The sequence below is a fragment of the Rutidosis leptorrhynchoides genome, chromosome 1 (genome assembly GCF_046630445.1).
Source record: "Rutidosis leptorrhynchoides isolate AG116_Rl617_1_P2 chromosome 1, CSIRO_AGI_Rlap_v1, whole genome shotgun sequence".
NCBI classification, from domain to species: domain Eukaryota; kingdom Viridiplantae; phylum Streptophyta; class Magnoliopsida; order Asterales; family Asteraceae; genus Rutidosis; species Rutidosis leptorrhynchoides.
Window position 1 is genome coordinate 257023175 of NC_092333.1, and position 72089 is coordinate 257095263.

Consider the following 72089-nt stretch of genomic DNA (forward strand, 5'->3'; position numbering starts at 1 on the left):
TGTCTTACCGTAATATAACCACGTTGATCGAGTGTCGTTATATTACGCTAACTCATACCTCCATTCCCACATCACTCTATAGATTCAAGTTCGTGTAATTGTGAAGTTTAAAATAAACAAAGTGTAATAACGTCTCTAACGTGACTCGTATTGAATCGAAAGAATTAGTGCAACTATAAAGAAGCGTTCCCCGAGGGAAGTGTATAAATGATTGTTCACGTCAATGCGGTTCGAGTCAGACAAAAATGTATTCAGGTATGAAAAGAGTAACGAGTCATGATAACGAGTAGCACGCAACCGTAGTGATAAATGTTGATGACGATACTCACCTAGAGTAGTGATGGTAGTAACACCAAAAAGTAGATAGTAAGAAACACCAGTGGGAAACCGATAGTAAGTTGAAACGGTGGCAAATAACAATCCGGGAGACAGAGTTTCCGAACAAGTGTGACTAATGAAGTCGTCGTCATCCATACGTGTATGAATCATGAATTTACGTGTGTTACCAAAAATGGTGGAATACGAGTTCGTATGATGAAGGTTGGGTACCATTAAAAAGTTTGCCTAAGAATGATTCAAGTATAATGCACAAGTAGTCAAGTAAGTGCTATCTATAGCAAATGTATGTCAGAATGCAAATGCTAACTATCCGGTTGTAGTCTAGACTCACTAATGCGTCCTAACGACTCTGTTAGACACACTAATGCACGTCCTAGTTCCCTACAACCAACGCTCTGATACCACTTGTAACGACCCGACCAAAACCGTTATTGACGGCGCCGTTAACTTAGGTCCCGTTGCGTGGTCGTAGTCCCTATATGAGACTCGTTTGACCAAAATTATGTCGCATTCATTTGAAAGGTACAAGACTTGCAAGTTTAGTTTACAAAACCGTTCGACAACAAGTCTAAGTTTACAAAAGTCATAAGGTATAAATGAAATAACTTGCGACATAATTAGTTTAAAAACACAGTTGCTATAAATAGCGTAAGTATGTAAACAAAAGTTTGAATCCAAAAGTGCTATCCCTAGCGTATGCATGCATGGTTGACTCCAATCAAGTAATCAAAGAGTGCGGAAGCATGTATCAAGTAGCCAAGTATGAACCTGAGAAAACATGTAGAAAACTGTCAACGAAAAACGTTGGTGAGATCATAAATGTATTTGTAAAAGTATGTTTTTGAATCACAAGGTTTAGTATCAAGGCGTATAGATCTCTAAAGATGTGTTTGTAAACCATAAGATTTAGTATAAAGTGAATATCAAGCGTATACATCCCAAAAGATGTTGTCTGTATCACGAGCACCCAATTATCAAAACTTAACTGAATCTTACCTCTGCATAATAGTGTTAGAACCTACACTATATACCAAAAATACGTTTCATCCGTCAGATGAGGGTTCGTCAAACCCGCATGGCCACACAACATAATTTCTCGCTCACACCCTACAAGTGTAACTAATGGTAATTGAACTTGAGGATTTTCGTTCTAACTCGTATGTATCTTTGCTCTTGTATTCGCATTTGTGTTCAAAGTATGAAAGTATAAACCGTATAAATGTATATAAAGTATATGTTTCTCAGCCCACGATTTAAAAGAATAAAAGTTGTTGAAAAGGTGGGACTATGATCTCACCTCGAGTGCACGAGTATAAAAGTACTTCACAAAGTAACGTATGCATGAAAGTTGCTTAGCCTTGACCTAAATGTAGAAACCCGAACTAATCCTCCCGGACGTAGTCATCAACAGTTGGTTCCATTGTGATGATCGACTCCAAGTAATGTCCTTAACATGAGCAAATGCACAGCGGAAGACTTAATTCGTACCTGAGAATAACATGTTTTAAAAAAAAGTCAACATAAAGTTGGTGAGATATATAGGTTTGATGCTAGCAGAGTTATAACTATGGACCACAAGATTTCATATATAAAAATATAATACACTCGCAAGTGTATGAAAAGCATTCCAAGCAGTGGGCACCCGGTAACTAGCCTTAACAAGTGTGTGTACCCCTGAGTTATAATAATATGTGCACCGAATCAAGTGCGTTCCATTAACCTCGAAGTACTAAACACCCGTTCTTCTAGTTTAGTAGTGACTAGAACAACATCTGGGTGGGGGTGTAAAACCCGATAGATCTATCTTTAGGATTCGCGCCTACCAGTTCATAAACCAATAGTTAAAGTTACCAAGCTAGGGGATTTTTGATTCAAACCCATGTAGAACGTAATTTTAGTCACTTGTGTCCATAACGTAAATCATTTATAAAAATAGCGCATGTATTCTCAGCCCAAAAATATTTAAAGTTTAAAAGGGGACTATATACTCACCTAATGTATTTTGTAGTAAAAATACATATAACATCATTGAACACGTGTAAGGTTGACCTCGGATTCACGAACCTATATTATTAATATATATTAACACATATACCAACAAGTAAACAAGTATATATTTTAATATTATTTACTGTATTTGTTATAATAATAATTTATATGTTATTTTAATTAATTGCAACTTTTACATATATTTTAAATAGATAACTAATATTTATTATAAAAATATAGTTTTGTTAGAAAAATTCTTATATAACTAATTTTCATAATAATAATAATACTATAAGTATTATAATAATAAGAATAATATTAGAAATAAAATGATGGTAATAATAATTTTGTAAAAATAATATTGTTGTTAAAATTAATAATAATAATAATAATGAAATAATAATAATAAAAGTATTAGTAATAACTACCTCAAAAGAATAGACCTTAAAAATGCCCAAGTCCGTATTTGAACCCGCAACGTCCCGCTAATCCGATAACGCCCTTAACCGTTCCTTTGTTGCTTACTTTTATAAATAAATGCTCATTTTAATTTTATTTAACCTCTATTTTCTTGTTTCCCTTAATTCCTCTTCTTCTTTAATTTTCCTAATCATTATCTCTATATCCTAATTATCATCACTGTCAACGTCATCATTTTCATTATTTCTATTAGTCAATAACATCATCATTCTTGTTATCTAACGATCATAACCAGCTATTTCATCATACGTTTACAAGCAAAACCGAGTAGTCTAATTTATCTATGTTCACAGCCCACTGGAAACATGTATATTTTTCGGCCCCAATAACAATTCACGGCCCAAAATACTAATTCAAGGATCGTGGCCCAACCAAATAAACTAGCCCAGTCCGATTTGTTTCTTTGTTCCTGGCAATATTTCGATGCAGACTACTTCCATTGGAATTCCACGTCTACCATGATAAAAGGAAAAGAAAAAAAAAATGATACGCCTACTTTTGGAATAACCCTAACTTTTGTCGGCCATGAATTCACACCTTGACCCACTTGCTTATTTGAGTGCTATATAATTTAATACACCATATCTAGATTGATAATTTAATAATACTGTAAACACATATCATCATCCATTCGATATTTTGTTCAATTAGAAGAAAACGAACCAACAGGTGCTGCAAGCAGAAATTGAAAACAGAAGGGAAACAAGCAGCAAGAAAGAATATAGTGGTGGCGTGAGGATTGTGGTTAGGGTGGTTTTACAAAGATAAAAAGAAAAGAGGAAGAGAGCAGGTGTTGGATGGCTTAAGGTGGTTATGTCCGTGGTTCACTCGGATAGAAACGGAAATCAGAAAACGGTATACGTATAGCGTGAAAACAGGAAGTACAAGTGGCGTGTTGAGGTTTGTCGAAGGTGAAGTGGTGATTGTGAGTTTGATCGTATGAAAATAGGAAACAGTAGCAGAAAGGTAACAGGTGATTACGGTGGTGGTTGTGACTCTGGTTCGATCTGAAACAGAAGAGGAAACAGTATAGTAGCAGTAGCATGAACGATCATGGTGTCGGTTTGGGTCTTGATTGATATATCGATATATAATGATCACAGTTAGTCGAGGTTTGATGGTGACGAGTGGTGGTGATTAAGGGAGCAAGTATATAATCAAGTGAGCACGTTGGTGATTATGTTGAAGTATACAATTGTTTGTGGGTCACTCGATTTGCAATAGAAGGAATGGTGTTCGAATACCTATGAGGTTCGAATAGGGTATAGAGAAAGAAGTAAGAAAACGCATCATTAGGTAGGTTAATGGTGAAGCTACGGTGTAGGTTACCGGTGGTGGAAGTGATAGTTGAAGGTGATGGTTCTTCGATAGGTCAATGGGTTGATGTTTATAATAGATAAAAGGTAGTGATGATTGTGTAGGATGGTGGGTTTTCCCTTCAACGAAACAGAAAACAAAAACGGCCAATTGAAAATCATTGGTGATCTCTGTGATGACGTACTACGGCCATTATGGTTGAAGATAGTGGTTGTGAAACGGTAGAAAGGAAACAGAAACTGTGAGATAATTATGATGGTTAGTTGTGGTAGTAGTGCTTCAACAAACAGGAAACCGGAAGAAAACATAGAGATGTTTTATTGCAGGGTGACGGTTGTGGGTGATAGTACTTGGTGGTTGTTCCGGTGATTTAGTGGTGAAAGCTTACGGTGGTTGTGCATGGGTGTCTTGGTTCTTGCTTGGTTTGAACACAAATAATAACGAGCTTAAGAAACTCGGTTTGCAAATATGATGATGTTGGTTTTGATGATTAGTGAGAAGAATGAAGATTGTTAGATGGAATTGGGAAATGAAGGAGACGATTTAATCTGTAAATATTGAATGTGTTTTAGTCAAGAATAAGAAAGAATGTTATATCTCTCCCTATATATGCTGTGTATATGTATATTCATATAGATATTAGGTAGATAGTGGGTAGGTGAAAAGAGAACACAAAATCACACACAAGAAGAAATAAATAAAAAAAATTAAATCTTGAATCAAGTCGTACTGGATTTGTCTTGTACAGAAAATATTGATACAGATTTGTAACTAATTGAATTGTTTTGATTCACAAATTCAACAATTAGAAACAGTGGATGTCAATCTAAAACGGTTTGATAATGAAACAGACTTTGGATTTTTATAAATATCAAAACGTATCTATCCATATAAATAAATGTATTTCATATATATACATATTTATAACTATATAACTAAATTTATATATCGTATTAATAACTATAATATATATAATTACACATATATTTACGCAATTGTTCGTGAATCGTCAGGCTTGGTCAAAGGGTAACTGATTATCCAAATAGAGATTTCAAACTTTCTAGACTCAACATTACAGATTTTGCTTATCGTGTCGGAAACATATAAAGTTTAAGGTTTAAATTTGGTCGGAAATTTCCGGGTCGTTACAGTACCCACCAGTTAAAGAAATTTCGTCCCCGAAATTTGATCGAGATCGTCATGACTAACAATAAAATGTTTTTATGACGAATATGAACTGATAACTAGAGTTTTATCACCATTTAGTAATAGTGGTAAAACAATTCGATTATGTGAAGCGTACGAATGAAGTTGTCACAAGAGATTGAGATAGAGATTTAACTTTTGACGTAGTCACAATGAATTTTCGGAATTTAAGGAATTTAAAAGAAAATCTTGAAAATCTAAAAGATCTGATTCTTCGGCGAATAAGGAAATTATGATCTTCTTTGATTTAATGCGCTAATCTGTTTCGATTTCTCTGTTGGATATTTCACTATATATCCACTCCTTCGTTTCATCTTCCCGTCCACAAGTCAAGCGAGCAATGATCCGGAATTCGTAGGTATGAAAATCGAAATGAACATAGCTAATGCTTTAAGAAAGGAATGGTAATGGAACGATTTTGATTTGTCAAATTACCAGAATATCCTGGAAAAGACCGAATCATCAAGAAAATATTTTCTTGATAAGTTTAGAGATTAGATAGAATATAGGAGTCGTGTAACATGGCACATGATGATGGTACTGTGAATCATCACATTCCATTAGAAATTCAACATGACTTACTGTAATATAATGAAGTTGATCAAGTTTCATTATATTATACTAATTCATGTATCAGTTCCCAACACTACTTCAAAATATTCATATTGAGATTTCAGAATTTAGAAACTAACACAGTTTCTTTTATGTTGTAACGCAGATGTTACGAAGTGATAAATCATTTCAGATGGGAATAATATCTCCAGAAATTTGAAGAATATGCATAACGGAAGATATGAAAATATCTTATAATCTCTAAGATAAAATGTTGATGAAAAATATCATCCGAAAAGGTTTAGAATAAAGAGTAGGGTTCTTACTAACGATTTCAGCAGGCACTGAATCATTTGAATCCTTTGAAATCGAGTTTAATTTTCATGATTTGTTCACGGTTTCCTTCATACTTTGCTCAATCCGTTTTCCAATTTCAACCCTTCTCTTTTTCTGAGCTTTTCCAACATACTTTACTTTATCGTAAAGTTTTGACTGTTATGGTCGTTTACGGTTTTTGCTGCTTCATCAGCATTTCAAGAACTACTTCATAATCCAGAGTGTTTTTCAGAAACTTCACATTCGAAATATGTAATTCTTTAGAGATAAACATTTTCGGTATAACTGGGAAAATTTCTACGAGATTTTTAAAATACTGATTGCGGATTTCGCCAAGAGATAACGAGTTGCTGGTACATCTGCTGATGGTGTTTGTGAAATATAAAAGGTTATCCGGTAACGACGGCGAAAAGAAAAAGTATAAATATCGAGGTTATAGTAGGAGTAGTCTTACTGAGAAGTCGAAATGGAGCTGTGACAAAATTAGCTTCTTGAAAAGGAATTGTAGGGTTGTTTTTGCTAATGAATGATAAGGAATTCGACGCGGATAGGTTTTAACTATCACTTTGGTTTCGAAAGTTTTTCAGGCGCATAACTGTATGCATAAATCTTTCTTCCATAGATGAGGTGCAGCTGGTTCAACTTCTCGATCGAGGTGTGTTCAAGAATCATGATAGGTTTGAACGCGGATTGTAATAATCAAGATACGAATGAGGTTTAAGATGGATTCAAGTGGCAAACTTGAAGAATTGTTTAGTTTCATATGTTATAATCAACATTTTTAATTCATTTTAATCGTCCAAAGTTAGCAGTATTGTCCAATGGTTCAATAGATTCATATATAAATTAGATATATATAATATTCGAATTACTTAATACGTATCGTGACCCGTGTACCGGTCTCGGTGTCGATCACAACTCAAAGTATATATATATTTTGGAATCAACTCCGACCCTGTATAGCCAACTCCCACCTTCACATATAGAGTGTCTACGGTTGTTCCGAAATATATATATAGATGGGTCGATATGATAAGTCGAAACCTTGTATACATGTCCCGTTATTTAAAGTGCGTACAAGTAAATAACAGAAATTAAATGACGATAAATAAAATTGCGAGAATGTAAATTGCGATAATATAAATTGCGATAAATTAAATGTTAATCAGTTAGCTGGGAACAGTTAGCGTGGAATCTTAACAATATTTCAATTTAGTTAATTCGTCTGTTTCTAACAAATTTTATTTTGTCCAATGTTTTCTTCTTTATGCCACTTGTTGGATTCTGATAGGTCAAAATCCAAATATGAAATTTGAATAAAAATGGTTATTCTGTGGTGAACGGATACGTATATCGGTAGTTGTAAGTAGGATAGTAAATGATCGTTGAATCAGATTCGAAGAATGTACAGTGTAACTTATTAGTGTGAATTCTAAATATTCCTCGGGTACTACCCACCCGTTAAAATATTTTTATCATTAACAGTTTGTACAAAAGAATTTTTAATTACAATCTTTATGTAAATATACTTGCATATATATTTTCATCGGATGTAATTATGGATTTAATGAGTCAAAAGCTCATTTGATTTATCGTTAATACTAGATTACATAATCTCTAAAACTTTAGAAATTACATAGTTGTCATGTCAAACGAAGATAAATGAGATATAACGATACGTAAAGCGAAGATAATCGATGTAGAACGATATGTAGAACGAAAATTATACTCGAAGTACAGATGGTGATATTGAGGCGTGTAATGTTGATATTAGAGGTACAGGTTACGATGTTGAGGTTTACAACGCGGTTGTGGTATAGGGGTGATAAAGGTACTGTCGGCGTTGATGATGGTAGTATGGATTATGCTGCTGGTACTGCTGCTGGTGCTTGTAATCTCCGCACCAGATTCTCCAAAGCCATTACTCGAGCATGTAGTTCGTTAACTTCTTATATTATGTCGGGATGATTGACGATTGAAACGAGCGGGTGAGTAAGATTCGAAATATAGGATATTATATAATCGTGACGGGATATTCTAGAAATGAGAGGGTAAATGGTTTCTCGAACAGGTTCGCCGGTAAGTGCTTTCAAGTTCATCATCAAAAGGACAATTTGGTGAATGAGAAGGATCTTCGATGTGAAATGATTTTTCTTATGTCGGATGATATTCTAGCTATATAGAGTATCTATGTATAATACCAAAGATTTCGTAAACTACAGAGAAATTTACGGCATATGTCAGGTAAGTCTACAGATGCGCTAGGATATGAATTTTGTCTATACACTATCGATGCACTAAAATGCAGTAAGACGTGTCTAGACTAAAGAATGATAAGCAGATGGTTTCCGACAAGATATGATAAGCAAAACTTTTGACATGCAAACACGGTCAAAGTCCAGACTCACTAATGCATCTAAACGACTAACAGTTAGACACACTAATGCAAGACCTGATTCGCTAAGACCAACGCTCTGATACCAACTGTAGAAACCCGAACTAATCCTCCTGGACGAAGTCATCAACAGTTGGTTCCATTGCGATGATCGACTCCAAGTAATGTCCTTAACATGAGCAAATGCACAGCGGAAGACTTAATTCGTACCTGAGAATAACATGTTTTAAAAAAAAGTCAACATAAAGTTGGTGAGATATATAGGTTTGATGCTAGCAGAGTTATAACTATGGACCACAAGATTTCATATATAAAAATATAATACACTCGCAAGTGTATGAAAAGCATTCCAAGCAGTGGGCACCCGGTAACTAGCCTTAACAAGAGTGTGTACCCCTGAGTTATAATAATATGTGCACCGAATCAAGTGCGTTCCATTAACCTCGAAGTATTAAACACCCGTTCTTCTAGTTTAGTAGTGACTAGAACAACATCTGGGTGGGGGTGTAAAACCCGATAGATCTATCTTTAGGATTCGCGCCTACCAGTTCATAAACCAATAGTTAAAGTTACCAAGCTAGGGGATTTTTGATTCAAACCCATGTAGAACGTAATTTTAGTCACTTGTGTCCATAACGTAAATCATTTATAAAAATAGCGCATGTATTCTCAGCCCAAAAATATTTAAAGTTTAAAAGGGGACTATATACTCACCTAATGTATTTTGTAGTAAAAATACATATAACATCATTGAACACGTGTAAGGTTGACCTCGGATTCACGAACCTATATTATTAATATATATTAACACATATACCAACAAGTAAACAAGTATATATTTTAATATTATTTACTGTATTTGTTATAATAATAATTTATATGTTATTTTAATTAATTGCAACTTTTACATATATTTTAAATAGATAACTAATATTTATTATAAAAATATAGTTTTGTTAGAAAAATTCTTATATAACTAATTTTCATAATAATAATAATACTATAAGTATTATAATAATAAGAATAATATTAGAAATAAAATGATGGTAATAATAATTTTGTAAAAATAATATTGTTGTTAAAATTAATAATAATAATAATAATGAAATAATAATAATAAAAGTATTAGTAATAACTACCTCAAAAGAATAGACCTTAAAAATGCCCAAGTCCGTATTTGAACCCGCAACGTCCCGCTAATCCGATAACGCCCTTAACCGTTCCTTTGTTGCTTACTTTTATAAATAAATGCTCATTTTAATTTTATTTAACCTCTATTTTCTTGTTTCTCTTAATTCCTCTTCTTCTTTAATTTTCCTAATCATTATCTCTATCTCCTAATTATCATCACTGTCAACGTCATCATTTTCATTATTTCTATTAGTCAATAACATCATCATTCTTGTTATCTAACGATCATAACCAGCTATTTCATCATACGTTTACAAGCAAAACCGAGTAGTCTAATTTATCTATGTTCACAGCCCACTGGAAACATGTATATTTTTCGGCCCCAATAACAATTCACGGCCCAAAATACTAATTCAAGGATCGTGGCCCAACCAAATAAACTAGCCCAGTCCGATTTGTTTCTTTGTTCCTGGCAATATTTCGATGCAGACTACTTCCATTGGAATTCCACGTCTACCATGATAAAAGGAAAAGAAAAAAAAAATGATACGCCTACTTTTGGAATAACCCTAACTTTTGTTGGCCATGAATTCACACCTTGACCCACTTGCTTATTTGAGTGCTATATAATTTAATACACCATATCTAGATTGATAATTTAATAATACTGTAAACACATATCATCATCCATTCGATATTTTGTTCAATTAGAAGAAAACGAACCAACAGGTGCTGCAAACAGAAATTGAAAACAGAAGGGAAACAAGCAGCAAGAAAGAATATAGTGGTGGCGTGAGGATTGTGGTTAGGGTGGTTTTACAAAGATAAAAAGAAAAGAGGAAGAGAGCAGGTGTTGGATGGCTTAAGGTGGTTATGTCCGTGGTTCACTCGGATAGAAACGGAAATCAGAAAACAGTATACGTATAGCGTGAAAACAGGAAGTACAAGTGGCGTGTTGAGGTTTGTCGAAGGTGAAGTGGTGATTGTGAGTTTGATCGTATGAAAACAGGAAACAGTAGCAGAAAGGTAACAGGTGATTACGGTGGTGGTTGTGACTCTGGTTCGATCTGAAACAGAAGAGGAAACAGTATAGTAGCAGTAGCATGAACGATCATGGTGTCGGTTTGGGTCTTGATTGATATATCGATATATAATGATCACAGTTAGTCGAGGTTTGATGGTGACGAGTGGTGGTGATTAAGGGAGCAAGTATATAATCAAGTGAGCACGTTGGTGATTATGTTGAAGTATACAATTGTTTGTGGGTCACTCGATTTGCAATAGAAGGAATGGTGTTCGAATACCTATGAGGTTCGAATAGGGTATAGAGAAAGAAGTAAGAAAACGCATCATTAGGTAGGTTAATGGTGAAGCTACGGTGTAGGTTACCGGTGGTGGAAGTGATAGTTGAAGGTGATGGTTCTTCGATAGGTCAATGGGTTGATGTTTATAATAGATAAAAGGTAGTGATGATTGTGTAGGATGGTGGGTTTTCCCTTCAACGAAACAGAAAACAAAAATGGCCAATTGAAAATCATTGGTGATCTCTGTGATGACGTACTACGGCCATTATGGTTGAAGATAGTGGTTGAGAAACGGTAGAAAGGAAACAGAAACTGTGAGATAATTATGATGGTTAGTTGTGGTAGTAGTGCTTCAACAAACAGGAAACCGGAAGAAAACATAGAGATGTTTTGTTGCAGGGTGACGGTTGTGGGTGATAGTACTTGGTGGTTGTTCCGGTGATTTAGTGGTGAAAGCTTACGGTGGTTGTGCATGGGTGTCTTGGTTCTTGCTTGGTTTGAACACAAATAATAACGAGCTTAAGAAACTCGGTTTGCAAATATGATGATGTTGGTTTTGATGATTAGTGAGAAGAATGAAGATTGTTAGATGGAATTGGGAAATGAAGGAGACGATTTAATCTGTAAATATTGAATGTGTTTTAGTCAAGAATAAGAAAGAATGTTATATCTCTCCCTATATATGCTGTGTATATGTATATTCATATAGATATTAGGTAGATAGTGGGTAGGTGAAAAGAGAACACAAAATCACACACAAGAAGAAATAAATAAAAAAAATTAAATCTTGAATCAAGTCGTACTGGATTTGTCTTGTACAGAAAATATTGATACAGATTTGTAACTAATTGAATTGTTTTGATTCACAAATTCAACAATTAGAAACAGTGGATGTCAATCTAAAACGGTTTGATAATGAAACAGACTTTGGATTTTTATAAATATCAAAACGTATCTATCCATATAAATAAATGTATTTCATATATATACATATTTATAACTATATAACTAAATTTATATATCGTATTAATAACTATAATATATATAATTACACATATATTTACGCAATTGTTCGTGAATCGTCAGGTTTGGTCAAAGGGTAACTGATTATCCAAATAGAGATTTCAAACTTTCTAGACTCAACATTACAGATTTTGCTTATCGTGTCGGAAACATATAAAGTTTAAGGTTTAAATTTGGTCGGAAATTTCCGGGTCGTTACACTAAACAAGTAAGTTGTGTCAATTAACCGGTTACGATACAAGGTCGGGTGAAATGTGTTCAATTAGTCCTATGGCTCGTTACGACTCGATTAAATATAGCATGTGAATCAATTTGTCAAGTTTCATACAAGAATCACGTATAAAAGCATGTTAGAACGATTGCATAAAAGTTTGGTTAAGTTTGACTAAAAGTCAAACTTGGTCAAAGTCAACGAAAAAGTCAACACGTTCGGGTCGGGTCCCGGACTATTTTTCTATGCTAGTTATTCATATACAAGTATATTAGAACAAGTTTCATGTGAATCGGAGATCGATAGCTAGTCAAACATTTCACGTGAAAAGGGACATAATGAGCAGAATCTGGCCAGGCCAGTTCGCGCGCCGCGCGAGGATGGGGCGCGCCGCGCCACCATCTGGGCAGACCCTTTTCTGTTTTTCAAAGTATGCGCGAACCAAAACTCTTTCCAACCCAATTCTTGACCCGCAAACACCCAAAACATGTGTCTTATATCATCGGAAAGGTATTTTTACAAGGAATACAACTAAACACAATTCATCAATCACAAACATCATTTACAATAGCCGAAATCTCATTAAGTGATCAATAAAAGTCCATTTTCAAAGTTTCAAGTTCATCAATCGCATTTTAAGTTTCGGGAATCCAATTCACACATATGATATGCCGTTTTGAAAGTAATGAAGCATACATTACTACTAAACACTAACAATTAACATTTCATGGCATTCAAGCATCAAAAGTTCATGTCAAGAACTATCAAACCGTAGTCAAACATCACAAAATCCTTAATCGGGTTTTTGAAGTTTTCTTAATCAACCTACACATCAAAATGTAGCTAATGATACTAGTAACACAATTAAAACATGAACTTTTAACAATTAAACAACTTTTAATCATCCAAAATCAAGATTAAGCTAACCCACTTCAAAAGTTCAAACTAGTTACTCAAATCAACAAATCGAGCACACAAAACATATATTCATGCTAGACACGAGCCATAGACACTAACTAACACAATTTCAAGTCAAAAACACGAATTTATAGAAATCTAGAGTTTTTAGAAAGTTTACCCAAACTTGATGAAATTTGTATCAAAATGTAGAGGATGAAGAGGGGATCACGAAAATGTAATTTGTTTTGATGTTTGCTTGCTAAATCGGAATTAGATGATGAATCTTTTGTTTGAAGGTTGAGAGAAAAGATGGAAGTAATGAAGATGGTGGAGATGAAAATGAATGGAGGAGGATGGAGTTGACTAGTTGACCTAGTCAACTAGTTTGGCTCTTTGGCGAGTTTAGTCCCTCAAGTTTGTAGTCGGGTGCGGGAATTAACCGATCGAATATTTTTAAAACGCAAGTTAACGAGAGATGTTGTAATCGAGTAACGGGATTATCAAGAACATTAGTTAACGAAGTGTACGAATATAGGTGACGAAAGATGTTATAAAAAAAGACGGTATTTAAATAAATTTAACGGAAAAACGCGGGATGTTACAAACATAACAACAAGTTCTTAATGTCAACATTATCACAAAATCAATTGTTATAGAGCTAAAGCAAGCGAAAGCAAAATTATTAATAAAACAAGTTTATATGCTTAACCATTTAAATTGAATCCCATGTAGATATCAAGTCATGAACATATGCTTACAAATAAGAACAAGGAAGTAGGATGTATACCTCCTCAATTGTGTTTGACGGCTGTTTTCAAAAGGACAAGATGATGATGATGATGATGATGATGATGAATGAAAGCCTCTAACTTGAAGCCTCGAGTGTGAAAATACCCCAAGCTTTTGATGCACCAACACCACCTTTGATAAGTTAGGATTTTAGACACTTATTCAACCAACTAAACAAGCTTGAAACCCCTTCTTTTCTCTTCTAAACTCACGGCCAGCAGCAAGGGGAGAAGCAGAATTTTTCTTACTTTGTTTATGTGTGTATTATCACTCTTTTGAGTCAAAGCCTTGGTTCTCTAGTTAAGCATGTACCTTGGCACTTGTGTGGTATTAAAAGTAACAAATTTAGGCATGGGATGGTCTCCTTGGGGCTGCAAAAAACGTCCACCACCATCCCATATTATAATCACATTAGTTTTTTTAAACTTGTAAAAAAAAAGCCATGTAATTGTTAATGTTACTTGCATATTTTATAAACCTTTTATAAAATATTACACATTATAATTATTTAAACCTATAAATAATTAAATATAAATTATCCAAATAATTTATTTCAAGTGATAATATTTTAGAAAACCGATTTTCTAAAGTTCAAGTGTCGCGTATTTATTTAACGATCCAATCGTTAAGGTTAAATACATATAAAGTGTTGGTAAGCTTGTTATTGGGTATGACCCGACTTGGATCATAACATATTAGCCACATTAATTTAATATGTCTCTTGGGCATACGAAATACCTTCATTTTCATCCTAAGTCTAAATACACATACGTATACTTATGAATTTGTATTGTTATTATGACGTAATGATGTTAAAACAATCGTTTGTGTAGATATGATTCTTTGTTATAATGTAATTAAGTTGGTTTACATAAAGTATCACTGCTAAAATATTAAAAACCATGAACTGCCATATCCCGATCCATCTGCATCCCTGATAAAATCCAAGCCTATTGATATACAACCCCCGAGCCCGGCCAGGCTTGGGAAAGACCACCCAATCCACTACCGCACCAATTGAACGTAAAGAGCAAAATCCGATAAACAACAAACTTGCTAGTCCGTCCACCAGGAAACCCAAGAACACCTCCCCTGAGACCAGCAAATCGAAGCAGCTCCCTAATAAAGACCAAACTACCGTACGGGCGGTTGAAGAGCCCTCAAGAGACAGGAACGGAAAACTTCATATGTCGATATCGACACAGTCGACTACGGCGACAACGATGTCGATCCAACCCGAACAAGAAACGACGACAGGAAAAATGGAGTGAAACGGAATCAACAAGCAAGCCTAGGACCAAACCGACCTTAAAACAAACAAGAGGCGATGACAGTCGAAATTCCAGCTGGAATCCGGCCACCACCACCACCAGGCGCCGGTGGACAAAAACAACAGCAAACCAAGTAGCAAATTAATGCCATTTTTAGTGGAACACCTAACACAACTAAAAACCTAAACAACTAGTGAAGAAGCCGGCAAAAAACACGCCGGAGCAAGTGCTACGACGGTCCAGATCTGGCGTCCGAGAGGGATAAGACGGTAAACCACGAAACAAAATCTACTCCACACATCTCCAACTACACCAATCTCAAGAAGAGATTGTCGAATGTGGTTTTAGGAGGAGAGAGTCGTAAGGGTATTTATTTAACGATCCAATCGTTAAGGTTAAATACATATAAAGTGTTGGTAAGCTTGTTATTGGGTATGACCCGACTTGGATCATAACATATTAGCCACATTAATTTAATATGTCTCTTGGGCATACGAAATACCTTCATTTTCATCCTAAGTCTAAATACACATACGTATACTTATGAATTTGTATTGTTATTATGACGTAATGATGTTAAAACAATCGTTTGTGTAGATATGATTCTTTGTTATAATGTAATTAAGTTGGTTTACATAAAGTATCACTGCTAAAATATTAAAAACCATGAACTGCCATATCCCGATCCATCTGCATCCCTGCTAAAATCCAAGCCTATTGATATACAACCCCCGAGCCCGGCCAGGCTTGGGAAAGACCACCCAATCCACTACCGCACCAATTGAACGTAAAGAGCAAAATCCGATAAACAACAAACTTGCTAGTCCGTCCACCAGGAAACCCAAGAACACCTCCCCTGAGACCAGCAAATCGAAGCAGCTCCCTAATAAAGACCAAACTACCGTACGGGCGGTTGAAGAGCCCTCAAGAGACAGGAACGGAAAACTTCATATGTCGATATCGACACAGTCGACTACGGCGACAACGATGTCGATCCAACCCGAACAAGAAACGACGACAGGAAAAATGGAGTGAAACGGAATCAACAAGCAAGCCTAGGACCAAACCGACCTTAAAACAAACAAGAGGCGATGACAGTCGAAATTCCAGCTGGAATCCGGCCACCACCACCACCAGGCGCCGGTGGACAAAAACAACAGCAAACCAAGTAGCAAATTAATGCCATTTTTAGTGGAACACCCAACACAACTAAAAACCTAAACAACTAGTGAAGAAGCCGGCAAAAAACACGCCGGAGCAAGTGCTACGACGGTCCAGATCTGGCGTCCGAGAGGGATAAGACGGTAAACCACGAAACAAAATCTACTCCACACATCTCCAACTACACCAATCTCAAGAAGAGATTGTCGAATGTGGTTTTCGGAGGAGAGAGTCGTAAGGGTGGCCATAAAAGATACAAAAGACAACCCACCCAAACGGATACAACACAGATGGCGCAAGGCATTCGTCGCCTGCATGCCGCCGGAAATAATAAAAGGAAGACAGCCGACTTCCCTAATCGCCGGAGAAAGCAAAACCCGGAGAAAGCGAAAACAAGGTTCATTGAACCTCCGGTGAGGTGCCGGAGGCCGGGACGGCACCGGAAGTAGCTAGGGTTACGGTGAAAAAAAGAGAGAAGGCAGAGAGTTCTGTATATAGAGAGAGAGTAGATGGCCACACCATATGTGTTTAATTATCTGACTTCTACATAGTTATGTGACTTATTGTGATGATGATTGATCACAAGTGATATTAGAGCATGGACGTTCTAAGTATAACATATATAACTGAAGAACCTTCACTAAATGAGAAACTAAAAACCATATAGTTCATAGTAATGTATAATGAAAACACTACTCAATGTTAGGTAGGTTGAATACCTTTAAAGACAAAGTTACAAACCAACACATGATAAAATAAGTAATGATAAATTTTGGTTCAACACATCATATATACAATTAGGGTTAATATAAAAGAGAGTTGAAAGTAACTATTAACGCTTTGATGTCACAAGAGAACTAATCACAAACTCGCAAACTTACAATTGAATAAAAGCAGATAATCATGAAAAAACGCAATCGTAATTTATTGGAAGTTTCGAAAAAGGATATGTATTATCTTCTATTAGGGGTATTAAAAAGAAAAAAATATAGAATACTTCGATACAGAAGATAAGGAATTGAAGCAGCTATGTTATGTACTGATGAATTTGCTAATAAGAGAGTGACAGCAAAAGTCAGGAGAACAAACGATCTCCCATAATGCAAATAACAACATACAACAAATTCCAAGTGTAAATAAATCTATAAAACATAAACACCGACTCGAATATTCTAAATACTAACAGTATCAGTCCACATCATTCGAAAATGCATTGATGTACGTTAAATGTCTCGTTTGATAGTAACTCAACCATAGGTTGCTCCAGCCTTTTAGCACCTGAACCAGGTTTTAAAACATCAGCATCACCCCAAAGGGAACAAGCGTCTTCATTAGAGTCACCTAAACACCAGCCACCTGGAACCGGTTTACCCTGACCACGGTTCAGTAGTTCTTGGTCAATGCGGTCAAGAACTGGATCATCAACAAGAAACAGAGAAGCAAAAGCTGCACCGCTGTTGACTATATCATTAAAGTCGTCTGAGTTCAATGGCGATTCTAAGGCATAAGGGGTGAGGTCCTATGACCCCACTAGTGTATAAAATTTTTATTGAATGTGTATTTTAAATTGTATAGGACACCACTAAATTTAACTACGGAACCCCATATATTCGTAGTATTTATGATTTTTAAAGGTAAATGACCATTAAATTACACTTCAAATATAATTAGCTTCGAAATTTTTTTTTTGGGACCCCATAAGGTTTTCATCCTGGAATCGCCACTGTCTGAGTTGAGTGTCTGTGGTTCGTGTTTGGTCACGTATGTAGAATATTGCAAATTGTGGTTTACAACGGTTCTGTTTTGTAGGATCGTGTAAACAAGATTAAACGATCTTAGATTCAATAACGAGTGCGGAAAATCTCGTTATTGGGTTTTATGCTCAAAACTCAATGAAAACCTTTGATCTTAATGATAAAATCGACTTAGATATGTTAAAGATCGACTATATTGAATACTAGAACACCAGAGAATCGGATTGTACGTGTAGTATAGGCTAGGATACGTAACCCCAACAATGAACCAGAAACCCCTTTTAAATATATACAGCACGTTGCAAACGTGCGGTTACATGTCTAACCGTACGGTTGCATCCTGCAACCGTGCGGGTGCATACCAGCACAGAAAATTAAACGATTAAGCTTATTAACATGATCATAATGAAATCGGGGACTAATTATGCACCAACAAACTCCCCCTAGGACCCAGTTCATTATCTAAAATCACATTATACATTTTCCCTGCAAAACAACTAAACACACAGTCAACACATTCAATTATATGAAAATTAAGACGTTAAAATAAAGTTATTACAACTAAATCGAACTAAATCCAAAAGAAAATGTTCAAGTTCACAGTTCATGAAATTTAAAACCATCAGACAAACATTAAGCATGGATATCAAAAGCATAACAAGTACGAACAGCACGGTTAAACTGAATTGCCTGCTCGTTATTAGCCAACTCATGAAAGATTGGATGTTTCCTCAACACCTTGATATCAGTCTTACTCAAATTCCTAATCCACCTCGGATCAATAATCCTGATCTGGTCCAAACTATCATTAGGATTATCCAACACAATCACCGCTTCTTCTGTTCTTCCATCATAATACCGCCAACGAAACCGATCACCGAAATTCTGTGGCATCTTACGAACCGGTGCAAACTTCATAGTCTTTGCTCGTTTATACCTAACCACTCGAACTATATTCCCAGTTGATTGATCCGTACGATAAGAAAACTTTTGGGAACTGCGGCTCTAACACAGACCAGCCATACTTGAACTCTTTTCGGATCTTAAACTGCATCCACTGCCCCCAACCGTCAGTTTCATGATAGAGCAGTGTTAATCTTGCCAATTCCATCATCTCAAAATATGGTAGTGTTTTAATACCAACAGAATGTTTAAAATAATCTACCCCATTCTCCCTACGCACAGCAAAGAAATTCAAATCTTTCAAATACGCCCAACTGAGAATCTTTCCTCCTGTAACCTTTCCCGTTCGATCGTAATATAACTTGTATTTTGGTTCTAACGGTACTTTCTTAAACCACGCTTTGGTGCAGGATCTTTGATACTCCCTCCATTCTTTGTTTTTCTGTTTATTTATGGTATCAAGATTCTCACCCTCTTTGTTCACACCAGACGACTCACCTTCCTCAACCGTCCGCTTCTCATCCACTTTCCTATTCAGAACATCATCACTTTGTTGATTAAAAAGATCAGCAAACTCAGGCAAGTCATCTTCCTCAGCACTTTTATCAACGTTCTCATCATCCGAAGCATCCTCAACTATAACTTCTTCAGCACTATCATCGCTTGAATGCCTCTTCTCACGTGTACCAGCAGTATTTGGAGCCTTTTCAGCAGCAATCAACTTATCTACCTCAATACCAAACATTCTAGCTACCTATTCATCTGGCATAGTATGTATAATTTCCCCCTCCTCCACATCATAGTCTAGCAAGCTAATCACTGTACCTTGATGGTCCAAAAAATATGTTAACTTATGAATATCAATAGACGGAGGTTTAGGAAAATGTACCTCCTGTATCTGACTTACGTTCTCAGTCCCCTCAGATGAAGAGTCTGAAGAAAATTCGCTTTCTGTAGAAAAGAGATCATCATTAATATGCTCCATCTTTAACCGAATTGACCCATCTTGAGGATCAGCTTCTATCTTTCTTTTAAACTTTCGATCACGACGATCCAACTGCCTGATCCTCTTAGCCTGTTTTTATGTTAACTGTTTTAGATCAGCAGCTACCTTTTGAGATTTCTCAAGTTCAGAAGTCAATGAGTCCACTTTAGCTTGTAACTCATTCACCCTTTTCTTTTTCTCTTTAACCTTCTTTGTCATCTCATCAACCTTATTAACCAAGTTCAGCACAGTAGCCTGAAGAGTAACAAATGCCGGATTAGCATTTGCAAGAGCCAGCGAGCTACCCTCCTGCGTAGAAGCAACTTGAGATGTTGGAACTTATTTAGTAGGTTGAGCAGGTGGTACCGGGGGCGCCTGAACTCGTTGAGTAGATGGTGCCTCATATCTTTGAGTAGTCGAACCCCCACCTGAAGGATCGACAACCCTTCTTGAAATGTCCTGTTCATATCGATTATAAACGTTTCATATTAATTGATCTCTTTGCGAGGTTTTGACCTCTATATGAGACGTTTTTCAAAGACTGCATTCGTTTTTAAAACAAACCATAACTTTTATTTTATCGACAAGGTTAAAAAGACACCACCTAGATTATCAAGAAATGATAATCTAAAAATATCACACTTACACACTATCAATACATATTGGTTTACAATATTAATATGTTACAACAAAGTAAATCTCGAATGCAGTTTTAAACAATATTATACAATCATGCTGACACCGAATCTTGTCCATATTTTAGCATGCAACAGCGAAAGCTCTTAATAATCACCTGAGAATAAACATGCTTTAAACGTCAATGAAAAATGTTGGTGAGTTATAGGTTTAACCTATATATTTATTAAATCGTAATAATAGACCACAAGATTTCATATTTCAATATACATCCCATACATAGAGATAAAAATCATTCATATGGTGAACACCTGGTAACCGACATTAACAAGATGCATATAAGAATATCCCCTATCATTCCAGGAAATCCATCGGACATGATAAAAACGAATTCAAAGTACTAAAGCATCCGGTACTTTGGATGGGGCTCGTTTATACCTAACCACTCGAACTATATTCCTAGTTGATTGATCAGTACGATAAGAAAACTTTTGGGAACTGCGGCTCTAACACAGACCAGCCGTACTTGAACTCTTTTCGGATCTTAAACTGCATCCACTGCCCCCAACCGTCAGTTTCATGATAGAGCAGTGTTAATCTTGCCAATTCCATCATCTCAAAATATGGTAGTGTTTTAATACCAACAGCATGTTTAAAATAATCTACCTCATTCTCTCTACGCACAGCAAAGAAATTCAAATCTTTCAAATATGCCCAACTGAGAATCTTTCCTCCTGTAACCTTTCCCGTTTGATCGTAATATAACTTGTATTTTGGTTCCAACGGTACTTTCTTAAACCACGCTTTGGTGCAAGATCTTTGATACTCCCTCCATTCTTTGTTTTTCTGTTTATTTATGGTATCAAGATTCTCACCCTCTTTGTTCACACTAGACGACTCACCTTCCTCAACCGTCCGCTTCTCATCCATTTTCCTATTCAGAACATCATCACTTTGTTGATTAAAAAGATCAGCAAACTCAGGCAAGTCATCTTCCTCAGCACTTTTATCAACGTTCTCATCATCCGAAGCATCCTCAACTATAACTTCTTCAGCACTATCATCGCTTAAATGCCTCTTCTCACATGTACCAGCAGTATTTGGAGCCTTTTCAGCAGCAATCAATTTATCTACCTCAATACCAAACATTCTAGCTACCTCTTCATTTGGCATAATATGTACAATTTCCCCCTCCTCCACATCATAGTCTAGCAAGCTAATCACTTTACCTTGATGGTCCAAAAAATATGTTAACTTATGAATATCAATAGACAGAGGTTTAGGAAAATGTACCTCCTGTATCTGACTTACGTTCTCAGTCCCCTCAGATGAAGAGTCTGAAGAAAATTCGCTTTCTGTAGAAAAGAGATCATCATCAATATGCTCCATCTTTAACCGAATTGACCCATCTTGAGGATCAGCTTCTATCTTTCTTTTAAACTTTTGATCATGACGATCCAACCGCCTGATCCTCTTAGCCTGTTTTTCTGTTAACTGTTTTAGATCAACAGCTACCTTTTGAGATTTCTCAAGTTCAGAAGTCAATGAGTCCACTTTAGCTTGTAACTCATTCACCCTTTTCTTTTTCTCTTTATCCTTCTTTGTCATCTCATCAACCTTATTAACCAAGTTCAGCACAGTAGCCTGAAGAGTAACAAATGCCGGATTAGCATTTGCAAGAGCCAGCGAGCTACCCTCCTGCGTAGAAGCAACTTGAGATGTTGGAACTAGTTTAGTAGGTTGAGCAGGTGGTACCGGGGGCGCCTGAACTCGTTGAGTAGATGGTGCCTCATATCTTTGAGTAGTTGAACCCCCACCTGAAGGATCGACAACCCTTCTTGAAATGTCCCGTTCATATCGATCATAAACGTTTCATATTAATTGATCTCTTTGCGAGGTTTTGACCTCTATATGAGACATTTTTCAAAGACTGCATTCGTTTTTAAAACAAACCATAACTTTTATTTTATCGACAAGGTTAAAAAGACACCACCTAGATTATCAAGAAATGATAATCTAAAAATATCACACTTACACACTACCAATACATATTGGTTTACAATATTAATATGTTACAACAAAGTAAATCTCGAATGCAGTTTTAAACAATATTATACAATCATGCTGACACCGAATCTTGTCCATATTTTAGCATGCAACAGCGGAAGCTCTTAATAATCAACTGAGAATAAACATCCTTTAAACGTCAACGAAAAATGTTGGTGAGTTATAGGTTTAACCTATATATTTATTAAATCGTAATAATAGACCACGAGATTTCATATTTCAATATACATCCAATACATAGAGATAAAAATCATTCATATGGTGAACACCTGGTAACCAACATTAACAAGATGCATATAAGAATATCCCGTATCATTCCAGAAAATCCATCGGACATGATAAAAATGAATTCAAAGTACTAAAGCATCCGGTACTTTGGATGGGGTTCGTTAGGCCAAATAGATCTATCTTTAGGATTCGCGTCAATTAGTAGATCGGTTTACTAATTCTTTGGCTACCAAGCAAAAGGGGCATATTCGGCTTTGATCATTCACCCATATAATGTAGTTTCAATTACTTGTGTCTATTTCGTAAAACATTTATAAAACTGCATGTATTCTCATCCCAAAAATATTAGATTTTAAAAGTGGGACTATAACTTACTTTCACATATTTTTACTTCGTCGGGAAGTAAGACTTAGCCACTGGTCGATTCACGAACCTATAACAAATATGTACATATATATTAAAGTATGTTCAAAATATATTTACAACATTTTTATTACGTTTTAATGATTTGAGTTTATTAAGCCAGCTGTCCTCGTTAGTAACCTACAACTAGTTGTCCACAGTTAGATGTACAGAAATAAATCAATATATATTATCTTGAATCAATACACGATCCAGTGTATACACGTCTAAGGCTAGATCAAAACTCAAAGTATATATATTTTTGGAATCAACCTCAACCATGTATAGCTAACTCAAACATTACTGCATATAGAGTGTCTATGGTTGTTCCAAATAATATATATACATGGGTCGATAAGATATGTCAAAACATTTGTATACGTGTCTATGGTATCCCAAGATTACATAATATATTAGAATATATGTATTATACAATATAAGTTAGCTAGGATATGATTAATATAGATTTATTACCAATTTTCACGTAGCTACAACAAGCAAAATTATCCAATCTTGTTTTACCCATAACTTCTTCGTTTTAAATCCGTTTTGAGTGATTCAAGTTGCTATGGTTTCATATTGAACTTAAGTTTATGAATCTAAACAAAAAAAGTATAAGTTTATAGTCAGAAATACAGGTTACAATTCAATATTATAAGAGGTAGTCATTTCAGTCGAAAGAACGACGTCTTGATGACCATTTTGAAAAACATACTTCCACTTTGAGTTTAACCATGATTTTTGGATATAGTTTCATGTTCATAAGAAAAATTATTTTCCCAGAAGAACAACTTTTAAATCAAATTTTATCATAGTTTTTAATTAACTAACCCAAAACAGCCCGCGGTGTTACTACGACGGCGTATATCCGGTTTTACGGTGTTTTTCGTGTTTTCAGGTTTTAAATCATTAAGTTAGCATATCATATAGATATAGAACATGTGTATAGTTGATTTTAAAAGTCAAGTTAGAAGGATTAACTTTTGTTTGCGAATAAGTTTAGAATTAACTAAACTATGCTCTAGTGATTACAAGTTTAAACCTTCGAATAAGATAGTTTTATATATATGATTTGAATGATGTTTTGAACATCATTACTACCTCAATTTTTGTGGATAAACCTACTGGAAATGAGAAAAATAGATCTAGCTTCAAAGGATCCTTGGATGGCTTGAAAGTTCTTGAAACAAAATCATGACACGAAAACAAGTTCAAGTAAGATTTCCACTCGAAATAAGATTTTTATAGTTATAGAAATTGAATCAAAGTTTGAGTATGAGTATTACCTTGAATTAGAAATATATCTTACTGTAAATAAGAAAGATTTCTTGAGATTGGATGATCACTTGAAATGGATTTGCAAGATTGAAAGTAAGCTAGCAAACTTGAAAGTGTTGTTGGTGTGTTCTTGAGTAGTTGTTTTGTAACTTGGTTTATGTATGGATTTATGAACTAGATTGAGCTAGATTTTGATGAAGATGATGAAGAACACTTAGAACAATGGAAGAACACTTGAGAGAGTTTAGTTTAATGCATAAAAATTGAAAAATGAAAGTGTTTATGGTGATGATTGAAAACGTGATGTAGGTACTCCATATAAGGTCACATTAGTTTGTAATTTTGTGTAATCATTCATGCTAGTTGCCAAATGATGGTTCCCACATAGTTAGGTGACTCACATGGGCTGCTAAGAGCTGATCATTGGAGTGTATATACCAATAGTACATACATTTAGAAGCTGGGTATTGTACGAGTACGAATACGGGATCATACGAGTAGAATTGTTGATGAAAATGAACGAGGATGTAATTGTAATCATTTTTGCTAAGTAGAAGTACTTTCATAAGTGTCTTGAAGTCTTTCAAAAGTGTATGAATACATATTAAAACACTACATGTATATACATTTTAACTGAGTTGTTAAGTCATCGTTAGTCGTTACATGTAAGTGTTGTTTTAAAACCTTTAAGTTAACGATCTTGTTAAATGTTGTTAACCCATTGTTTATTATATCTAATGAGATGTTAAATTATTACATTATCATGATATTATGATGTATTAATATATCTTAATGTGATATATATACATTTAAATGTCGTTACAACGATAATCGTTACATATATGTATCGTTTCGAAATCCTTAAGTTAGTAGTCTTGTTTTTACGTATGTAGTTCATTGTTAATACACTTAATGATATGTTTACTTATCATTTATCATGTTTAAATATAGTGTATCAATATCTTAATATGATTCATATGTATTTAATAAGACGTTGTTATAACGATAATCGTTATATATCGTTTTCGAGTTTCTTAATTCAATAGTCTCATTTTTATGTATATAACTCATTGTTAAAATACCTAATGAAATACTTACTTATCATAATATCATGTTAACTATATATATATATATATATATATATATATATATATATATATATATATATATATATATATATATATATATTCATATATATGTCATCATATAGTTTTTATAAGTTTTAACGTTCGTGAATCGTGGTCAACTTGGGTGGTCAATTGTCTATATGAAACCTATTTCAATTAATCAAGTCTTAACAAGTTTGATTGCTTAACATGTTGGAAACACTTAATCATGTAAATATCAATTTCATTTAATATATATAAACATGGAAAAGTTCGGGTCACTACACTTCTCACATGACCTCTCTTTATTTTTGGTCTTCTCAGAGGTTCATCCACCTGAACTTCCTTCCTTTTTAACGACATCAACAACTCACCAACTTCGGTAACCTCATCTTCCAAGCTGTAATTCTCGAGATCATCAGCTGTTCGTCCTGAGTGAGAACCAATCTCAACCACCTCATCTTCATCCTCTATTTCTGCAAAATCAGGAATAATATCCTCCTTATCAGAATCACTATCCTCATTTCTCCACATTCTAGGGTTCCTTGCAACATAATCAGCCTTTTTCGGATGGCCAAACAAAGGATGGTTTGGTGGTGCTACTTTACCCTTGTAGTAAATCATACACCTCACCAACTCATTGGTCATAACATTTAGATTAATGAGATCCTTATCCTCCCTGATAAGCTCGGTATGCGGAGAATTAATAACTAGCTGAAGAAATCGAGGATAAAGCAGATAGGGATCAGACTTAAACTTGCTGTTCTCGATCAAGTAATCAAAAATAACTCTAGAGAAGTTATATGGAAGATTGAGAATTAAAGCCACCGTCATTGATTGCATCACAAAGTTTAAGTCATCATGACCTTCCCTTCTTGAACTCAAACAGTGAACAATAACATGAGCCAAATACTTGAAAGTAGGACAAAAACCTGACTTCACCACTTTTGACTTAGTCAAATCCACATAATACTTACATCTTTGAAAACAACCTTTGACAAGTCCCAAATTTAACCTTGTTTTCGTATCTGCCTTATCAGGGAAGTTTAACATCCTCCTGATATGTCCCTCAGTAAAAACGATCGGCTTACCCTGAACCATACTGTTCAGCACATCAATCCTTCGTTCACAATCCATAGCTTTGGACAAAGTAACATTCTTCCAAAATTCACGTTGATGAGACACATAAGCTGACACATCAAAAGTGATAGCTGTGTAATTCCGAGAACGCTCAAGAAACTCCATAATCCCATGATAATCAGCTAAAGTATCATTCTTATTCAAGTTTGCAATCATGTTGTTGTTAGGTCCAACCTGCAACTCATTGTTATGCTCAGCAGCCTTCTTAGATCGAGACTTTGTCACCCTTCTCGGTTTAGTCTTCTTTTCAGCACGTGTCTGACCAGAACCTGAACCGGTAGCACTGACAGTAGGAACACTTTAAACGGGAGTCCCAGACATATCTGAAATACACAGTCATAATATCGCAAACACAAAAATTATCAGCTAAAAATCAAAATTAGGGTTTCTGACATGTATCCGTACGTTGCAATGAAAACAGATACGGTTGCAAGTGTAACCATACGGGTATGTCCTAATTTATACGGATGCACCAATGCCTGTTTAGATTTTAAATCTGCTGTGCAACCATGCGGATGCACAGAATAGTACTCGGTTGCACGCATAACCGTGCGGTTGCAGGGTGCAACCGTGCTGTTGCATTCATCCGAACTATTAGGGTTTTCAAAACCTAATTCCACCAAAACGAGTATTGATCATCAATTAAATCATTGTAATAGCATCTAATACCTCCGATTAGCATGTTGAAAACAACAATTTCAGTTAAAACACATCAACACTCTCAATATTGATCTTAACCTAAAAAAATAAAAACTAATTAAAATAAGAGATTTAATGGATGAAATAGAACCTGTAGTAGATGAAATTGATGAGAAACACAAGTAGATTCAGAAAAACGAGATCAAAAGCTCCCCTTAACACTTCACAATTTTAGATGAATTTAACACTTAACCAAATGAGAGCACAAGCAACCCACGGTTATGAGTCTGGGTATTTATACCCGTCCTACAATCGTGCGGTTGCAGGGTTGTATCCGGCCCAAAAATATGTAACCGTGCGGTTGCAATATGTAACCGTGCGGTTAGAATTTAAGTCCAAAAACCCTTAAATTTCACTTATCCGGGCGGTTACATGGTGTAACCGTGCGGTTACATTGTGTAACCGTCCGGTTGCTATTAAAACATTAAAACTAAATTTTCATTCTTGTTTTTTCTAACGCTAATTCTCAACCAATTCAACTCACTTATGTAAACTAGTCCATAAAATCTCAACTTTACACATCTTTTCCAGATCCAAAAGCATTTTAACCTAAGTCAAATAAGTGAATACCCGACTTAATAAACTTTTCATTTTACGGATCTCTTCTACTAACACTTACACACTTGCTTACTCCCCCTGGTCCACACATACAGAGTTTATGAAGTAACCACAAAATGATATGCAACAATATACAGTATGAAACATGCAAAAATATTAAAATCACACTAAATCTTTTTGTCTTTTTCATTTTATAATGTAAACAATGGAAAACAAATGCAGGCATACACATATGATGAATTAAATCAATAAACTAGCATGGTGTAAATCACAAGTATGAAAACAGATTAAACTCTCAAGAACAAACTATACAGCTAACATAGTAGACTACCATATTTTTGTGAGAAGATGAATTAATCAACATTTTTCTTGGGATCAGAACTGAACTATGATTTGCAATTAATAACCTTGTTCAATTTATTCATTCAGAACTTTTTGTTCCAAATTAGATTTTCAAGTACTTACACTTTTAGTCTTTGAAAATCAATAAACTTATCAGACTTTCCTCCCAGACTTTTTGAAAATCACTTACACACATGGGGGTAAATAATCTTAAGCTTAGTCCTCACTTTAGATCGCACAAATTTTTTAGGTAGTCAATTGAGCACAATATATTGAAGCTTTCCGCTATCACCTCGATGTACTTTCGATTTAATTGAACAGGAACATCTCATGATATTTCTAGCAACCCTGTCAGCCATGAGCTTCTACCTTAAACTTATACCTTTTGATTCAGAAAGCTTTATTTATCTCAATTTTATTGCATACTCCGTAAGAACACAATTACCAGTCGCTATAAACCCCATGCTTGAGTGGAAAGCTAATAATGATGGAATGAAATGATGATTTTAGGAGTGATGGAATTCTAAATCAGAATACCCTCCAGAAGATATCCCCAGCTATCTAGATCAATCGGCTCAACCCATATCACAGACAATAAATGTACAGAATGATTTGAGTTTTCTAGATCTGAAACTCTGGCACTTCTCCCCCTCGGATATAGATAACTTAAATTGTTCTGATCAGCATAGCGTTTGATCATCTTTCACAAGAAGAATTAAATTTCTGATAGACACATAGTCTGTACTATTTAATAGCATGAACTCTTCGTAGTAGCTGTGGTGCATCATCGATAATTCTTCGAAACTATATATACATGAATAAATAACCAATAACTGAATCCACTCATTTTTTTTTTTTTTTTTTTTTTGGATTTTCTGATGTTGCTCTTTTGCCTTTGCAAACTGAAACATAAATGAAAACAACTTGAAATAAAAGAATAAATACAACTTGGATGATGTGCACCACACTTAGAGATGAACCACACTGCAACATTAATCTTTGGCGTTGAAGCAGTCTCCTTCAATAATTTTCTCAAACTGATGAAATGTCTGTGATACAGAATTGCACCTTTCGACCCGTTCATAGTGAGAACAACCCCCCTTTAGATACCTGACTAACCTAAGGCGTTTCGGCCCAAGCAATAAAGGTGAATAGAAACTAGTATAGGTTCGAACAAAGTAAACTCACTTTGTGGATTTACTTGGCAATCCTTCACTAGAGTATAAATCGTAGTAGGGAGACCTCAACCGTCTGTTGAGTTCCTAAACAATCCTTTCTCAATACATTCTCAGTGATAGGTAGGTGACTACCGTCAACCGCTGTAAATCTTTCCACGATTTTCTTGCCAAGATTATTTACCTTATGCACAAGTGATCCTCTCATTCCAAAATTCAATCCTCAAAATTTATCAACATTCATTAACGAATCATGTACTACTATTTTTTACGCAGAACGCTTAACATGCAAGTTCAGTAATACAATCATTTCCCATTTTCACATAACAACTTCTCATTTTCTAATTTTTCTGATTTTTATGGATTTTTCATTTTTCAATGTTTTTGTATTTTCTGATGAAGCAATTTTATCAAATATTCTACTCAACAGAAAGCAAATAAACACAATCTTTTTGGTTTTTCAATTTAAAAAATGCATAACAGAAAAAAAAATGATCATGTAAAACACAAAAAATAAACTAAGTAGCATGTAAAAATGATGTAAAATGTAAAATATACAAATGATACAGATTGGATGGTTACTTCAATAACTCCTTGTCGAACACAACTTCCGCCCTATCTTTCACACCTAACACATTTAATAGGAATAGGAAACGGGGTCTATCAAACGCTTTTGTAAACAAGTCAGCCCTTTGGGTTGTTCTACCTATTTGTAGGATATCTATTAGTTTCTTTTCATAACAGTCCCTAATGAAATGGTACTTGATCCCTATGTGTTTAGTCTTAGAATGATTAACAGGATTCTTAGTAACAGCAATAGCAGCAGTATTATCAACATATATAGGAATGTTAGAAATTTGCAAACCGTAGTCCCGAAGTTGTTGTTGAATCCAGACAACTTGAGAAGTACAATTTTCCGCTGCAATATATTCAGCCTTACACGTCAATTGTGCGACTGCTGTTTGTTTCTTACACTGCTAACTTATCAACCTGCTACCTAGAAACTGACAACCTCCCGAGGTTGATTTGAAATCTCTCTTACAACCTCCATAATCAGAATCACTAAAATCCGTTAGATCGAACCCATCCTTTCTAGGATACCATAAGCCCAAACTTGGAGTTCCCTTTAGATAACGCATGATCTTCTTTGCTGCTAACATATGATTCACATTCGGTTGTGCCTGACACTGAGCACACAAACAAGTAGCGAACATGATATCTGGGCGAGACGCTGTAAGATACATTAAGGAACCAATAATAGCCCTGTAAAGATTCGGATTGACTTTCGGCCCTGTATTTTCTGGTGTAATCCCGTGATTCACCGACAGAGGATTCTTGGCAATTCGTTCATCTTCCATCTTGAACCGGCTCAAGATGTCAGCTACATACTTTGATTGATGTAGAAAAATGTCCTTTTCAGTTTGATCAACCTGCAACCCTAAGAAGAAATTAATGGCCCCTAGTGAACTCATCTTAAACCGTTTTTGCATTACGTCCTGAAACTCATCAACCATTTTCTGATTAGTTGACCCAAAGATGATATCATCCACATATACTTGTACCAATATAATGTCGTCCCCCCTTTCCTTAATAAAAAGAGTCTGATCGATGACCCCTCGTCTAAAACCATTCTCTATCATATAGTTTGACAGAGTAGCATACCAAGCTCTCGGGGCTTGGTGAAGACCATAAAGCACCTTTTCTAAGAGATACACCTTCTCTGGATGATGTGGGTCAACAAAGCTCGGTGGCTGAGTTACATACACAGTTTCTTGGAGAGTACCATATAGAAATGCACTCTTAACATCCATCTGAAACACTTTAATACCTTTCCACGAAGCAAATGCTAAAAACATCTGTATCGCCTCAAATCTGGCAACCGGAGCATATACCTCGTCATAATCAACTTCTAGAATTTGTTGATAACCTCGAACAACCAATCTTGCTTTGTTCCGAACCACGATACCCTGATCATCTGTCTTATTTTTCAATACCCACTTCAGGCCATACGGCTTACAACCTGTAGGTGGTATTACCAATCTCTAAACACTCAAGTGATTAAACTGTTGAAGTTCTTCCCGCATAGCTGAAACCCACTCATCATACTGCAAAGCATCTTTGACGTCTTCTGGTTCAATTTGCGATACAAAGCACAGTACGCATTCCTGAAGATTCTTCCGGTCTGATTCAATTCAGTATAAAAAGCAGAAACAACATTTGCAGAGGGTGTTACACGTTCATCCGAAGCAAAAGATTCACATGTATTAGCACCTAAAACACCTACAGGCTTAATTACATAATCATCAAAACGTTTAGGGAGAGAAACCGATGTGCCAGACCGTCTTAGTCCGCTGGTTTCAATGATGTCATCTGTATTAGTTTGTAAAAGGATCCACAGTAACTATTTGTATGAGTTCCTCATCTTGAAGTGGTTCTTCCAACACAGTTCTATCCAGTTCTTCCTCTACCAAGTCCTCATATACTTCATCCAGATAAACTTCATCCCCCTCAGACTGTAAGGTCGATTCCTCTAATGCTAGAACTGAATCCCCTAAGTCCGAGTCATCATCATTAGTCCCTGTCACTGGTGCTATGTTATCTGTTATTTTAGGCACTTGAGATTGTGTACGCACATCAGACATACGTTCAGTAGAGAGACGCATGTTATACATCATTTGTGCAGCTATCTCTTCATCATCAGAGTCATCCTCTGGAAGCTTGAATGAATCAAACAACTTATCATAATCAAACTGCCACGTGTACCCTTTTCCGAATGGAATTGCTGCATGTCTTTGAACATCAATTTCGGTACATTCTTCAACACACCGTGATTCCAAATTGTAAACTCGTTTGGTCACATTCCCAAAACCCAAAAACCTACCTGTAACAGTTTTCGGATTGAATTTCCCACCTGAATCTCTAACCATTATACTACAAAGAGAACCAAATGGTTCAAGATGTTTAATGTGGGGTTTTCTTTTCAGAAGCAGCTCAAAACATGTCTTGCCATGACATTTCACAACAAGCACCCTATTCATCGTATAGCACGCATTCAAAATGCCTCACTCCAAAAGGTAACTGGTAATTCTGAGTCAGTCAGCATGGTCCTAGCAGTCTCAATTAGAGTACGATTCTTTCTTTCAACAACACCATTCATCTGCGGAGTATAAGGTGAACTGAATTGTTGTTGAATTCCTCTTTCATTACAATACTCTTCCATTTTCTTATTTTTAAACTCTTTCCCATTATCTGTCCGGATCCTACGAACCCTCAATTTGTACAACGTTTCAAGCCTCGTGATCAGCAACTTGATTTGTTCGAAAGTATCAGCTTTACTTTTCAGCATCACAACCCATGTAAACCGTGAGTATTCATCAGTAACCACTAAGCAATAGGAGTGTCCAGTAATACTTTTCTTGTTAACTGGACCGAAGAGGTCCATATGAAGCATCTCAAGAGGAGTATCAATGGAATGATGTTTCTTAGCCTTATGTGGTTTCTTAGCTTGCTTCCCCTTCTTACACGGTACGCAACCATCAGGAGCCTGAAACCCTTTAACATTTACCCCTTCGACTAAACAATTGTGAACTAAATGGTTCATTTTCCAAAAACTCAAGTGACCCATCCTCTTATGCCATAACATTGACTCTTGCTCAGAAGCTCGGGACACAAAAGCCTGATGCCCTGTAGCTGTGTTCACATAAGCCTTTGACATATCCAGAATGTACAGGTCTTGACATCTAGGTGCCGTCATAAGAATTATATCATCTGGTACTTTATAATCTTTTCTCATGATATAACACTGTTGTTTATCAAATAAAACTTTATGCCTCATGTCACACACTTGAGAGACAGACAGCAGGTTATTGGACATTTCCTTTGCATAGCTCACTTTGTCAAAACTGACCGAAGAATTTGAAATCATCCCTTGAGCAGTTATAAACCCTCCTTGATCACCAGCAAAAGAAACAGGTCCACCCTTAATAGATTTAACATCATTCAACAGAGACATGTTTCCTGTCATGTGCATGGACGCCCCACTATTAACAATCCAAGTGTTTTCGTTTGGACTGTAGGTGACCTGCACAAATAAAAAGAAAAATAATTAGTTTGAGGGGGATACCCATGCCTTTTCAGCAATGGGTTTCCCATTTGCATTAACAGCCATTTCATTTTCCCTGAAAGTGGGGCCCGAACCACTAGCCCCATTAGAACCCTCCTTTGTCACCCACATTTGGTTCTTATGTAAGAGTTTCTTAAAATAAACATTATCCTGTTTAACCCTTTTACTGTTTTCAATCGTGGATTGATTCTCATAAATCACATGTTGACTTGACCCATGAGAGTTAGGTCTAGACGACATCTGATTCTTAGGAGGAGAAGCTGATCGAAATTTTTTAAACCTTTTAGGAGGACTCAGCCCAATCCTCCTTCTGGGTGCTACAAATCGTTTAGAACAATGAACCGCCTTATGACCTCCCAACCCGCAATGCAAAAATGTACGCACAGTTTCAATTTTATCATCCCTAAAATAGGAATTGAAGCTAGGTCTACGAGCAGGTGGAGAACTATTTCTAAAATATCTGGGTAGGGATCTCCTGTTTACAGGAGATCGCTCAGTAGTTCTATCAGGAGATCGTTTTGGTGGAGGAACATACTTTGATTGCAGATTTCCAGCAGGTTTGAAGAAATCCTCCTCCTCAAAGTTAGGACCTTTAACAAATTTAATTGGCGATCGGTTCCTAATCTTTATTGGTCTCTGATTTGCCGGGTTTTTCAGAATTTTAACAGTTTCAGGGTTAGGTTTTTCTACATTTTCATTCTTTTCTACTCCTGCACTATGAGTCTCAGATGTACCTATCCCGTTACCATTATCTTGTTCGGTCGATTGAATGGGAACATAATCTTCCCCGAACTGTTTCTCTGGAGGTGGGAAACTATAGTCATGCTCGAATGGAGGAGGACACTATTTATAATCACCACCAGTTTGTTTTCCTCCAACCTTCTGACAATACTCTAGGACAAACGCAGATCTCTTGTAAATATAGGCCTTTTCCTTTTCAGTTTCAAAAATGATCTTAAAGGATTCTTTTTCTCTCTTAAGCTCATTTATCTCCTTAATCTGCCTCATTATGGTCTGAGTATTTAACAACACATTCGACTTCAAATCGGTCACCTAATCGTCTATTGTCTTAATTATGTCCCTAAACTCTTTTTCTCTATTCTTAAACTACAGATTATCCTCATATTGCTTCTTAAGAACTTGATAAGCCTTTTTAAGGTCATCTATTTCTTGATTTAAAGCAACACAATTATTACAGTTTAGGAAAATATCAGACAACCTTTTGACCTGATCCTCTAGAGTTACACATCTATTGCATGTTTTAACAGACTCCCTAAGTTCATGTAATTGCAAGTCTAAGCTAACACAATTTTTACAAACCGGATTAGTTTCAGGCGTTACCTTAGAGTTATTTGAAGAGTCTGCCATGAACGCATAGAGATGCGGCGCTTCCTTTTTGACTTCACCAGACTCAGATTCGAATTCTGATTCCAACTATGAGCTCGAGCTATCTGAACCAAGATCCAAATTGACCAACCCCTTCTCATTTAAGGTCTTTGTCCTTACAGATGCTGAGTTACACACAGAAGACTGACCAACATACACACAGGATTTCTTTGAGTCGTCATCTGAAGAGGATGACTCACTGCCTGTCCAAATATCCCCATCACTGTGAATGGCCCACTTAAACTTCTCTTCCACCCTCTTGTTTACATACCCTCGACGCAAGTAATTTGCCCAGTTCCATGCTCTGTCAATCCTATCTTCCATTCTGCATCCTAAGCATTTGCATTGTTTATCTCTTCCAACGCGACCCATATTTTCTCTCTCAACCTTTTCTCTTGCTTCCTCTTCTTCAGTCATCTGAATCCTAACTACATTAGCATGACGATCGTAAGCATCAGTTACATCGAAGGACCAATCATAGGACTCATCATCATAAGTAACTGCTAAAGCCTTCGAAGATTCATCCATAATGGAAACATTTACAGTATTCTTCTATTCACGCTTCTAATTATGAAATGGGTTATGAAATCCTTGCTGCTTTGGTTTAGTGCAGTTTCGCTTGAAATGACCCAACTCTTGACAGTTATGACACCTTACTTTGTTCATGTTAAAACCAAACTTGGTGATCTTACTCACACCCAAGTGTTTCTCCCCAGTCTTTTCAATGTATCTTTTCACCCTGCGAATCACACTTCCCATAGCCCATAGAATATCCATTTTCTCCATCTCGTTCTCGTCTATTTGATCGTAGTCTTCCTGTTCCAAATGACTATTACCAATTCTCCCATGCAACACATCATTATAAGAATTTACTACCATCGATACCAACGCCATATCCTCCTCAACTCCTTTTATTGTATGCAAGCGAATATTTTCTGTTCTCAAAACCTTAGTACTTGCCCCCTTGGTTGAAGTTATCTGATACAGAACACTTTGAGGTGCAGGAGTGACATAACTTGACGTTATTTTCTAAGTATTTGAAGTAAAATCTGTTTGTGGCTGGGCGTGTTTCACTTTAGATGAACCTATTTCTGGAGCCTTATATTTCACTGGATTCTGAACAGTCTCTAACCTCTTCAATCTCTCTTGAAATTCTAGCTCCTTTGCCTGATGCTTAGTAACAAATGCACTCAACGAATTATCCATGATAGCAACGGACTTCTCAATCTCAACAATCATTGGATCCCACTTAATCGGTAGTGTAACACCCCGTTTTTCCGTACGTGTTTAAAGGTATAACCTTATTTATTAGCACGCTTATAACTTGTTCGTTTGTGTGATTAAGTGAGCCAAGTGTTAGTTTTTGTGTAAGTACATGTATGTATATGTAAATATATATATATATATATATATATATATATATATATATATATATATATATATATATATATATATATATATATATATATATATATATATGTGAATGCGTGCATGTACGTGTTTATGTATGTGTCGCGATGGTGTTGAGTTGTGTGAGACTTAAGGGTGAAGCTTAGACATGCATTGGAATAGTGAACGAGGTGTGCTAGTTGTATGAACCTTCGTTTTATGATTTGTTGTCAAAGTGACCAGGAACAGGCCAGTGCCGCGCCGCGAGGAATGGGGCCGCGACGCGACAAACAAAGCAAATCCAGATCAGAACTTGAGTTAGGAAGGGTCGTTTTTCCTTTTTTATGTCGCGCCGCGATAAAGGTGCCGCGCCGCGGCAATTCTGCAGTTCTGACTCTGAATTTCACTCAAATTAAATAGGGTTTAGGGGCAATTTGGTCTTTTTGCGTGTAGATCTGGTTGGAGCTTTTAATATCAACCACTTATTCTCTAATTTTTATTTCTTTTCCATTTTCTTCCACATTTTCCTCTCAAATCCTAAAACCCACCTAGATTAAACTCAAGATTTGAAGGTGAGGTTTTGTGAATCAATCCTAGAAGCAAGAATTAAAGTTACTCTCCTTGTTATTAGCTACAAGAGGATAGTTTTGGTAAGTCTCAACTCTAAGTTTTGAGTTTCATTTAGTTTAAGCTATGGTTTGGTTCATATGGAACTTGTGTGACCCATTTGAGGGTTAAATGGGTGGATTTTGGGTTGGATTGTTGAAAGGAAACCCTAAGTAGCTATTATCTAGGGTTTGGTCTTGTGATTTGAGGTTGTAAGTGCTAAATGATGTTGTTAGTCATTAATGTACTTTTAAAAGGATGAAAGAGTTGTTATTGTGTAAGTTTGACTTGATTTGTGAGTCAAAGAGTCAAAAGAGCACTAGTTGACCTAATCGGGTGAAATGGTTATGAAATACACCAAGTTTATGTTAGTTGATGTTATTAAACCCTAATCACTAGCTTTTAGTGATTTATGACGAGGCATGGCCATTAATGGGTGGTTTTGGTGTAGTTGAGTCATTTAATGCAAACGGGTCATTAAATGCTCAAGGGTTAGTGGTTGGCATTTAATTCAACTAGATTGTATGTTAATAAATGCATAATGTAATAGGTACGTTACATTGAAGGGTTGTAAGCTCGGTTAGCTTTCACAAGGGACTTGAGGTGAGTGGAATATCTATATATGTATGTATATGATTTATGTGCCGTATTGATGGTGTCACATAGCCGTTTTGTGACCATAGTTGCGAGACGTATCCGTTTTTGTCTACGTATGTTATTTATGCACATAGCCGTGTTTGTGCATATAGTGGCGAGTAATAGCCGTGTTTTACTCCCACGTTGTTATCCGTGTTATTTGTCCACATAGCCGTGTTTGTGTACAAGATTGTGAGTAATAGCCGTGTTTTACTCACATGTTGATCAAGTGATGCCATAGCCATTTTTGGGAACACTTGGGGGTGATGCCATAGCCGTTTTTGGAACACCTAGGGGGTTAGTATACCATAGCCGGGTTTAGGAGCTAACTGTTGTTATGAACATCGATGACTTGTTTCGCAAAGTCATTCCGCTTGCGAAGGATTTTGGTTAACCATGGGTTATAGTTGGTGATCCTAGCATTTGATTTATGATTATGATATTTATGTTATTAATGTGGCTAGTTGTACGGTTTGATGATACTAGCTTATTTATCGAGATGTTATGCGATTGTGTGCGTTATATGATATCGTGGATGCATGTGGGAAGTCTTATATGCATGTATATATTTATTCTACTCACTAAGCTTTGCTTACCCCTCTCATTGTTTATCTTTTTATATGCAGGCGTGGACAAGGGCAAGGGGGTCGTTGGGCACTAGGTGTCCCTTGTTGTTGTTATGTTGGAGCTTTTGGAAGTTGACCTAGTTTTGGGTAGTTTAGTCCCACACCATGCTCGGGACGTCATTTGGTTTATAAACTATCATTTGTAATGGGTCAAACTTGTACTAAACTTTATTCGTGGCCCTCGTGCCTATTGTAAACAATTAATTGTTGTGCGTTTTAAATAGAACTCGTGAAATGGGTTACATATTTAATTGGCGTGTAATTGTGTTGTATAAAAAAAAATTATCGTAAGGATTACGGGTTGGGTTGTTACAAGTGGTATCAGAGCATGGTCTAAGGGATTTAGGTGACTTGAGATAGGCGCCTAGACTTAGACTTTTATGTTATTGAATTATATGCGGGACTTGTAGGATTACGGGTCAGTGCGGAGTTTGATTAGTTCTTTGATGCATAAGTGGACAACTATGCTATGTTATGATGTTACTAATCATGTGTTATTGTTTTGAACATCGAGCAAGATGGTTGTGATACATCTGAGCATGGCACGGCATGTGAGCGTAATAGGGAGTCGTGACCACTATTATGGTTGCAAGTCAAGTCAAGCAAGGATGTGCGACAAGTATCGAGCTAGATGTGGTGTGTGTGCGGTCATATGCATAGGTATATATGTGTATTAAATTGTTGGTGATGTCTAATCCATTTTTAATCTTTAGAATGAAGATGAGAAACGGAACGAATACGAATGGCAATGGTGGTCCCTCTCATGTGGAGGAAGATGAGATAACTACCAAGATTGAGACCGCTTTAGAAAACTATGTTTCGGTTTTCTCACGAAGGGTTAAACAAATATTCGAAGAGTCGGTTTCGGAACAAATTATCGATATGATTCAAGAACGAATGACCAATGCCGTCAAAGAAGAAGTTGAAAAGAGGTTTCCTAGACCTCAAAATGTGGGCGAATTGGAGTTTAGCTATAAGAACTTCTTGGCGACTAAGCCTCCTCACTTTCACGGGGATCCCGACCCCATGAAAAGTGCGGCTTGGATTTCCGATGTTGAAGGTTGTTTTCGCACTACCGAGTGCCCACCCGAGAAGAAAAAGAGGCTTGCTACTAGTTTGTTAAGGGGCCATGATAAAGATTGGCTCGATGGTAAGATGGATATGGTGGGTGATGCGGCTTTTATAGGTTTATCATGGGTGGAGTTCAAGAAAGAGTTTTTCCTTGAATATCGTACGCAAGAGAATCTTTCCAAATTGCGAAATGAGTTAAGGAACATGCGTCAAGGGTCTTTGGACATAAACACTCTCAAAACCAACTTTCTCGCCAAGGCACGTTTTTGTCCCGAGTATGCGGGAAATGATCAAATGCTAATGGAAGACTTTCATGCAACCCTTAGAGATGATTTAAAGGGTAAAATTAGTATCGGTCATGTTGAAACTTTCGCTAAGCTTTTGGCGGTGGCAAAAGGGTTTGAAGCACAAGCTCCGAGTCCTGTTCCGGTTAGTTATGGGTCGAGCAAAAGAAAATTTGGAGCGCCGAGTAACTCCAACAAGAAGAGCAAGGGTGTGTCTGAAAGCGACGAAAGTATGAAGAAGGGTGGTTCGAATACTTTTACGCCTACTTGTTATAGTTGTGGGAAGCCTGGTCATTATGCTCGTGATTGTTTGATCAAAATGGTCACGTGCTTTAATTGTCAAAAGATGGGGCACCGGAAGGCGGAATGTCCCGAATTATCAAACAACCAAGTAAAGAGGATAGAGAAGGCAGTGGGGTCGGCTAGGGGGAGTAACTACTTGATGACGAATGATGAAGCCAAACAATCCAACGAAGTCGTCTCAGGTACTTTCATGGTTAACTCTAATCCGGCAAGGATTCTATTTGATAGCGGTGCAAATTTATCGTTTGTGTCACCAAAATTTGTGCCTAAGCTTAATAAATCGTTAGCTAAGTTAAGTCGTCCGGTAGAAGTCGAAATAGCGGATGGCAAGGAGGTTCTAGTAATTGATGTGTGTAAAGATTGTAATGTGGTGTTTGGTTCCGAGAACTTTAAAATTGATCTCATCCCGATGACCTTGGCTGATTTTGATATCGTGGTTGGCATGGATTGGCTCGATCATAATAGGGCCGATATTGCATGCCATGAGAAATCCATTCCTGTGAAGACCCCTAGTGGGAGAGAGCTAATTATTCATGGTGATAAACGAAGGAGACCGGTGCCGATATGCACTTTTGCACGGGCACGTCGTCTCGTTGTTACTGGTGGCATGGCTTTCCTTGCCCATGTTGTTGATACTCGTAATGAGCCACCACCCATTCGTGAAATTCCGGTGGTAAGTGAGTTTGATGATGTTTTTCCGGATGAGTTACCGGGTGTTCCGGCGGAAAGACAAGTCGAATTTCGCATTGAGTTGGTTCCGGGAGCTACTCCCATTGCTAAAACTCCTTATCGTTTAGCACCGATGGAAATGCAAGAATTGTTGAATCAAATTCAAGAGTTACTTGAGAAGGGTTTTATTCGACCGAGTGCTTCGCCTTGGGGCACTCCGGTCTTGTTCGTGAAGAAGAAAGATGGTAGTATGCGTATGTGCATTGATTATCGGGAGTTGAATAAAGTGACGATCAAGAATCGTTATCCATTGCCTAGGATTGATGATTTGTTTGATCAACTTCAAGGTGCGACATATTTCTCTAAAATTGACCTACGGTCCGGCTATCATCAAATGCGGGTCCGTGAGGAAGATATTGAGAAAACGGCCTTTCGAACGCGTTACGGGCATTTTGAGTTTGTGGTTATGCCTTTTGGTATTACGAATGCGCCGGCGGTATTCATGGATCTTATGAACTGAGTGTGCCAACCTATGTTGGACAAGTCGGTAATTGTGTTCATCGACGACATACTTGTCTATTCGAGGAGTATGAAGGAACATGAACATCATTTGCGTAGTGTGTTGAAGACTTTGAGAAAAGAGAAGTTATATGCTAAGTACTCAAAATGTGAATTTTGGCTAAGGGAGGTTCAATTCCTTGGCCATATTGTGAACAAGGATGGTATTCAAGTAGATTCGGGGAAGATAGAAACGGTGAAGAGTTGGGGACAACCGACTACGCCTACGGAAATCCGAAGTTTTCTCGGATTGGCCGGTTACTATAGTCGGTTTATCCAAGACTTTTCCAAGATTGCTTCGCCATTAACTAAGTTGACAAGAAAGAATACGAGATTCAATTGGGAGAACGAGGAAGAAATCGCTTTTCAATTGTTGAAAGAGAAATTGTGTAAAGCTCCGGTCTTAGTATTGCCGGAAGGTGTAGATGATATGACGGTCTATTGCGATGCTTCTTTAAATGGGTTCGGGTGTGTTCTAATGCAACGAGGTAAAGTCATCGCTTACGCCTCTCGCCAATTAAGGGAACATGAAAAGAGATACCCGACTCATGATCTCGAATTAGCAGCGGTGGTCCATGCTTTGAAAATTTGGCGCCATTACTTGTATGGTGTCAAGTGTACGATTTATTCGGATCACAAGAGTTTGAAACATCTTTTTGATCAACGGGATTTGAATTATCGTCAACGTAGATGGATGGATGTGGTGAAGGATTATGATTGTGAGATACTTTATCATCCGGGCAAAGCGAATGTGGTCGCGGATGCATTAAGCCGAAAGAGTCACCACCTGGCGTTATGATTGGGATTGTTACGTATGATTATTACTAACGATTTTCTTGAAAAACTTGGTGTGATTCAAATAGAGGCTTATGTTCACAACAAGCATGCGGAACGAATTGTGGGGCAATCGGAATTCATTACGATGGGTTCGCGTGGTTTATTGTCTTTTCAAGAAAGAGTGTGGGTGCCTAAGATGGGTGATTTCCAAGAGGTGCTTCTTGATGAGGCGCACAAGTCTAAGTATTCCATACATCCGGGTGCGACGAAGATGTACCATGATTTGAAGAAAGATTATTGGTGGCAGGGCATGAAACGCGACGTTGTTAAGTATGTTGAGCAATGCGTCACGTGTTTGCAAGTTAAAGCCGAACACCAAAAGTCGTATGGTAAGTTGCAACCGCTAGAAATTCCGATGTGGAAGTGGGAACATATTACCATGGATTTTATTACCAAGTTGCCAAAAACGGCAAGAACCCAATTTGATACTATTTGGGTGATTGTTGATAGATTAACGAAAAGTGCATTATTTCTTCCTATTAAAGAAGCGATTACATCGGAGGCACTTACGAAGATGTTCATTAAAGAGGTGATATCAAGACACGGCGTTCCCGCGTCTATCGTTTCGGATCGGGACACACGTTTTACTTCTCGATTTTGGAAGAAGTTTCATGAAGATATGGGTACGAGGGTAAATATGAGTACGGTGTACCATCCTCAAACGGACGGTTAAACTGAACGTACGAATCAAACATTGGAGGATATGTTACGTACATGTATCATTGACTTCGGTGGTAGTTGGGATGAACATTTACCTTTGGTGGAATTCTCGTACAATAATAGTTTTCACTCTAGTATTGGAATGCCACCGTATGAGATGTTGTATGGTAGAAGGTGTTGAACCCCGATTTGTTGGGGCGAAGTGGGACAAAGGGAAGTCGGGAGATCCGACTTGGTATTGGAGACAAATGATAAAATCAATATGATTCGGGAACATTTGAAAAAGGCGCAAGATAGGCAAAAATCTTACGCCGATAAGCGTAGACGTTTGATCGAATTCCAAGAAGGTGATATGGTGATGCTCAAGGTTTCACCATGGAAGGGTATTATTCGGTTTCGGAAGCGAGGAAAGTTAGCTCCTCAGTTTATTGGGCAGTTTAAGGTTTTAGCTCGTGTTGGTGAAGTCTCGTATCGTTTGGAATTACCCGAAGAACTTGCGGGGATCCATAACACATTTCATGTTTCCCACCTCCGTAAGTGTCTTGCGGATGATTCTTCATGGATGCCTTTAGACGAAATTGAGCTAAACAACAAGTTAGAATACGTTGAAGAGCCGATTGCTATACTCAATGAGAAGGTAAAAATGTTGCGTAACAAAGAGGTGAGGACCTTCAAGGTCCAATGGCGTCGTAGTAAAGGTTCCGAGTTTACTTGGGAGCCCGAAGAATTCGTGTTGGTTTACCTTCCCTCGTTTCATGCGGCATGGATCGCGAGGACGCGCTCCGATTTAAGTGGGGGAGAGTTGTAACACCCCGTTTTTCCGTACGTGTTTAAAGGTACAACCTTATTTATTAGCACGCTTATAACTTGTTCGTTTGTGTGATTAAGTGAGCCAAGTGTTAGTTTTTGTGTAAGTACATGTATGTATATGTAAATATATATATATATATATATATATATATATATATATATATATATATATATATATATATATATATATATATATATATATATATATATATATATATATATATATATATATATATATATATGTGTGTGTGTGTGTGTGTGTGTGTGTGTGTGTGAATGCGTGCGTGTACGTGTTTATGTATGTGTCGCGATGGTGTTGAGTCTTGTGAGACTTAAGGGCGAAGCTTAGACGTGCATTGGAATAGTGAACGAGGTGTGCTAGTTGTATGAACCTTCGTTTTATGATTTGTTGTCAAAGTGACCAGGAACAGGCCAGTGCCACGCCGCGAGGAATGGGGCCGCGACGCGACAAACAAAGCAAATCCAGATCAGAACTTGAGTTAAGAAGGGTCGTTTTTCCTTCTTTATGTCGCGCCGCGACAAAGGTGCCGCGCCGCGGCAATTCTGCAGTTCTGACTCCGAATTCCACTCAAATTAAATAGGGTTTAGGGTCAATTTGGTCTTTTTACGTGTAGATCTGGTTGGAGCTTTTAATATCAACCACTTGTTCTCCATTTCTTATTTCTTTTCCATTTTCTTTCACATTTTCCTCTCAAATCCTAAAACCCACTTAGATTAAACTCAAGATTTGAAGGTGAAGTTTTGTGAATCAATCCTAGAAGCAAGAATTAAAGTTGCTCTCCTTGTTATTAGCTACAAGAGGATAGTTTTGGTAAGTCTCAACTCCAAGTTTTGAGTTTTATTTAGTTTAAGCTAGGGTTTGGTTCATATGGAACTGGTGTGGCCCATTTGAGGGTTAAATGGGTGGATTTTGGGTTGGATTGTTGAAAGGAAACCCTAAGTAGCTATTATATAGGGTTTGGTCTTGTGATTTGAGGTTGTAAGTGCTAAATGATGTTGTTAGTCATTAATGCACTTTTAAAAGGATGAAAGAGTTGTTATTGTGTAAGTTTGACTTGATTTGTGAGTTAAAGAGTCAAAAGAGCACTAGTTGACCTAATCGGGTGAAATGGTTATGAAATACACCAAGTTTATGTTAGTTGATGTTATTAAACCCTAATCACTAGCTTTTAGTGATTTATGACGAGGCATGGCCATTAATGGGCGGTTTTGGTGTAGTTGAGTCATTTAATGCAAACGGGTCATTAAATGCTCAAGGGTTAGTGGTTGGCATTTAATTTAACTAGATTGTATGTTAATAAATGCATAATGTAATAGGTACGTTACATTGAAGGGTTGCAAGCTCGGTTAGCTTTCACAAGGGACTTGAGGTGAGTGGAATATCTATATATTTATGTATATGATTTATGTGCCGTATTGATGGTGTCACATAGCCGTTTTGTGACCATAGTTGCGAGACGTAGCTGTTTTTGTCTACGTATGTTATTTATGCACATAGCCGTGTTTGTGCATATAGTGGCGAGTAATAACCGTGTTTTACTCCCACGTTGTTATCCGTGTTATTTGTGCACATAGCCGTGTTTGTGTACAAGATTGTGAGTAATAGCCGTGTTTTACTCACATGTTGATCAAGTGATGCCATAGCCGTTTTTGGGAACACTTGGGGGTGATGCCATAGCCATTTTTGGAACACCTTGGGGGTTAGTATACCATAGCCGGGTTTGGGAGCTAACGGTTGTTATGAACATCGATGACTTGTTTCGCAAAGTCATTCCCCTTGCGAAGGATTTTGGTTAACCGTGGTTTATAGTTGGTGATGCTAGCATTTGATTTATGATTATGATATTTATGTTATTAATGTGGCTAGTTGTACGGTTTGACGATACTAGCTTATTTATCGAGATGTTATGCGATTGTGTGCGTTATATGATATCGTGGATGTGTGTGGGTAAGTCTTATATGCATGTATATATTTATTCTACTCACTAACCTTTGCTTACCCCTCTCGTTGTTTATCTTTTTAGATGCAGGCGCGGACAAGGGCAAGGGGGTCGTTGGGCACTAGGTGTCCCTTGTTGTTGTTATGTTGGAGCTTTTGGAAGTTGACCTAGTTTTGGGTAGTTTAGTCCCAAACCATGCTCGGGACGTCGTTTGGTTTATAAACTATCATTTCTAATGGGTCAAACTTGTACTAAACTTTATTCGTGGCCCTCGTGCCTATTGTAAACAATTAATTGTTGTGCATTTTAAATAGAACTCGTGAAATGGGTTACATATTTAATTGGCGTGTAATTGTGTTGTATAAAAAAAAATTTTATCGTAAGGATTACGGGTTGGGTTGTTACAGGTAGACCCTCACGAAAGCATTGGACAAGCTTCTTGGTAGGAAAGACAATATCAACACGTTTGAGTTCAGTTAACAAATGACGATATCTAGCAACAGTATCTTTTAGAGATTCATCGGGTTGAACAGCAAAATTCTTCCATTCTTTCTTCAGAACCTTGCCTTTTGTTTTTCTATACTCAGTTGTCCCTTCATTACCACTCTCTAGAGCATTCCATAAAGCATAGGTTGTCAAATGCGTTTCAAATTGATGGAATATCTCTTTTGACAATGCTTGAGTAAGATGGCTATATGCTTTACACTCAAGATTATAATCCTCGCGCTCAGTTGCAGACAATTCCATGGGTGTCTTGGTTTCCCCATGATCCTTAGTCGGAAAAACATACTCAACCTTTAAGAAATTATATAACCTAGAGTCTATGCCGTTTAGCAAAATCAAGAACCTAGGCTTCCATTCTGCAAAATCATCCAAAGATTCCAGCCTAGGTACCCTATATGAGCTACCAATCTCATTTTCTGTCTTCAACAAGTGATGGAGACCTGACGACGAAGTACCGACAAGAGCTGATTGCATTTTAGTAGATTCAAACACGTCTGACATTGTAACCGTTCGGTTGCACAGTACGGTTGCAGAAGTTTCTACGGTTGCAACACTCGCATGAAAGTGATGTGGCACGGTTGCAATATACACGGTTGAAAAGTGTAACCGGATAAGATTATACGGGTGTAGGGTAAAACCGGACGGATGCAGAGTGTATCCGTACGGTTGTGATGTTATACGGTTGTGATTTAAGCGGATGAAGAATACACAGATGCAAGACATATCCGTACGGTTGTGGTATCCGGATGGAGTACCCGTGCGGTTACAGTGTGTAACCGTACGGTTTAATGCTTGGTCGAATCTGGGCAGAAAAACTGCACAGAAACTAGGGTTTAAGGTTTTGGTCGATCTAGCATTCAATCTTGAGAAAAACCAGCGTATGTTTGACGTCCAAAATAAAGTTTTAGACCAGACTAACACGTTTACTTCAATAAAAACACGAATTAACACTGAAAAGTCATGATTCAAAAGGGTTTTTGACAAAAACACTAAAAACACAATTTCTTAACAAAGTTTGACAAAAACCAATCGTTTAATCAATCACACAAGCACTGATACCACTTGTAGGATTGTGTAAACAGGATTAAACGATCTTAGATTCAATAACGAGTGCGAAAAATCTCGTTATTGGGTTTTATGCTCAAAACTCAATGAAAACCTTTGATCTTAATGATAAAATCGACTTAGATATGTTAAAGATCGACTATATTGAATACTAGAACACCAGATAATCGAATTGTACGTGTAGTATAGGCTAGGATACGTAACCCCAACAATGAACCCGAAATCCCCTTTAAATATATACAGCACGTTGCAACCGTGCGGTTGCCTCTCTAACCGTACATCCTGCAACCGTGCGGTTGCATACCAGCAGAGAAAATTAAACGATTAAGCTTATTAACATGATCATAATTAACTCATTAACTAATTATTCACCAACATGTTTAATCGAAGTGAATTATATAAAATGGTTGGGAAGTAGACAGATTGAGAAGAAAGACTGTTAGATAAGTACATAAGCAGGGTCCGGGGTAAGTTTTCTGTTCCTAAAATGCAATACTCCACAAACTTTCGGCTCAATATAGATGTTGGTGAACCTGCAGGAACATATAACAAAAAACATTTTTCATTCATATATTTAGTTTACTAACACTGTCTTTTAGTAATATATATATTATATTATATATAATTACTTACATACTTAACATATATATTACATATAAATATTTCAAACAAATGAATTTCAAACATATGTATAAGACATAAAATGTGACTATAAGAAAAATAAAAATTTTGACCAACCTTATTTTTCACAACTAAGACGGACTTTGACTTGACTTTTTAGTGTTGAACAACTAATCAGACGTTTTTGAGCAAAACGGGGTGGGCTAGACGCCAAACCGATTAGTCGGTTGAGACGGCCGATGTTTACAGCACTACTATTATGTCATAAACAGGATATTACGTAGACCTTTGTGTGAATTAGATATATGAATGATACAGAAAAAAACCCAACTATTTAAGGCAATGGTCGTTTTATCTCACACATCTTGGGAAATTGTTTAATAGTGCGGTTTTGAAGCGACAATTGAAATACAAGGAATCAGGACGAGATAAATAGTCAGAAGCTTTAAAGGGAACATTCTACAAATCTACTTACTTTTACAGTATATAAGTGATTGGACAAACAACCAGACACTTCTAAACTGACAGTTGCAAGTCGTATAAGAACTATATATAACATACATATCACTTAAGACCTGATTATACAAACAAAACGATAAGCAGTTCTGCCAGACACTCTTAAACTGACAGTTGCAAGTGATAAGAACTATATAAGACATACATATCACTTAAGATCTTATAATGAATATACGAGTAGCAAGTCATTCAGGATGCAGAACTGTGTTCTCACAAGGATTATGGAGCTCACATCAGGATTAATTCTATCACATAGAGGGTTTTTCGGATTTTACTATATCAAGATGCCAAAACAAGTTTTAACTTTCAGATTATACACGAGTTTACACCAATACTTGTAAGTTATCATGCTCACAAGAAGATGCATAGTATGCCCAACATGATACTCATAGCTAAATCTGATTTTGACCTACCGACATTGACAAATTAATTACTCAGATTTTGGAAAATCGGCTCCGCCGATTCCTAAAGAGGAGTACTCAGCATTAATCAGGGAGTTTTACAACATGAATGACATCTCAATAAATTCAGATAACTAAATTCAATATTAAAAGCATATAGATTAGAATAGTAAATTGGTAAAACTGAATACTTTCCTGTGAACAACCGATAAGCATCTGGCAAAGGCCGTTTTTGAGTTCCATAAAAGATCTCACTTGGCTCATTAAGAAAAAGCCCCGGGTCAACCACCACAGGTTTCAACATCCGTGACCTGGAAACCATGAAATATACAAATTTATAAAGCTCCCTAATAATACCTACTTAATAAATAACCCATATAAATTATGTAAAAGTGACTTTGCCATACTCTTTCCAGCCAATGTAGCTTGTGTGATTCACAAAGTTGAGATCTTTAGGAACGTATGATAGAATGTGAAGAAGATCTACAATAATAAACAAAACACGAAAACATATGCAAAATTGGTAAAGTTTATGAAGCAAATGCGCAAAGCATCAATGTATACACATAAATGACATATCAAACATTGTGACTATAATGACAAAACATATGTTACATAGCTATAAACCAACAAAACAACCACATCAACAAGGGTGGTGATCCGTACACCATACACCACTCAACACGCTTTATAATGTTGTACCATACAACCCTTTAAAGCATATTTAGTGGTGTACAGATAAATTCCGGTATTCCTCATCAATAAACACCAAATTAGTGGCTCAATTCAATTCAAACTCATTAAGTACTCTAAAACACACAATATTAAATAATTTTTAAGTCAGAATTAGCAATGTAACTTAGTAAACCAGTAGAATACCCACAAACATAAATCATTAGAAGATTGATAGTTTGTGAAAATACTTTTAGGAACCCAAAATTGAAGTACTTTGCATTTTTGGAGTATATATGCATACATGTCACTTTAAAAAAAATAATAAACAACAAAAAAAAACAAAAAACAACTTGCAACTCATGTGATATTTGACCTCGAGCCAGGACTCGTGATATATTTTTGGTTTCATCTTGCCAACATGAAATTTTGTATTTATTTAGATCCCGTGTATGTCACGGATCGCTATTTTATGCTCGTAATAATAATTAATGCTAAAACGGAATATAAAAATTCCATAATTTAGAATAATGTTAAAATATTTATTTTTGTTATGACATCTAAGAAATGAGTCGTAACGAGTGTACCCATGTTTAAAATACTTTATACGTTTGTATTAAGAAAAACTGATCACTCAAAATGTCATATATAAAATTTATAAAAAAAATATTAATTATATTTTTAACAAAAATTTAAGTTTTAAAATTAGTTAACCAATAAATAAAAAAAATATACTCCGTTAAATCACTCTTATCTAAAAATATTAAATGTGGGAAACGTTAAAAAAATGTTAAGAGCTAAAATTAATTTAACCATGAGTATTAAAGAAGAGAAATGGAAAGTCACTGAGAATTAATGTCAAAGATTTTAGATAGGCTGATTATTTGGTCTACCTCTTCTAAAAAGGATGAGAAACTAAGAGTCTTAGCTTAATAAGTAATATATAATAATGCATACTATCATTGTAAAAGATTAACGATTTATTCTTTTATTTTATTTATGAACGGTTGTTCGTGAATCATCAGAATGGTCAAACGGGTATATAAATATATGAGAACATTTTAAATGCAACACAATCATTTGTTTATCTTGTCGGAATATAAGAGTTTGAGTTTAAATTTGAATAGAAATTTCCGGGTCGTGACAAAACAAGTAGCGTGTCAGCTAATTAATATTCTATCCGGAGATAGACCCACTCACCGAATACCAGCAACTAGCTCAGATAATCTATCATTGAGCTGCTTCCTTATCCTTATCACCTGAACATAAGGCAAATCAAGTTAGTTTTTGTCCGTTAGCACGAGACAGCACAATACAGCAAATCAGTATCAAAAGTGCCACCAAAAGTCTACTTAACACTTATGCATTTTCAGAATTTACATTCTGATTATCATAAGACACGCGGGCAGCATAACGGCTAGAAAACAGCCAAATTAAACAACAATGTAGTACTGATCTACATCCGTACGGTTGCAGATGCATCCGTACGGTTACAAGTCCATCCGTACAGTTACATCATGTATCCGTACGGTTACATGCTCACTGCCCGATTGCACCAACACCACTGCATCCGTAAGTTTGCACATACACCCGTACGGTTGCATATCATATCCGTACGTGTGCAGAGGTGTATACGAAATAGTTATATTTTTATTGCGAAATACTATTAAATACGATACAATTTTACACAAGTTATTTATTTATTTAGAGAGTGGATATACCTAAACCTTGCTACAACACTTATAGGCAGTGTACCTAATCGTACAGTAGTGTAGTTTTTAGTAAGTCCGGTTCGTCCACAGGGAACTAGCCAAGTTTAACGCTATATTTTAAAAACTATATTTGTATATATATATATATATATATATATATATATATATATATATATATATATATATATATATATATATATATATATATATATATATATATATATATATATATATAAGTAGTATTATTATTATTATAAAAAGGGGTTTTTACCGTTTAATGACCGGTTTGTCGATTTTATGTCTTAAGTCACAATTAAAACCTAATGTAAAATATTAAATATAAAAATAACTTTATTTAAAGCGTAAAGTAAATGAAAATAATTAAAGTGCGATAAATTAAAATACGATAAATAAAATTGCGATAATTAAAAAGTATGATAATTAAAAGTGCAATAAATAAAAGTGCGATAAAATATGAAATAAAGGAATTATGCTTATTTAAAATTCCATAATCATGATGTTTGACGTGTTGATTTTAGTTTATTACCATGGGTTAATTGTCCTTTGTCCTGGATTATTCGATATGTCCATACGGTTTTGTCCATAATAGTCCATCAGTCATAAATATAAAGTGCGAGAGTCTTCGTCAAATTATCCTTATACCCAAAGTCAAATATTCCAACTAATTGGGGATTCGAATTGTAACAAGGTCTTAATACTTTGTTTAATGAATACACCAGGTTATCGACTGCGTGTAATCCAAGGTTTTACTACTTTGTTAACAATTACACCAATTACCCTTGAATGTAATCCACCCCTGTTTTAATGAGTCCATTAACTATTAATCCATCCCCGTGTCCGGTAAAATGAACGATAATTCGTATTTATAGATATCCCGCCCATCGTACCCGATTAAGTGTATGTGGTTATATATAGATACGTCAAATTGTAATCTTTATATTAAATTAACAAGGTATCGTTTAGTTAATATAAAGCCCATTAATAGCCCATAGTCTAATTTCCACAAGTGTCGTTATTTTGTCCAAACCCCAATTATGGTTCAAAGTCCAATAACTCCGTCTTTAATATTTAGCCCAACATCATGATTACTTCGATTTAAATAAGCATAATAATAACTTAGCTACGAGACATTAATTTAAAAAGGTTGAACATAACTTACAATGATTAATAATAGCGTAGCGTTACACGGACAGAATTTCGAGTTACACACTCACAACATTCGCTAACATAACCTTATTATTATTAATCTTAAATTAAAATTAAAATTAAAATTATATATATATATATATATATATATATGAGAGAGAGAGAGATATTGAATAATTATGTGTAAAAATTCGGCCAGAATTCGTTGTATTTAAAGAATGTGGGCAGCTACAGGACTCCATGCGATCGCATGGAGTTTATGCCTCCAGGCCATGCGATCGCATGGCCCTCTGGTCTAGCTCACATAACTTTGTTTTCTAGTTTGCCGACGGTTTTTAATATATATATATATATATATATATATATATATATATATATATATATATATATATATATATATATATATATAATTTTAAGAATTATTTATATATTATATTATATTTATATGAATAGTTGACTTGTAATTTTAGCTCCGTTGCGTCGCGCATTGAGAGTTGACTCATGTCCCGGTTCCAGATTTTCGAACGTCCTTGCGTACTATTTAATATCTTGTACTTTGCGTTTTGCGGCTTGTACTCTTGTAATTTTGAGACGTTTCTTATCAATAAAATGAACCACTTGGATTGTACTTTGTACTTTTTAGCTTTTTGGTCGTTTGCGTCTTCAAATCATCGAATCTGTCTTTTATCTTCACATTTTATTATTTAAACGAATATCACTTGTAAATAGAACAATTGCAATTAAAAACTTGTCTTTCTTGAGGGATAATGCTATGAAATATATGTTCGTTTTTAGCATTATCAAATATTCACACACTTGAGCGTTGCTTGTCCTCAAGCAATATAGAACTTGAATATAACTTTACTAGAATCAATTCTTTATTCTTCACACTTTGTACATCGGTGATTTTAATACGGCGGTATGAACAATGATAGTAACGTTGTGGTTTACAGTCCCACATGACTATGAAAATTTAGATCCTTTAAGGAAATTGGATCTTTATGAAAACATTTGATCTCTTTTGTTTTTTTTTTTTTAATACATGCTAGTTTTTACCCTAGACAAGTTTTTCGGAATAACCCTTCACCGGTGTTTGCAAATTATTTTTGTGGGTTTCAGATTTGAAAATTTTAGCTCAAAACTTATGGTTCTGTGTTACCCACTTGCTAACCTTGTATTAGGAAAGCAACACGTCCAGTATACTTGCTCCGTATATTACCTTTCGGTAAACTACCGTCCAGTTGTACAGGAAAGCGTTGAACAAGCAACTGTTAAGGCAATGTCCCGTGACATGCTTTTGATTATGGTCTATATCGTGTCAGATGCAATTACTATCCTTTGTAGGAGCAATAGTAAAGATCACCCTATATTTTTTTGGTCTGGCACAAGGTCCTGTCTTCGACCATGCTATGCAACCACCGTTCTTACGGTTGACACCTGATTTGGTTTAGGTGACCTAATGAATTCCGGGTGAATTCCTAGGATTTTACGTTCAATGGTAATGAACGCATTGAAAATAGGTTTTCAGAAAACAAATCGGTTTATAATTTTGATCAAAATATTTTCTCGTTCAAGCTCGAGTTTAGATATCATTGAATTCCATGAGTTTGTAATTCTCAATCTTTAAGGTCAATCTCAAGGATTGAGTAATATCAGGCTTAAAAGCTGATTTTTGATCTTTTAAGGAGATTATCCTTTCTGGGGATCTGATTCATTAGTCTTATCCAGCTAATTTGCATGGTGCCCCCCATTTTACGAGATAAATCCTTCTCATGGTTAGGATAAATCTGACCACTTGGCGACCCTGTTTAATGCTGAGGTCCGTGGATTTCCTGCTGATTTTAGTGATGACTTTTCTAGATTTTTCGTCAACCTACAGCTGGTCTGGACGACAACTTCTTGACCTAAATCAAGAAGCGCGTTTCTTTTTCGGAAGACTTTACTTCCTTTAAATGATGGAATTGATTCATCGTGTAGATCCATCTTTCATTACAGTAAATCGGGTAAAACTTTTTAGTTTAGTCCAAAGCAAAAGTATTTTCAGTTATTTGTACAAAAATATGTGACATATGTTTTGAATAACTTGGAGAATTTTCCCACACTTGGCTTTTATTTTCCTTTTTATCGTCCTCTATTCCATTTTAAATGAATTTTAACATTTTGGTTTGTTTCTCAATTTATATCCTTTCTGAGGTAACAATAATTTTGGTGTTAAAACCTAGTTTTATCGTTCATAAATATGTATAAACATGATTTTGAGTTCATTCAATTGAAAATTTTGAAAATTTTTTACTAGAATTGGGTAGTCAGTATATAAGACTAGGGCTGTTCTTTATTATCAGAGAGCACTAGATTCTAATACAACTACTACTTTACTAGTATTTCTAATGGTAACCAAGTGTATAAAGTAAAAATTTTAAAATCCGAAAGAATTTAACCCCTTCCCACACTTAAGATCTTGTAATGCCCTCATTTGCAAGAAATCAGTAACAGTTTAAATTATTGAGGGTGATTTGTGCGAAAATGATTAAATTTTTACCAAAGTTTCCAAATATATTGGCGTTTGTTTGCTGAATGATAAATGGTGCACATCATTTGTTCATTCCGTCTTGTTGTTATTTCACATATATTTTGCATCTTGTCGTCAAAATTAGTTGCTTTTGCTGAACTTAATGCCAGTCTTTGAAAATGTGTTGTTTTACCCTGTTGTGTACATAAGATAAACTGCAAACATATATACATATTTTTGAAGTTTGGTATATTACCCCACATTCAAAAATTATTAAAATCTAAGAATAAAAGTTAGAAAATTATAAAAACTATTACAATATTAACATAAGTATTAAACGTATCAACATTACAAATTACAAAATAAATAAAACTAAGTATTTTAGGGATGATATTGATACCAATAGGGGTTCCAGGCATAACCATAGGTGCTATAGAATGCTTCGGCTGGCTTATATGTAGGATACGGTGGCTGCATCTCTATAGACCAGGGAGGGAATATGGGTTTTGGTGTAGGAATATAGTTTCTACCTATATGTTGGCAATGAGCTATGATTTGGTTTTGATGAACTTGCCAATCCTCAAATGCTCTCTGTCTAGCATTTTCGTACTCCTGTGAAGCTATAAACCTTTGCATTTCTTGCATTTCATTTCCCCCTCCTACATTACCTTGCTGTTGGTTTCTCTCAACCTGTGGATGTCTACCATGGTATTGTACTGCGGCGTTATTTCGCCTCTTCAAAACTTTCGCACCATGGTATACATTTAAACCTATAGTATCGCGGGGTTCTGGTTCTTCGACTAATAATCCCCCCCCCCCCGACTTATATCCACACCGAGATATTCAGCAATCAAAGTAATAAAAATACCACCTCCTATTATGCTATGCGGTCTCATCCCCCTAACCATAGCTGATAAATAATAACCCACACAATAAGGTATACTTACAGCACTTTGTGGGTCTCGAATACACATATGGTAAAACAAATCCTGTTCATTTACCTTTTCCTTGTTCTTACCTCTTTGTGTAATCGAATTAGCTAAAAACCTATGAATTACTCTTAATTCAGCTCTATCTATATCCAAATAAGAGTAATTTCCCCCTTTGAATCGGTGATGGCTTGTCATTTGACTCCACACACCGTGTGTATCAAAATTTTCATCTATCTTTCTACCATTTAGTATCAACCCTCTACAATCGGCAGATGCTAACTCCTCAGGCGTATATATACGTAAAGCCTGAGCCATGTCTAGTAAAGACATGTGGCGCATCGAACCTCCTAACAAAAATCTAATAAAAGATCGATCGGTTAAACTAGCTACCTGATCATTTAATTCTATACTACACAACAATTCTTCACACCATACTTTATATACAGGTCTACGCATGGTGAATAAACATACCCAGTCGTTAAAAGTAGAATTACCATACCTCTGTACAAGTAATTCCCTAATTGGCCCGGCCAATTCTACAGCTTCTAAGGGTCCCCATTCTATGACCCTCGGTACCTCAACAACTTTAGAATGAAGAGTATGCAAACCCCTTTGGTATTTTGGATAATATATCCAAAGTCTGTCAAATCTCAGGTTCGGGTGCAAATCTTCCAAGTGCATATCAGAAAAGGTCATGACTGGATGAGGTATATCTTGCTTGTAGTAGTCATCCACCTCCTGTTGTTCCGCATTCTCAGCAGGAGCATTGCGAGCTTGGGATGAAGATTCACCCCTTTCAGTCTGCAAAACACATCAAACACAATTTTTGTGCATCCAAATATGCATTAGTGTCAGCAAAATCATCAATCAAAATAATTACAATGACATGATCAATTTATATCAAACTTAAGCTCATTTTCATATTTTCATCAAATCTACACTTTTTCAAAATAGCATATACGAAAATGTTCGCCAAGTTCATAAGCATTCAACTCAAATAACATGTCAAAATAATCATTACTAGCAATTAAACAAGTTTCAAATGGCATTATCTCTCAAAAATCAAGTTCATGAATTTTAAACTTGAAAAAGTCCACTTTAATTCTCAAAATCATGTTTAGGCTCAAAGTTTGGATCATTTAACTACCTAGACATGTTACACTACTTAATTTAGCAACAATTCATGACAAAAATCGGTAATAACCTGTTTATATCAAAAAGTCCTAAATTTGCTCAAGAACACAAACCCTAGATTACTCAAAATTAGAAGTTTAAGGCTTCTAATCATGTTAAACAGCATCAATCTAGGTTATACAAGCATAATACATAAACAATTTAAGCCTAATTACACTAAAAAGCATCAAAATCAAATTGGGGAAAAAATTGCTCAAGAACACTAATTTTCGGATTAAATGGTGTTTAGGTGTAGAAATTTACCGTTTTTCTTGAGTAATTCCTTGATAGCATCCTTCTCAACATGATTTTAGTAAAAGATTTGATGATTAACGGTTAAAAATTGTGATTTTGGGGGTGTTTTTGCGATTTTTTTTGGCAGTTTTTCGCTATGTTTTGTGTTGTGGGTTGTGGACTGAGCTGTTCCAGCTCTTATTTTTTTTCTGTAAATCGACCCCTCCGCGAGTCGCGGTGTTTGAAACTGCAAACTCCGCGAGTCGCGGAGTTTGTATTTTTTTTTTTTTTATAACATCTTATATTAATTAAAACAATTAAGTAATTAATTTTAAAATTTTGTTTCCCTTGTTATTTAGGACGAGGTCGTTTCGGATCGATGTCCTAGTCCGTCCCTCGACAAAATTTTAAAATTTGTCTTTTCGTAGCTATTGTTTTAAAAGCTAAGATTTTTGGGTTTTTAATGTTTTTGGCATACTTTAATTCAATAAGATTAAAAATAATGATAATAAAAGTTCTCGTCCCTCCCTTGGGTAAAGCAATTTCGGTTCAAAGACCTAGTCTTCAACTTACGATGAATTTTAAAAATCATATTTTTAACTTAATGAGATAAAGTAAATTTTTGTTTTTAAATTCACACAACTTAAATATAAAATTTAAAATTAATATTAAAAATTCACACCAAACTTTAAAATTTGAAATGCATAAAATTAAAAATTCATATTTTTTTTTTTTAAAATTAAAGATTCACACCAAACTTAATTTAAAAATTCATATTATAAATTCACACCAAGCTTATATTAATTTTTTCAAATATTTACAATTTTAAATATATTGATTTTATAAAGTTTACAATATTAATTTAAGATTTAAATATTAATTTTAAAAACATGGTAAAAATAAAATTAAAAATCTTTTTGGCTTTTTATCCCACTTTAATCAATCAAATATTATCAAAAATATGCGCCCCTCTTTTCGGTAAAGTAATTTCGGTTCCAAGACCTAATTTAACTCATGACGAATTTTTGAAATATTTTGGGTTGATTGATTAAAGACATTTATACCTTAAGAATAAACGTTAAATTTCGCAGTGATGTAATAAATTTTTGAATGATATCAATAATTTCGGTCGCCAAACCTAATTTTATTCAATACCAATTTAATACTTTTTAGCGAACAAATTAGCGTTTATTATCAAAAGATTAAAAATAAAAAAATAAAATAAAATAAAAACTGTACAGACTTACCTGTAAAATAGATTTCTTAGTTATATGATCTATCCCATTCATAAGATAGTCGGTTTAATTGGTTTTCCATAGCTACATAGGCGTAACCTCGAGCATTCAGTGTCTTTTCTTCTAAACATATGAACGGTCCGTCTCTGCATAAAGTAACAAATTCGGTGTTTGAATAGGTTTGATTATTTGAACATTTACCTCCATGTGACCATTTTCCGCATTTGTGACATCTTTCTAGGTGTCGTGCTCTTCTTTTCGCTGCGGATTTTGATTTTCCTTTACCAAATTGTAACTTATTATCTTCGCATCTGGATTCTTTTCTAACTCCGTCCATTCTTTCTCTGATTACTGATACTATTTCACTCGGTAGTATGTCATTATTACGTTTAGTGATCAAAGCGTGTAGCATTAGACCATGGTTTAGTTCACAGGCAGTCTTCATTTTGTAAAAACCTAAAAAAAATTAAAAATTCAGAATGGGGGGAGAAGACTAGTTCTTTAGGGTCTGCTAGGGAAAGACCATTCGGGTTCCATTTTCGAGAACTACACGAAAACAGACAATCTAACTCTAACAGAAATACATATTATCCTTTAAAGACTTGATTCTCCCCACACTTAGTTAGCTGTGGTGTCGAAATTGTGATTAACTTCGTTGTCGACTTCCATCGGACCATGTATGTAATGTTTAACTCTGTGACCATTAACTTTAAATTCAATCCCTTTTGAATTTATTAATTCTATCGTTCCGTATGGGAAAACTCTTTTGACTATGAATGGTCCAGACCATCTTGATTTTAATTTTCCAGGAAATAGCTTGAATCGTGAATTGAAAAGAAGAACTCTGTCTCCTTATTTAAATTCTTTTGAACTTCTGATTCTTTTATCATGCCATTTCTTCGTTCTTTCTTTATAGATTAACGAATTTTCGTATGCTTCATGTCTTAATTCTTCTAATTCGTTTAGTTGACTTAACCGTAGACGTCCTGCTTCATGTAAATCAAGATTACATGTCTTCAAAGCCCAAAACGCTTTGTGTTCAATTTCTACTGGAAGATGACATGCTTTTCCATAAACAAGTCTAAAAGGTGTGGTTCCAATTGGAGTTTTGTAGGCTGTTCTAAAAGCCCAGAGTGCATCCTCCAATTTAATGGACCATTCCTTCGGATTTGATCCTACGGTTTTCTCTAGAATACGTTTTAAAGCTCGGTTGGTATTTTCAACTTGTCCACTTGTTTGTGGATGATATGCGGTGGAGATTTTATGAGTTACTCCATATCTTTTAAGAAATTTCTCAAGTTGATTATTACATAAATGAGTACCCCGATCACTTATTAAAGCTTTCGGTGTTCCAAACCTTGCAAAAAGACGTTTTAAAAAGTTGACTACAACTCGTGCATCGTTAGTTGGGAGAGCTTGTGCTTCCACCCATTTAGATACATAATCAATGGCTACGAGTATATATAGATTATTATGAGATTTTGGAAATGGACCCATAAAGTCAATACCCCAAATGTCAAATACTTCACATACTTGGATGACATTTTGTGGCATTTCATCACGTTGACTTATTTTTCCGGCCCTTTGACAAGCATCACAGGATTTGCAAAGAAGGTGTGCGTCTTTGTAAATTGTAGGCCAATAGAATCCAGCATCATAAACTTTTCTTGCTGTTAGTTGAGGCCCATAATGCCCTCCTGTTGGTCCTGTGTGACAATGGTTTAATATTTTACTAGCTTCATCTCCAAATACACATCGGCGTATTATTCCATCTGGACAACTTTTAAACAAATGTGGATCTTCGCAGAAATAGTGTTTTATATCACTGAAGAATTTCTTTCGTTTTTGGTACGATAATCCTTTTTCAAGGAATCCACAAACTAAGTAGTTTGCATAGTCTGCAAACCATGGAACTTCTTTATAATCTATCTTCAATAGATATTCATCAGGAAAGTTGTCTTGTATGGCCGATTCATTTAGAACTTCTAATTCGGGATTTTCAAGACGAGAAAGGTGATCAGCGGCGAGATTTTCTGCTCCTCTTTTATCTCGGATTTCAATATCAAACTCTTGTAAGAGTAAGATCCAACGGATTAATCTTGGTTTAGCATCTTGTTTCGAAAATAGGTATCTAAGAGCAGAATGGTCGGTATAGACCACCGTTTTTGCTAGAACGAGATATGATCGAAATTTGTCAAAAGCAAAGACAATAGCAAGGAGTTCTTTTTCAGTAGTTGTATAGTTCGTTTGTGCTCCTTGTAACGTCTTACTAGCATAATATATAGGTTGAAATCGTTTTTCAATCCTTTGTCCTAAAACGGCTCCCATTGCAAAATCACTTGCATCGCAAATTAGTTCAAATGGTAGATTCCAATTTGGTGTTATCATGATCGGCGCATTAGTGAGTTTCTCTTTAAGAATATTAAAAGATTTGATACACTCATCGGAAAAGATGAATGGAGCATCCTTTTCTAGGAGTCTATTCATAGGAGTGGCAATTTTAGAAAAATCTTTTATGAAACGTCGGTAAAAACCGGCATGCCCTAGAAAACTCCTAACTCCTCTACCATTGGTGGGATGTGGAAGTTTAGCAATTACATCTACTTTAGCTCTATCCACTTCAATTCCTTCTTTTGAAATTTTATGACCAAGAACGATGCCTTCTTTAACCATGAAATGGCATTTCTCCCAATTAAGTACTAAATTTGATTCCTCGCATCTAATAAGCATTCGTTCCAGATTAACTAGACATGATTCAAATGTATCACCGAAGACTGAAAAGTCATCCATGAATACTTCCATGCATTCTTCTATCATGTCGTGAAAAATCGCCATCATACACCTTTGAAAGGTTGCAGGGGCGTTGCAAAGTCCAAATGGCATGCGTTTGTAAGCAAAAGTACCATAAGGGCATGTGAATGTGGTTTTATCTCGATCTTCGGGTGCTATTGGAATTTGAAAATATCCGGAAAATCCATCTAGAAAACAATAGTAACTGTTTTCGGCTAATCTTTCCAACATTTGATCTATGAAAGGTAAGGGAAAGTGATCTTTTCTGGTGGCGTCATTTAATTTTCTATAATCAATACATACACACCATCCTGTTACAGTCCTAGTAGGAATAAGCTCATTTTTTTCATTTGTAATGACAGTCTTGCCACCCTTCTTAGGCACACATTGAACTGGGCTTACCCATGGACTATCAGAGATTGGATATATCAAACCTGCATCTAGCAGTTTAATAATCTCTTTCTTAACTACATCTTGCATATTAGGATTTAGTCTTCGTTGGCGTTGCACATACGTTTTATGACCTTCTTCCATAAGGATTTTATGTGTGCAATACGAAGGACTTATTCCTTTAATATCATGAATCTTCCATGCAATGGCTGGTTTATGAGCTTTCAACACAGAAATGAGTTGTGATTTCTCATTTTCAGTAACAGAAGACGATATTATTACAGGTAATTCAGATTCACCATGTAAATAAGCGTATTCCAAATGGTTTGGAAGTGGCTTTAACTCTAATTTCGGAGGTTCTTCTATCGATGATTTGTATCGATATCTGTCTTCTTCTTTTAGCATTTGAATTTCTTCTGTTGTTGGTTCATATCCATTAGCTATAAGTGTAGCTAACATTTCAACTTCATCAATTGGTTCATTACCTTCTCCTAAAGAACATTCTCCTGTTCCTTGTAATTCTGGAAATTCTTCTAATAATTCTGCATGTGCATCTATAGTTTGAATATAATAACATGTATCATCTGCAGATTGTGGTTGTTGCATTGCTCTATCAACTGAAAAGGTAACACTCTCATCCTCTATACTTAGGGTCAATTTCTTACCGAACACGTCTATCATTGCTTTAGCCGTGTTTAAGAATGGTCTTCCTAATATGAGAGGAACTTGAGAATCTTCTTCCATGTCCAGAACAACAAAATCTACTGGAAATACTAAAGTACCAACTTTAACTAGCATGTTCTCCATTATCCCTCTAGGATATTTTATTGATCTATCGGCTAGTTGTATGCTTATTCTTGTTGGTTTCAATTCTCCAAGGTCTAGTTTAGCGTATAGTGAATACGGCATTAGATTTATACTAGCACCTAAGTCTGCCAATGCTTCTATTGAACTAAGACTACCCAGAAAACATGGAATCGTGAAACTTCCTGGATCAGATAATTTTTCTGGTATCTTATTCAACAGCACTGCTGAACAATTAGCATTCATGGTAACAGCCGAGAGTTCTTCCATTTTCTTTCTATTTGAGATTAGATCTTTCAAGAATTTAGCATATCTAGGCATTCCTGAAATCACATCAATGAAAGGAAGATTTACATTTATCTGTTTAAACATATCCAAGAATTTGGATTGCTCGGCTTCAAGTTTCTCTTTCTTCATTTTACTCGGGTAAGGAAGTGGTGGTTGGTATGGTTTAACATAAGGTTTAGCCTTAACCGTGTTATCTTCATTAACCTTTTCAACTACCGGTTCTTTTTCCTTATCTTGATTAGGTTGTGGTTCTTGTGGAGTAGGAATAGTTTCATCAGAAGTTACATGTATTTCAGGTGGTTTAAGTGTTGTACCACTTCTTGTGGTAATGGCTTTAGCTGTTTCATTCCGGGGGTTAGCATTTGTATCACTAGGTAGACTTCCCGGTTTTCTTTCACCTATTAACCTTGCTAGGTTACTTACTTCTTGTTCCAGATTTTGAATAGAAGCTTGTTGATTTCTAAATGCTTGAGCATTTTGTTCATTAGTTTGTTTTTGAGATGTGAAAAACTGCGTTTGAGTTTCAACTAGCTTCGTCATCATATCTTCTAAATTCGGCTTTTTATCATCGGTTTGTTGTGGTGGTTTGTTTTGAAAATTAGGTCTTTGCTGGTTGTAAGTATTATTGGATACTTGTTGATTGCTAGGACCTTGTTGGTTGTTGTATGGAATATTTCGGTTATAATTCTGGTTTTGATTGTAAATCGGTCTTGGCGGTTGATAATTATTCTGATAATTATTTCCAGGCCTTTGGTTTATGTATGAAATATTCTCTCTTTGTTCCATTGTTAATTCAATACTGAGACAATCTTTTGTCAAATGTGGTCCTCCACACTGCTCACAACTAATTCGTATTGAGTGAATATCTTTAGTCATCTTTTCCATTCGTCTCTCCACGGCATCTATCTTTGCGGAAATGGAATCTAAGTCATGGCTAGAATCGGCTCTAGCTGCTTTAGATGATCTAACGATATCTTTTTCTTGGTGCCACTCATGTGAGTGGGAAGCAGTGTTATCAATAATTTTGTAAGCATCAGTTTTGGTTTTCTTCATAATAGAACCACCAGCTGCTATATCTATGTCTTTCCTTGTAGTGATGTCGTATCCTTGGTAGAATATTTGTACTATTTGACAGGTGTCTAAACCATGTTGCGGACATCCTCTTAATAACTTTCCATATCTAGTCCATGCCTCATATAGAGTTTCATTTGGCTTCTGTGTAAACGTAACAATTTCTGCTTGAAGTCTTACGGCTTTAGATGCTGGAAAGAATTGTTTAAGAAAATTTTCAACTAAAACGTCCCATGTATCAATCGCCCCTTCAGGTAACGATTCCAACCAATCTTTGGCTTCTCCCTTTAAAGTCCAGGGAAATAACATGAGATATATCTGTTCATCCTCCACTTCTCGGATTTTAAATAGTGTGCATATCCTATTAAAGGTACGTAGATGTTCATTTGGATCTTCCTTCGGCGCACCACTAAATTGGCATTGATTAGTCACCATGTGTAGAATTTGTCCTTTGATTTCATAATCTGGCGCATTAATGTCTGGATGAGTAATTGCGTGACCTTGGCCAGTGCGTTTAGCTCTCATTCGGTCTTCCATACTTAAAGGTTCCAGATTCTCCATAATTGAATTTGTTGAATCGGAATCACTAGAGGATTCTGATTTAATGGTTCGTTCCTCAACAATCTCTGTTTGAATGATTGGTGGTTCCGGAGGAAAATTTAGTGGTTCAGGATCTACGAATCATTCCTGAATATTCTCCGGATTCTCAATTGTGAGGTCGGGTTCAAAAAATGGATTATCGAAAATTTGAACTGAAGTACTTGGTCGACTGGATGACGATTCTAAAGAAAAATCAACGGCGGTAATATTTGCTAAATGTCTTGATCTAGTTACAGGTGGTGAACGTACAAAAGGTGGTGAACGTCTTGCTCGGTGCATTCACTGAATATCCTATTAGTTTTAAAAAGGAAAGAAAAATTATAATAAGTTATCCAATCAATAGACTTTTCTGATTTTGCCCACGTTTCGAATAGCCAAAAGATGCAGCAGAGGGGCAGGATTCGTTTGGTCTCAATATAATTGAGGACTGTTTGGCTCCAATAACCCGGTCCACGTACAAATCCAACTATTACTACGAACCAGAAAATTTTGATGTCTATTAATTTAACCACTTAAAATAAATTTTCGTAATTTTAAGAAATTTAGATAAGAAGTAGAATAAAAATCTATGTCCTAAAACTAGAATAGCGAGAAATAAGAAAGAAAAAGAGTTCGTCGAAAAAGGTCGAAAAAGAAAAATGGTTGAAAAATAAAAGGTGACGGAAAAAATAAAAGAAACTTATAAAACTTAAAAACACTTGACTAACCTAACCTTATTACTACAACTAACTTAAAATTATAATCGCAAATTGAGATTACTAATTGGAATGATAATTGATACATAGGTAAAAGTCGTCTAAAAATATTAAAGCTTACAGGAAAAACTATATCCCAAATGGAAATAACTTAAAAAGAAACTAAAACTTAAAAAGGCGTCGCAAAATTCTAAAGCACCTAAATCTTAGTCTAAAGAAAAAGCACTTAAGGGATTTTACGGCAAAGTCTAAAAATCTAGAAGTAAAAATAACTATGGCAAAAACTAAGTTTAAAACTAAATATGAGCTAAAAATACAAATATTACGCTAAAACGATTAAAAGGGGACAAAATATAAAAATATACAAAAAGTTGTAAAAAGTACAATTTTTATAAAAATATTATTCTTATATTATTTATTTATTAAAACTATTAATTTTATAATTTAATTAAACTTAAATAACTAAATAAAACAAATTAAATAAAAAGTAAAACTTAAAATAAAACTAATTATAATAATAATAATAATTAGGGTTAAATAATAATAATAATTAATTACCCGTAATTAATTGCAGTTAGGGTTTCTGTCGGTGTCAGAGTTTCTCCGCGAGTCGCGGTATTCGATGCAGCAAACCCCGCGAGTCGCGGGGTTCCAAAAATCAACTCAGGTACCATGGATTTCATCACAAAGTTACCTAAGACTGTATGGGGTTATGACACCATTTGGGTAATAATTGATCGTCTCACCAAATCTGCACGACCTCTCGGTTAAACACAAACACTCAGACCAACTGCTCTGTTGCTTCTTTTCTGTTATGATTCGTATTAAAATTTATATAACCATTTATTCAGTTTTCCCTTTTCCTTCTTCTTCACCTTAAAAACTAATCTATCAGAGATATAATCAACCGTAATAGCAAATCATAATCGATTGTTTACTATCACTGTACCATCATCGAAATCATCATTAAATACGACTAATCATCATCGTAATATTCATACGTTATCATCATCATCAACCGTATACCTTCTTCATCATCATTATCAATTAAGTACGTTCATTATCACTATCATGTGGGTGTCGTGACTGTTTGAACAGAACCAGGGAGTAAGCAGCAGGGAGAGGTTCGAGAAAATGGGGTTCGCAAACAGTTAAACGGTATGAAACAAGTGGGTTTCATATGGCCCAACAGAAGAAAAAAAAAAGGAGTTGGCTCATCAGGAAAAGGGACACTTCGGCTCAACTCTCAAACTGTATTCACGGCTCATTTAGAACTTCAAAGATCCCAGCCCATGTTGCAAACAAAAACTGATCGATTTGCCATCTTATGATTGAATCGAAAAAAAAAAGAAAAAACAAATAAAATAAATGATGATTGGAACCCACTCGTTTTCTTGTATACCCCATTAGTCCAAAAGAAAAGTAATACAGTGCCAAGATGATTTAGTGTCCAGTTATGTGAATAAAATTAGTTAACAAAGTCTAAAAAGAGTGGGGTTTGGTTTGGAAGTTCTTTGAATTAGTATTAGAAGTTGAAAACATTTACACCGTCATCATCAATCATATTCCCACCATCATACAACTTTATCATAAAAGTAATGTTTTCACGTTTCACTTGCAAAAAAAATATATATAAAGAGGTCGGCCATGAGTTATGGTTTGTCCCACAAGCCTCACATGTGTGTCGAATTTTTATGAAGTATGTTATAAAGAAACTTTAACTCATACATGTTGCATGAGCTCAACATAAATAACCAAGTACTTCGGCAAAAAAAATAATAATAGAAACATGTGGTCTAAGAACCAATTGAATCGATTTGAGTTGGTTTGGTTATCTTGAGTTCACGAAGTACTTTAGAGAGAGAGAGAGATATATATGTGAGATTGAGAGGAAGAAAGGTGATGGTGTTGTTTACGAATTCACACCAATAATAACTCTCTTAGCAACAACCGATGATGATCAAGTGTTGAGTGTTCGAAAAATATAAAGAAAGAGTGAATGAAAGTGATGAACTACAATCAAGAACGTTGGTGTTTTATTTGTGGTATATGATGTGGTAGCGGGTGTATATAAAATAGCTTATATTTTTACAGGAAATACTATTAAATACGATACAATTTTACACAAGATATTTATTTATTTAGAGAATGGATATACTTAAACCTTGCTACAACACTTATAGGCAGTGTACCTAATCGTACAGTAGTGTAGTTTTTAGTAAGTCCGGTTCGTTCCACAGGGAATCTTTTTAAACAAAGCTTAACGCTATATTAGTTTACTTTTATAAAAATACAAATATATATATAAGTAATATTATTATTATAAAGGGGGGTTTTTACTTTTTAATGACCGGTTTGTCGATTTTAAAACTTTAGTCGCAGTTAAAACCAAATGTAAAATATTAAATAAATACAAGACTTAAATTAAAGTATAAAGTAAATAACGATAATGAAATTGCGAATAATAAAAGTGCGATAAAATAAACTTGCGATAATTAAAAAGTACGATAATTAAAAGTGCAATTAAATACAATAACAATAAATAAAAATGCGATAATTAGAAGTGCAATTAAATATAAAATAAAGGAGATTAAATATGAAATAAAAGAATTATGCTTATTTAAACTTCCGTAATCATGATGTTTGACGTGTTGATTTTAGTTTTATGCCCATGGGTTAATTGTCCTTTGTCCTAGATTATTTAATATGTCCATACGGATTTGTCCATAATAGTCCATCAGTCATAAATATAAAGAGCGAAAGCCTTCGTCAAATTATTCTTATTCTCGAAGTCAAATATTCCAACTAATTGGGGATTCGAATTGTAACAAGGTTTTAATACTTTGTTTAATGAATACACCAGGTTATCGACTGCGTGTAAACCAAGGTTTTACTACTTTGTTAACAATTACACCAATTACCCTTGAATGTAATTCACCCCTGTTTCAACAAGTCTATTAACTATTAATCCAGTTCCGTATCCGGTAAAATGAATAATTATTGGTATTTATAGATATCCCGCCCACCGTACCCAGTCAAGCGTATGTGGTTATATATAAACACATCGAATTATAAGTTTGTATATTAAATTAACAAGGTATTGTTTAATTAATATAAAACCCATTAATAACCCATAGTCTAATTTCCACAAGTGTCGTTCTTTTATCCAAACCCCAATTATGGTACAAAGCCCAATTACCCAATTTTAGTAATTAGCCCAACATCATGATTACTTTGGATTAAATAAGCATAATAATAACTTAGCTATTAGACATTAATATAAAAAGGTTGAACATAACTTACAATGATTAAAAATAGCGTAGCGTTACACGGACAGAATTTCGACTTACACCCTTACAATATTCGCTAACATACCCTTATTATTAGAATTAAAATTAAAATTAAAATTAAAATTATAATATATATATATATATATATATATATATATATATATATATATATATATATATATATATATATATATATATATATATATATATATATATATTACGTATATATTGAGAGAGAGAAGGAAAAAAAGATGATGAAAAATGCTCAAAATTCGGTTGCTTTTATAGGGAGTTTTAAACTTTGGGGCTCCGCGACTCGCGGCCCTTTTGGCCTTCAAACTCCGCGAGTCGCGGAGTTTGTGAATACAGCTCACCAGCTTTTGGCTCTTTGTTTGCCGACGTTTTATAAATAAATATAATATATTAAATAATTATAAGAATTATTTAAATATTATATTATATTTATGTGCATAGTTGACTTGTAATTTTTAGTCCGTTGCGTCGAGCGTTGAGAGTTGACTCTGGTCCCGGTTCCGGATTTTCGAACGTCCTTGCGTACAATTTAATATCTTGTACTTTGCGTTTTGAATCTTGTACTCTTGTAATTTCGAGACGTTTCTTATCAATAATTGGAACCTCTTTGATTGTCTTTTGTACTTTTGAGCTTTTTGGTCGTTTGCGTCTTCAATTCGTCGAATCTGTCTTTTGTCTTCACCTTTTATTATTTAAACGAATATCACTTGTAAATAGAACAATTGCAACTAAAAGCTTGTCTTTCTTGAGGAATAATGCTATGAAATATATGTTCGTTTTTAGCATTATCAGTATACGATGGTGATGAGTGACTGTGATGGTTGGTTTTGTTTCGAGGTCGATAAAGAAACAGAGAAGAAGAGTATACGATGAAGGTGGTGACCATATGTGGTGGCGGATACGGGTTGATCAAGGTTGTTTGGTTTTGATTGAAAGAGGAAACGAATTCAGTTATAAAGGTGATGGTGGTGAGTTTTCGGGGGTTATCAAAAGTGGTGTCGGATCTCAAGAAGAAAAACAAGATGGTACGTAAATGTTTATATTTAGTATGTTCGTGTATGTAATTCAAATAATTTAATTGATAAACTTGATATGATCTAATGTTATATCATCAGATGGTGTCGACAGCTAATATTCTAGCCAAGAAAAAGAAAACACAAGAATATAACAGCAGAAAGAGATTGGAAATAGATTCGTACAATTTATGATTTTTAATATCTGATACATTTTGTTTTGTATCTCCGAATGGAGATCGAATTGAATCCGATATAGTACAACTCATGAGCAGAAGATGAAGAATTTTGTAAAAGTTGAATAAGACCCTCAACTAAATTTGTAGTTATTCGATTGTTTTATAGAACTGAAGATTCGATGGTACAAATTTTTGACGGGAAGGACAAATTGTTCTGTAGCTGATGGGAAAAGAAATCAAAGCAGATATCTAAATCCACTGAGTTTGGATGTTAACTGTGAGTTAGATCGTGAATTGTACAAATCATGAAACAGAATTTGGATGTATTGTGATATTAAATTCACGATGTGTACTGGTTGTAGAGATAGGAATGAAATCTGGATTATGATGTGTAACAAATTTCCAATTATATATCTGATCCCATAATTTATGTTATTATTAATAAGTAAATAAATATGTTGATAATAATAATACATACAAGAACAATAATTATATAATAATAATAACTAGTAAAAATCTTAATAATAATTACAATAAAATTTTAATTACAATATTAGAAATGATATTGTTAATGATAATATTAATAGATTGTGTTATTTTTATGATAATAATATTAATGATAATATATGATAAATTAATAATAATCATAATAATTCTTAATGAAAATGCTAATAATAATATTTAATAATATTACTATTATTAATCATATATATGAAATTACAATTTTTCTACAAGTGACAATGATAATGATATTAACAAATTAAATATAACAATTTCAGTATTCTAATTTTTAATGATATTGATATTAATATTAATGATGATAATGAATGTAATAATAATCTTATAATATTTGTAATTGAACTTGTAATTACATTTAATGTATTTATATTATAATTTATATCATATACTATATAAACACATCTATCGAATATTTATTATTTATATATATTTTATAATTATTTCAATATAGAAATTTTTATATCTATAACCATATAGATTTATAATTATATATTTATTTTAGTAACTACTTAATTATTTTGTTTATTATTTTACATTTTTAATTATAGTGATTAAATTGTATTTTTATTATTTCAAATTATTATATATACTTATCTTCATATAATTTACAACAATGGTTCGTGAATTGTCGAGCACGGTCAAAGGTAATTGATTACATGAATATAGTTCCAAAATTTTGAGACTCAGTATTACAAACTTTGCTTATCGTGTCAGAAATATATAAAGATTAAGTTTAAATTTAATCAGAAATTTCCGGGTCACTACAGTACCTACCCGTTAAAGAAATTTCGTCCCGAAATTTGAATGAGGTCGTCATGGCTAACAATAAAAATGTTTTCATGATGAATATGAGTTGATAATTAGAGTTTTATCATTATTGATTAATATAGATAAAACTATTCGATTATGTGAAGCGTACGAGTGATGCTGTCACAAAAAAATTGAGATAGAGATTTAACTTTTGACGTAGTCAAGGTTGATTTTCGAAATTCAAGGAATTTAAGGAAATCTTTTATTCAGAAAGAAAATGAAATAGCATGATTTATTAGCAACTGTTGGAATTACGGAAGAACATAAATATCAAAGGAAATATTTCCATGATATGCTTAGAGCTTAAGTGGAATGAAAGAGTCATGTAACATGGCACATGATGATGGTACTGAGAATCATCACGTTTCATTAGAAACTCAGCATGAATTACTGTAATATAATCACGTTGATCAAGTGTCATTATATTATACTAACTCATGCATCAGTTCCCAACACTACTTCAAAAACATTCATATTCGAATTTTTCAGAATTTAGAAACTAACACAGTTTCTTTTATGTTGCAGATATTACGGCGAGATAAATGATTTCAGATAAGAATAGCTATGAAAATATCTTCAGAAATATCAAATACATTATAAACGATATGTCATAACCCGTCCTTAACCATAAGAACGTGTTAGATAACGTATGATTTCATAGCGAGGTATTGACCTCTATATGCGACATTTTTAAAAGAACAACTGCATATATTTTACATTACAAACCATAATTCTTATTTTTGATACAAGCTTTAGACAATAAAAAGATGATTATCGTTTAGCGATAATCTTAGACTTACAAACTTTACATATGATGATAACAACACGATTTCTTGCATATTTTACAATACAAATCCTCGGATATGCAGTTTTGTTTTTGACACAAATATGAGTACGCAAGATCCTGCTTAAATTCAACATGTTGCAGCGGAAGCTTCTAATTATCACCTGAGAATAGACATGCTTAAAACGTCAACATAAAGTTGGTGAGATATAGGTTTAATGCCGGCAGCAATATATATATATATAGACCACAAGATTTCATATATAAACGTTTTAATAAAAATATTCTAAGTGGTTGAGCACTTGGTAACCATACTTAACATTTAATCACGTCGCATATTCCCTTTATTATGAAATCTTACTACACCGTACCAAGTGTAGTCACGAAACGAAGTACTGTGCAACCGTTGAATACTGGTCGTCCAGTCCGGTTGGGGTTGTCAGGCCCGATAGATCTATCAACAGGATTCGCGTTTACAATACCGCT

General features: G+C 35.2%; 1 protein-coding gene across 1 annotated transcript; it reads right to left on the minus strand.

Annotated features, from left to right (window-relative positions):
* Positions 1-17602: 17602 nt before the first annotated feature.
* Positions 17603-49289, minus strand: LOC139897192 (beta-glucuronosyltransferase GlcAT14A-like). The gene is made up of 6 exons (XM_071879866.1): positions 49268-49289; positions 49111-49186; positions 48893-49014; positions 47542-47692; positions 18166-18202; positions 17603-17923 (listed from the first exon to the last, which is right to left on the minus strand). The coding sequence occupies exons 1-6, from the start codon at positions 49287-49289 to the stop codon at positions 17603-17605; spliced, it is 729 nt and encodes a 242-aa protein (XP_071735967.1).
* Positions 49290-72089: the final 22800 nt, after the last annotated feature.

Bases quoted from the DNA above. Each gene is read 5' to 3' on its own strand.
- LOC139897192 (XM_071879866.1), bottom strand. From the start codon at position 49,289: ATGTTTGATATGTCATTTATGT. The intron at 49,015-49,110 runs GTATGGCAAAGT...CATGGTTTCCAG, and splicing joins AGCTACATTGGCTGGAAAGA to GTCACGGATGTTGAAACCTG. The intron at 17,924-18,165 runs GTGACCAAACAC...GTGGGGTCATAG, and splicing joins ATTTGCAATATTCTACATAC to GACCTCACCCCTTATGCCTT.